The sequence below is a fragment of the Lemur catta genome, chromosome X, assembly GCF_020740605.2.
Source record: "Lemur catta isolate mLemCat1 chromosome X, mLemCat1.pri, whole genome shotgun sequence".
In the NCBI taxonomy this organism is placed as follows: Eukaryota; Metazoa; Chordata; class Mammalia; order Primates; family Lemuridae; genus Lemur; species Lemur catta.
This window is the reverse complement of record NC_059155.1, coordinates 53,339,932-53,412,020: the sequence shown is the minus strand read 5'-3', so window position 1 is coordinate 53,412,020 and position 72,089 is coordinate 53,339,932. Positions and strand designations below refer to the sequence as shown.

At 37.9% G+C, this 72,089-nt stretch overlaps 2 protein-coding genes and 1 pseudogene across 3 annotated transcripts; 1 reads left to right on the top strand and 2 right to left on the bottom strand.

Moving 5' to 3' along the window:
• Positions 1–23,762: 23,762 nt before the first annotated feature.
• LOC123627976 (spindlin-2) lies at positions 23,763–25,635 on the bottom strand. Its single transcript, XM_045537536.1, has 2 exons — positions 25,298–25,635; positions 23,763–24,703 (listed from the first exon to the last, which is right to left on the bottom strand). Exon 2 carries the CDS (start codon positions 24,699–24,701, stop codon positions 23,925–23,927), a length of 777 nt encoding a protein of 258 aa, XP_045393492.1. The 5' UTR covers positions 24,702–24,703; positions 25,298–25,635; the 3' UTR covers positions 23,763–23,924.
• A 6,882-nt stretch (positions 25,636–32,517) lies between these two features.
• On the top strand, positions 32,518–33,671 carry LOC123628245 (annotated as a pseudogene). Its single transcript, XR_006731598.1, has 2 exons — positions 32,518–33,265; positions 33,328–33,671. The product of XR_006731598.1 is annotated as a centromere protein U-like (transcript).
• A 6,505-nt stretch (positions 33,672–40,176) lies between these two features.
• Positions 40,177–42,157, bottom strand: LOC123628000 (spindlin-2). Its single transcript, XM_045537571.1, has 2 exons — positions 41,712–42,157; positions 40,177–41,117 (listed from the first exon to the last, which is right to left on the bottom strand). Exon 2 carries the CDS (start codon positions 41,113–41,115, stop codon positions 40,339–40,341), a length of 777 nt encoding a protein of 258 aa, XP_045393527.1. The 5' UTR covers positions 41,116–41,117; positions 41,712–42,157; the 3' UTR covers positions 40,177–40,338.
• Between the last annotated feature and the right edge of the window lie 29,932 nt (positions 42,158–72,089).

The window sequence follows — 72,089 nt, the reverse complement described above, 5'->3', positions numbered from 1 at the left end:
GGACATGCTTGAAGCTCTGACTCAGGTGGGGCAAAGGCAATATATGTAACCTAACCATTTGTACCCTGGTAATATGTTGAAATAAAAAAAATAAAAATTAAAAAATTTTATAGTAGCCAAAGCATATGGTATTGGGATAAAAACACATACATATACCAATGGAATAGAATAGCAAACTCAGAAATAAATCCATACATTTACAGCCAATCTATTTTTGACAAAGCCATCATGAACATACATTAGAGAAAGAACAGTGTCTCCAATAAATGGTGCTGGGAAAACTGGATACTCAGAAGAATGAACCTAGCCTCTTATTTCTTATCAAATATAAAGAATGAATTTAAATGAACTTAAGAATTTAATCTAATACCTGAAACTATAAAACTACTAGAAGAAAATGTAGGAGATAATGCCTTAGGCCACTGGTCTGGGCAGAACCTTTTGGGATACAACCCCCAAACCACAGGCAACAAAAGCAAAACCATAGAAATGGGATTACATCAAGTTAAAAAGCTTCTGCTTAGGTGCTGGGTGCAGTGGCTCACGCCTGTAATCCTAGCGCTCTGGGAGGTCGAGGCGGGTGGATCGCTTGAGGTCAGGAGTTGAAGACCAGCCTGAGCAAGAGCGAGACCCCGTCTCTACTAAAAATAGAAAGAAATTATCTGGCCAACTAAAAATATATATAGAAAAAATTAGCCAGGCATGGTGGCACATGCCTGTAGTCCCAGCTATTCGGGAGGCTGAGGCAGTAGGATCGCCTAAGCCCAGGAGTTTGAGGTTGCTGTGAACTAAGCTGATGCCACGGCACTCACTCTAGCCCGGGCAACAGAGCAAGACTCTGTTTCAAAAAAAAAAAAAAAAGCTTCTGTTCAGCAAAAGAAACCATCAACAAAGTGAAGAGACAACCTGCACAATGGGAGAAAATATTTGCAAACTATGCCTCCAACAGTGGATTAATAACCAGTATATATAAAGAACTCAACTCAATAGGAAAGAATACTCAAATAATCCACTTTAAAAATGGGCAAATGATTTGAATAGACATGTCTCAAAAGAAAGACAAATGGCCAAGAGATTGAAAAAATGGTAAAAATCTCTAATAATCTGAGAAATACAAGTCAAAATCAGAGTAAGATATCTCACCCCACTTAAAATGGCTTTCATCAGAAAGACAAAAAATAATGGATACTGGTTAGAATGAGGAGACAAAGAAATGTACGTTTTGTGCAAATGTAATTTCATACAGTCACTATGAAAAACAGTATGGAAGTTCCTTAAAAAACTAAAAATAATAGCCATATGATCCAACAATCCTACTTCTGATTATATATCCAAAGAATACCAGTACAGAAAACCAGAAAATCCCAAATGAAGACATTAAGAGAGAAAGAAAAAATATAAATAGCTATAAAACAACCAGAAAACAATTAACAATGTGGCAATGGTCCTTTAATATCAATACAATTATCCCTCATTATACATAGGAGATTGGTTCTAGGATCCCCTGCAAATACGAAAATTCATGGATGTTGAAGTCTCTTATATTAAATGGTGTATTCTTTGCATATATTCTAAGTACATCTTTATGTATAGTTTAAATAGTCTTTAGATTACTTATAATACCTAATATGATGTAAATACTATGTAACTAATTGTTATACTGTATTGTTTAGGAAATAATTACAAGAAAAAGTCTGCACATGTTCAGTACAGACACAACCATCCACTGTTTTCTGAAAATTTTCTAAATGTGGTTGTTTGAATCCACAGATGTAGAATCATGGACACTGAGGGCAGATTGTAATTATCTTGAATATAAATGTATTACATTTCTCAATAAAAAGCCATAGAGGGATGGACTAGACAAAAGAACAGGAACCCACTATATACATTCAAGAAAAGACTCATTTCACTTGTAAGGGCACACATAGACTGAAAGTGAAGGGATGGGAAAAGAAGTTCCACACATTTTCAAACCAGAAGAGAACAAGGGTAGTGATACTTATTTCAGAAATAAATGACAGAAAAATTAGAAAAACATTAAAAAGGTCAATGAAACTTAGAGTTTTTTCTTAAGAAGACAAAATTGCATATATTTAGCTAGACTAAAATGAAGAGAGAGAATACTCAAATAAATGTTAAATGAAAGAAGAGACATTACAACTGATATTAATGAAAAGAGGACCATAATAAACTATTATATAACAAAAAATAGATAACCGAGAAGAAATAGACTCCTAGACCCATCCAACCTAACAAGACTGAATCGTGAAGAAATAGAAAATCTGAACAAACCAATAATGAGTAAGGAAATTCAATCAGTAATAAAATCTCCCATCAAAGAAAAGCCAGAACCCGATGGCTTCACTGATGAATTCTACCAAACCTTTAAAAAAGAACTAATATCAAAACTTCACAATCTCTTCCAAAAATTGAAGAGTAGGGAATACTTCCAAACTATTTTTATGAGGTTAGCATTATCCTGATACCAAAGCCAGATAAAGACATCACAAGAAAAGAAAACACAAATCAACATCTCTGGGGAAGATAGATGCAAAAGTTCTCAACAAAATATTAGCAAACTTAATTCAACAGCACATTAAAAAGGTCATTCACCAAAATCAAGTGAGATTTGTCCCTGAGGTGCAAGAATGTTTCAACATACACAAATCACTAAATGTTATATATGAGATTAACAGAATGAAGGACAAAAACCATATGATCATCATATTAGATACAGAATGTGCATTTGACAAAATTTAACATTCCTTCATGACAAAATTTCTCAACAAATTAGGTACACAACAAATATACCTCAAGACAATAAAGATCATATATATATTATAAGTCCACAGCTAACATTATACTCAATGGTGAAAACTTAAACCCTTTTCTCCAACATCTGGATGTAAGGATACCCATGCTTATTGCAACTATTTAACATAGTATCAGAAGTCCTAGCTAGAACAATTAGATAAGAAAAAAAGTAAAATGCATCTAAATAGAAAAGAAAAAAGTAAAATTATCACTATTTTCTGATGAAATGATCTAATACATAGGAAACCCCAAAGATTTCATAAAAAACCTGTTAAAAGTAATATATAACTACAGAAAAGTTGCAGGAAATGAATTCAATATTCCAAAATCTATAGAATTTTTATAGAATGGACTTTCCAAAAAATGAGAAAAATCCCATTTATAAAAGCTACCAAAAATGCTTAGTAATAAATTTAACCATGGAGGTGAAATATCTATACATTGAAAACTATAAAATAATAATTAAAAAAATTAGTCCATTTTCCTTTGAAAAGTTTTTGTTCATCTCCTTTGCCCACCTTTTGATAGGGTTGTTTGATTCTTTTCTTGCTGATTTTCCTGAGTTCTATATAGATTCTAGTTATTAGCCCTTTATTGGATATGTAACATGCGAATATTTTCTCCCATTCTGTAGGTTGTCTGTTTGCTCTTGTGATAGTTTCCTTCACTGACCAGAAGCTTTTCAATTTGATCAGGTCCCATTTATTTATTTTTGTTGTTGCTGTGATTGCCTTTGGGGTCTTCCTCATAAATTCTTGGCCTAAGGAAATGTCTATAAGTGTTTTTACAACATTTTTTTCTAGAATTCTTATACTTTAATGCCTTAGGTTTAAGTCTGTTATCCACCATGAGTTCATTTCTGTGAGAGGAGAAAGGTGCAGATCCTGTTTCAGTCTTCTACATGTGGCTATCCAGTTTTCCCAGTACCATTTATTGAATAAGGATTCATTTCCCCAGTGTATGTTTTTGTCTGCTTTGTCAAAGATTAGATGGCTATATGAGGCTTGTTTTATGTCTGGGTTCTCAATTCTGTTTCATTGGTTTATGTCTCTGTTCTTGTGCCAGTACCATACTGTTGTAGCTACTATAGCCTGGTAGTACAGCTTGAACTCTGGTAAATTGATGCTTCCCTGTTTGTTTTTTTCTTAAGATTGCTTTTGCTATATGGTGTCTTCTCTGTTTCCATATGAAGAATAGAATTATTTTTTTAGATCTGTGAAAAATGATGTTGATATTTTAATAGGGATTGCATTGAATCTGTAGATCACTTTGGATAGTGCAGACATTTTAACAATGTTGATTCTGCCAACCCATGAGCATGCTGTGGTTTTCCACCTGTTTACGTACTCTTCTATTTTCCTCCTCAGTGTTTCATGCATCTCCCTGTAGAGGTCTTTTACCCACTTAGTTAAATTATATTCCTAGGTACTTTATTTTCTTTGTTGCTATTGTGAAGGTTTTTGAGCAAACATATGAAAAAATGCTCAACATTTCTGATCATCAGGGGAATGCAAATCAAAACCACAATGAGATATCACTTATCTCCAGTGAGAATGGCCTTTATCAAAAAGCCCCAAAACAATAAATGTTGGCGTGGATGCAGAGAGATAGCAACACTCATACACTGTTGTGGGACTGCAAACTAGTACAACCTCTGTGGAAAGCAATATTGAGATACCTCAAAGAGATACAAGTAGTACTACCATTTAATCCAGGAATACCATTACTGGGCATGTACCCAAAAGAACAAATGACATTCTATAAAAAAGAAATGTGCCCTAGAATGTTTATAGCAGCATAATTCACAATTGCAAAGATGTGGAAACAACCCAAGTGCCCATCAATACATGAGTGGATTAATAAAATGTGGTATATGTATACTACTGAGTTCTACTCAGTCACAAAAAACAATGGTGATCTAGCACCTCTTGTATTATTCTGGATAGAGCTGGAACCCATTCTACTAAATGAATTATCAAAAGAATGGAAAAACAAGTACCACATTTACTCGCCATTAAATTGGTTTTAACTGATCAACACTTAAGTGCACATATAGTAATTACATTCATCAGGTGTTGGGCAGATGGGAGAGGGAGGAGGGAATGGGTATATATACACATAATGGGTGAGGTGCACACCGTCTGGGGGGTGGACACACCTGGAGCTCTGACTTGGGTCGCGCAAGGGCACTGTATGTAATCTAAACATTTGTACCACTGTAATATGCTGAATTGAAAAAAATGAAATAAAATATTAATGAAAAAATTAAGAAGACATAAATAAATGTTAAGGCATCCCATGCTCATGGATTGGAAGAATTAATATTTTAAAATGTCTACCCTACCCAAAGTGATCTACCAATTCAATATAATCCCTGTCAAAATCCAAATACCATTTTTCATAGGAATAAAAAAACAATCCTAAAATCATATGAAACCACAAAAAACCTTGAATAGCCATGGCAATCATGAGCAAAAAGAACAAAACTGGAGGCATCACACTACCTGATTTCAAAATACAATACAAAGCTATAGTAACAAAAGCATCATGGTATTGGAATAAAATCTGATACATAGACTAATGGAAAAAAATAGAGAGCTTAGAAATAAACTCAAGCATGTTATGGTCAATTGGTTTTTGACAAAGGTGCCAAGAATACATGATACGAAAAAAAAGTGTCTTCAATATATGATGTTGGGTATACTGGATATCCATCTCCACAAGAATAAAATCGGACCCTTATCTCATGCCACATAAAAAATCAACTCAAAATAGAGTAAAGACTTAAAACATAAGACCTAAGACTGTAAAACCACTAGAAAAAAACATAGGGGGGAAACTACACAACACAGTTCTGTTCAATAATTCTTTAGATTTGACCCTAAAAGTGCAGGTAACAAAAGCAAAAATAGACTAACAGAATTTACAAATCAAAATAATAAAATTCTGCACAACAAAGAAAACAATCAACAGAGTCAAGAGACAACCTACATATTGGTAGAAAATATTTTCAAGCCACACATGTGATAAAAGATTAACATCCAAAGTATATAAGAAACTCCAACAACTTTATAAAAAGGAAAAAATATCTAATTTTTAAAAAATGGGCAAGGGACCTAAAGAGACATTTCTCATGAGAAAACATAGACATAAACAACAGTTTTATGAAAAAATGTTTAATATCTCTGAACATCAGAGAAATGCAAATTAAAACCACAATGAAATAATACCTCACAGCTGTCAGATGGTTATTATCAAAAAGATGAAAGAAAACAAGTGTTGGCAAGGATATAGAGAAAAGGGAATAGTTGTACAATGTAGGTGAGGATGTAAGTTAGTAGTACAATTATGGAAAACTGTATAGTGGTTCCTTAAAAATTAAAAATAGAATTACCATATGATCCAGCAACCCCACTTCTGGGTATTTATCCAAAAGATTGGGAATCAGTATGTTAAGGAGATGTGTACACTCCTATGTTCATTGCAGCACTATTCACAATAGCCAAGTTATATAATCAACCTGTGTATATTAACAAATGAATGGAATAAAATATCTTGTATATATGAACAATTAATACTATTTAGCCTTACAAAAGAAAGAAATGTTATAATTTGTGACAATATGCATAGTTGTGGAGAACATTATTCTAAATGAAATAAGGCAGGCACAGAAAGACAAATACTACATGTTTTCACTTATATGTGGTGGCATCTACAATAGAACTCAAAGAAACACAGAGTAGAATGGCAGTTACCAGATACTGGGTTCATGGGTGGGGGAAATGAGGAGATGATGGTCAAATGACACAAAGCCTCAATTAGACAGAAGGAAGTTATTTTTTCCCTTTGGGATATAATACACAGCATGAAAAATGCAGTAAATAGATTATTTGAAGTTTATAATTATAAATTTATTTATTTATTTATTTTTTGAGACAGAGTCTCACTTTGTTGCCTGGGCTAGAGTGAGTGCCGTGGCGTCAGCCTAGCTCACAGCAACCTCAAACTCCTGGGCTTAAGCGATCCTACTGCTTCAGCCTCCCGAGTAGCTGGGACTACAGGCATGTGCCACCATTCCCGGCTAATTTTTTCTATATATATTTTTAGTTGTCCAGATAATTTTTATTTCTATTTTTAGTAGAGATGGGGTCTCGCTCAGGCTGGTCTCGAACTCCTGACCTTGAGCGATCCACCCGCCTCGGCCTCCCAGAGGGCTAGGATTACAGGCATGAGCCACCACGCCTGGCCTATAATTATAAATTTAAATATAAATTTCAAAATCTTTAAGAGAGTAAAGTTCAAATGTTCTCATCACAAAAAGTGGTATTTGAGGTGATAGATATGTTAATTAGGTTGATTTAATTATTTTACATTATACTTATAGACCATAACATCACTTATTACCCCATAAATATATACAGTTACAATGTGACAATTTACAATTAAAAATAAAAGTTAAAATACACAAAGTAATAATAATTGGAGATTTCAATAACTGACATCTAATAATGGATGGAACAGCTAGGAAGAAGATCAGTAAGGAAATATAAGCTTTGAACACTATAAACCATAAGAGACAGTTATAGTACATTCCACATAAAAACAGTAGAATATACAGTCTCCTTATGTACACATGGAACATTCTCTAACATAGAACACATGCTATCACATAAAATAAACCTCAAGAAATTTAAATGGATGAGAAAATGCAATGTATATTCAATAACAGTGGAAAGAAATTAACACAAGGAAGTATTAGAAATCCACAAACGTGGAAATTAAACAACATTCCTCAAAAACCAATAGGTCAGAGAAGAAATCAAAAGGAAAATACTTTAAATCGAATGAAAATAATGACAAAATATCAAAACTTATAGAATGCAGATATAGCAGTTTTGAGAAAATAATTTATAGCTGTAAATGCCTATATTAATAAAGAAGAATGAGGTAAAATCAAATTTTAGTCTTTCAGTATAAGACACACAAAAATAAGATCAGTCTAAACTTAAAACAAGGATAAAGAAGAAAATAATAAAGATTAGAGCGAAAATAAATGAGATAGGAAATAGAAAACAATAGAGGAAACAAAAACAGGTTCTTTAAAACATCAACAAAATTGACAAACCCTTAGCTAGACTGAGCAGGAAAAGATGAAAAGAATAAAATTACTAGAATCAGAAAGAAAGAGGGGGCATTACTATCAATATTATAGAAATAAAAAATATTTTAAAGGAATATTATGAATAATTATTAATACATGCTAAATAATTCGATAACTTAGATTAAATGGACAAATTCCTAGAAAGATATCAGTGACCAAAACTGATTCACAAAAGAAATAGACAATGTAAATAGATCTATTTGTTACAAGTGAAAAGATTGAATTAGTAATCAAAAATCACCCAAACAGAAAAGCCCAGATTCAGAAAGCTTTACCACTGAATCCTAGCAGACATTTAAAAAAGGATATCACTTCTTTACAAACTCTTTGAAACAACTGAAAGGAAGTAATACTCTCCAACTCATTCTATGAGGCCAGTATTACCATGATAACAAAACTAGATTAAAAACCTCATAAGAAATAAAATATACAGGCCGGGTGTGATGACTTCATGCTTGTGATCCCAGTACTTTGAAAGGTTGAGGTGGGAGGACTGCTTGAGGACAGGAATTTGAGACCAGCCTGGGCAACATAGCAAGACTCTGTCTGTACAAAAAATAAAAAGAAATAAAGAAATAAAAATCATCGACCAATATATCCTATGAATATGGACATAAAATTCCCCAACAAAATACGAGCAAAGTGAATCTAGCAACATGTATAAAGAATTACACAACATGACCAAATGGGATATATCCCATGAACATGAGGCTTTTTTACCTTCTGAAAATCAATTAATATGATGCACCATGTGAATAAAAGAAAAGCAAAATAATATATCTCAATGGATGCATGAAGAGCATTTGGCACATTCCAATGTGCCTTCTTGATAAAATAGCTCCACATACTAATAACAGAAAAAAAACTTCTTCAACCTCATAAAAGTTATCTGTGATAAACTATTGCTAACATCATATTTAATGGTAAAAGAAAGATTGGATGCTTTCCCCTAAGATCAGGAAGAAGAAAAAGATGTATGCTATTGCCACTTCTATTCGACATTGTGTTAGAGGGCATTAAGGGAAAAAAGCGTCCAGATTGGACAGGAAAAAGTAATTGTATCTCTACTCATGGATGACATTATCTTACATAGAGAAAATCATGAGAAATTCTCTAAAAAACTATTAGAACTAATAAATGTCCTCAGCAAGGTTGTAGATACAAGATCAATATACACAAATCAATTGTATTACTAAATACTTGCAATGAATGATCTAAAAATGTAATTTAGAGAACAATCCCTTCTGCACAGCAAATAAAAAAAAAACAGGGAGACAAAAGACAAACCATGGAATGGGAGAAAATATTTGTAAATGATACATCTGGTAAGATGTTAATATACAAAATACATAAGGAACTCAATAGTAAGGAAATAAATAACCTAATTTAAAAATGGCCAAAGGACCTGAAGAGACATTTCTTAAAAGAAGACATAGAAATGGCCAACAGATATATGAAAAAAATGCTCACTACTAATCATCAGAAAAACACCAATTAAAATCACAATGAGGGCCGGGCGCGGTGGCTCACGCCTGTAATCCTAGCTCTGGGAGGCCGAGGCGGGTGGATCGCTCGAGGTCAGGAGTTCGAGACCAGCCTGAGCAAGAGTGAGACCCCGTCTCTACTAAAAATAGAAAGAAATTATCTGGCCAACTAAAAATATATATACAAAAAAATTAGCCGGGCATGGTGGCTCATGCCTGTAGTCCCAGCTACTCGGGAGGCTGAGGCAGTAGGATCGCTTAAGCCCAGGAGTTTGAGGTTGCTGTGAGCTAGGCTGACGCCACGGCACTCACTGTAGCCCGGGCAACAAAGTGAGACTCTGTCTCAAAAAAAAAAAAAATAAAATAAAAATAAAATAAAATAAAATAAAATAAAATCACAATGAGTTATCATCTCGCAATTGTTAGAATAACTATTATCAATAAGACAAAAGATAGGAAGTGTTGGCAAAGATGTGGAGAAAATGAAACCCTTGTGCACTGTTGGTGAGGATGTAAATTAATACAGCCATTATGAAAAACAGTATGGAGTTTCCTCAAAAAATTAAAAATAGAAGTACCATATAATCCAGCAACTCCACTACTGGGTAAACGTCCAAAGGAAATAAATCATGTTGAAGAGATATCTGTACTCTCATATACATTGCAGCATTATTCATAATAACCAAACTTTGGAATCAAGCTAAGTGTTCATCAATGGATGAATGGATAAATCAAATGTAGCATATATATGCAATACATTACTATTCTACTTAAAAAGAAAAAAATCCTGTCATTTGTGACAAAGCCTGGAAGACATTATGTTAAATGAAATGAGCCAGGAACAGAAAGACAAATGCCACATGTTCTGCCTTGTATGTGGCATTTAAAACAATGGAATTCAAACAAGCAGAGAATAGAATGGTGGCCACCAAAGCCTGGGGTGGGAGGACTCGGGGAATGCAGGTCAAAGGATACAAACTTTTAGTTATATAGAAGGAATAAATTCAACAGATCTATTGTACATTATGGAGACTATAGTTAATAACAATATATTGTATATTTGAAGATTGCTAAGAAAGTAGAATTTAAGTAAAAAATCCATTTATAACACCATCAAAAAGAATAAAACACTCAAAAATAATTTTAACAAAAGTGGGAAAAGTATACTCTTTCAATTATAAAACATTTGTTGAAAGAAATTAAAGATGTAAATAAATGGAAAAAAATCCCATGTTTATGGATCAGAAGATTTAATATTAAGATGGCTATTATTGACAAATTGATTTACATTCAATGCAATCTCTATCAGAATACCAGCTGACTTTTTGTATAAATTTATAAGCTGATTGTAAAATTCACATGGAGTTGCAAGGGTTCTAGAATAGTCAAAATGATCTTGAAAAAGAACATCAAAGTAGGAGGACTCATACTATCTGATTCCAAAATTTATTATCAGGGAACAGAAATCAACACCGTGTGGTACTGGCATCTTTCTCTTTCTTGCTCCCTCTTTCCCTCTCTCTCTATCTACACACACACACACACACACACACACACACACACACACACACACACACGGAATAGAAGTGTGAGCCCCAAAATAAAACTATGTGCCTGTGTTCAACTGATTTTTAAAAATGGTGCCAAAACCATTCAAAGGGAAAAGAGGGGTTGTTTGAAACTCATAAAGGTCATCCATGATAAACTACTGCTAACACTGTATTTAATGATGAAAGACTACGTGCTTTCCCTCTAAGATCATGAAGAAGGCAAGGATGTCTGCTCTTGCTGATTCTATTCAATATCCTACAAGTACAACAAATGGTGCTGAAATGACTAGATAGACACATGCAAAACAATGAAGGTAGAACCTTACCTACCCCAATAAATAACAACTAACTCAAAATGGATTAAAGGCCTAAATATCAGGGCTAAGAATATAAAACTCTTAGAAGAAAACATAGAGGTAAATCTCCATGACCTGGGATTTGGCAATGAATACTCAGTTATGACACCAAAAATATAAGCAACAAATAAAAAAATAGATCATTTGGACTTCACAAAAATTTATAACTTTTATTGTTGAAGTGGAAGGAAAACTCACAAAAGAGGAGAAAGTATTCATCTATTATATATCTGATAAGACACTTGTACCTAGAATATATAAAGAATTCTTCTTACAACTCAACAATAAAAACACAACTCAATTAAAAACAGGCAAATGATTTGAATAAACATTTCTCTAAGAAAGATACACAGATAGCCAGTAAGTTCATGAAAAGGTGCTAACATCATTAGTCATCAGGAAAATGCAAACCAAAAAACAGTAAAATACCTCATCATACATGCTAAAATGGTCAGATATAAAATGTCAGATAACAATTGTCATTGAGCATTTGGAGAAATTGGAACCCTCATATACTGCTGGTGAGAATGTAAAGTTTCATAGCCACTTTGATAAACACTCTGGCAAATCCTCAAATAGTTAAACATAGAATTATTATATGACCCAGCAATTCCACCCTTAGTATAAACCTAAGAGAATTTAAGACATATGTCTAAACAAAGACATGTACATGAATATTTATAGCAGCATTATTCATAATAGTCCAAAAGTAAAAACAACCCTAATACCTATCAAGGAATGAATGAATAAACAAAATGTGGTACACCCATACAATGAATTATTGCTCAGCCATAAAAATAAAGAACATGCTACAAATGTGGATAAATTTTAAAAATATTATACTAATTGAAATAAGTAAGTCACAAAAGACCAAATACTACATGACTCCATTTATATAAAATGTTCAAAATAGGCAAATATATAGGAAGAAAAAGTAAATTAATACTTGCTTAGAACAGAGGGAAGGGAGTATTGAGGGGATGATAGCTAAAGTGTACGAGATTTCTCTATGAGGTAATGAAAATGCTCTAAGTTGACTATGATGATGGTTGCAAATAACTGTGTATATAATGAATACCTTTGAATTGTACACTTTAAATTGGTGAATTATATGGCATGTGCATTAAACAAAGTCTGTCCAGAAAGTATCCAGCCATGTAATATGAAAAAGAGAGACATTTACTGAAGAAGACACAAGATACAAGAAACATTGTACATAGGACAATGATGCCTTAGTCCCCTTCAAAGTAGACACCTTGAGACCTCACATAGTTCTCCCAGAATCTCTTAACCTAACCCATACACGTTCAACATTCTCAGGTGTTCTGTTCGTTACAGGCCTTCCAGAATGGTTATCACTTTCAAGATTCTTGACCATCTTTGAAGCGTGTGTGCCACACTTTTATTTGGGCTGCACTCATTGCTTCACCTCCAAAAGCCTTCCGAATTATCTGAATAGTTTCCATGGAACAATGTTAAAGCTTAATGCAAAATTTGATGCAAATTCGTTGCTCTACTCACTCAGTCATTTTGAATGTGACAGCCACACAGTACACATGCTCACTCAATGGTGTCTAGCACCACACTGACTAGTACAGCGAAGTTGTCATTGTTCATGCATATGCACTATAGTCCACTGTCCTTGGCTACCAGGTTACATTGATGTCCTGCAAACTGTTCTCATTATATTAACAATGGCTGGATACTTTCTGGACAGACCTCATATATCAATAAAGCTATTAATATTTAAAAATACCAGGTTCCTCTGTCTGGTAGAGCGTATGGACAGTCCATTGACACTCCATTAATACTTTCACTATGAGGACATTGCTTTTTACTTTTTAAAAATTTTAATAGATTTAGGGGGTACAAGTGGTTTTTTGATACATGGACGAATTGTATAGTGGTGAAGTCAGGGTTTTATTGTACCTGTCATCTGAATAGTACACATTGCACCTGAGAGGTAATTTTTTGATCCCTCCCCCCTTCTGAGTCTCCAAAGTCCATTATTACTCTTTATAAGTTGTTATATCCATCATTTATCTCCCACTTATAATTGAGAATACATGGAATTTGTTTTTCTATTCCTAAGATACCTCTCTTAGGATAATAACCTCCACCTCCATCCAAGTTGCTGTGAAAGACATTATTTTATTCTTATTCATGGTTGAGTAGTATTCTATGGGGTGTGTGTACCACATTTTCTTTTTCTACTTATCAGTTGATGGGCACTTATGTTGATTCCATATCTTTGCAATTGTAAATTGTGCTGCGATAAATATACGAGTGCATGTGTCTTTTTTATATAGTGACTTCTTTTTCTTTGTGTAGATACCCAGTAGTGGGATTGCTGGATTGAATGGTAGGTCTACCTTTAGTTCTTTGAGGAATCTCCATACTGTCTTCCATAGAGGTTGTACTAATTTATATTCCCATCAATAGTGTATAAGCATTCTCTTTTCACCACATCTGCACCAATATCTATTGTTTCTTGGCATTATTATTATTTTATTTATTATTTTTTTTTTGAGACAGAGTGTTGCTTTGTTGCCCTGGCTAGAGTGAGTGCCGTGGCGTCAGCCTAGCTCACAGCAACCTCAAACTCCTGGGCTTAAGCGATCCTACTGCCTCAGCCTCCTGAGTAGCTTGCCCGGCTAATTTTTTCTATATATATTTTAGTTGGCCAGATAATTTCTTTCTATTTTTAGTAAAGATGGGGGTCTCACTCTTGCTCAGGCTGGTCTCGAACTCCTGACCTCGAGTGATCCACCCACCTCGGCCTCCCAGAGTGATAGGATTACAGGCGTGAGCCACCGCGCCCGGCCATTGGCATTTTAATTATAGCCATTTTGACAGTTATAAGGTGGTATCTCACTGTGATTTCAATTTGCATTACCCTAAGGATTAGTGATGTTGAACATTTTTTCATATATTTGCTGGCCATTTGTGTATTCTCTTTAGAATAATTCTGTTCATGTCTTTTGCTCAATTTTTGAAGAGATTGTTTATTCTTGCTGATTTGTTTGAGTTCTTTATAGATTCTGGATATTAGAACTTCGTCAGAGGTAGAGTTTGTAAATATTTTCTCCCATTCTGTAGATTGCCTGATGCCTCTGTTGATTATTTCCTTTGCTATACTGAAGCTATTTAATTTAATTAAGTACCATTTATTTATTTTGGTTTTTGTTTTATTTGCTTTGGGGCTCTTAGTCATAAATTCTTTGCCTAAGGCAATGGCCAGAAAAGTTTTTCCTGTGTTTTCTTCTAGAATTTTTAGGGTGCCAGGTCTGACATTTAAGTTTTTAATCCATCTTGAGTTAATTTTTGTGTATAGGGAGAGATAGGGATCCAGTTTCATTGTTCTGCATGTGACCCTCCAATTTTCCCAACACCATTTATTGAATAGGGTATCCTTTCCATTATTGTCTGTTTCATTGAATGTCAGTTGGTTTTAAGTGTATAGTTTTATTTCTGGGTTCACTATTCTGTTTCATTGATCTATGTGTCTACTTTTATACCTTATACTATGCTGTTTTGGTTACTATAGCCTTGTGTATAATTTAAAGTTAGCTGATGTAATGACTCCAGATTTGTTCCTTTTGCTTAGGATTGCTTTGACTATTCCAGCTCTTTTTAAATTCCATGTAAAATTTTGGATTTTTTTTCTAATTTTGTGAAAAATAACATCGGTATTTTGATGGGAATTGCATTGAATCTGTAAATTATTTTGGGCAGTATGGACATTTTAACAATATTGATTCTTTCAATTAATGAGCGTGGAATGTTTTTGCATTTGTTTCACCTATCATTTCTTTCCTTAGTTTTTTGTAGTTTTCCTTGTAGAAATCTTTCATCTCCTTAGTTAAATATATTCCTAGGTATTGTTTTTTTGTAGGTATTGCAAATGGTATCGAGTGAGTGGGTTTTGAGAGAATGGTATTGGTAAGCAGCTTCTGTGATGTAAGGTGCACTATTGCCAATTGCAAATGATCCAGAAAGGTAAAAACCACATGACACAAGTTATCTTCAAGGACCATAATGTTGTGTTCAGAGTTGACTCATTGGATTAGAGTGCCAGCACCATTAATCTGAAAGAAAATGTCAACAGTTATGAGGCACAACTAGTACCCATAGAGGAGGTAAAAAAATCTATTGTAGTTATTGTGCCAAGTACAGTAAGTAGGTGAGGCAACATCTCATGCAATGTGGCCACTCTCACTTGTAGATAAGGTTTAGAAAGAGTCATAAGTCTGGCATGCAGTTGTAGCCACTGCATCAGAAACAGAGATTTTTTACTTTGATCCTATTTATGAAGGTGGATTTTTAGCCATGTCCAGTATAGTGATGAATTCACTTAGGAATCAGAACAATACAGGTGGTGCATGCTCAGTCTAGACCTTGATTTCAGTCTCATCAGAAAATGATATCATACTTTGGTTATCATCTACATGAATGACTCAGATGGGTTGAACAGCAGCAGAAATTTGTTTCTGTAGTTTGCAGGCCCAATGAGAGGTGTCTTTAGTCTGCAATTCTGTAGTTTTTCCAAGTGGAAGTCCAAACAACTAGGCCTTTGTCAATATCCCATGAGTCAGTAAAAATATATCAAAGTTCACCTAAGGGAGTATTATCCAGATCTAGGAAAATGGCTTTGAGTTCCGGCCACTGAGGAAGGCACCAACATCTTCTTTCAATTCTGTATAGATGGAATTAAGATTGAACATATACAGTAGCCCATTGGACACCATAAGGTTTCAGTTTATCCAATCCATCAGTGAACCAAGCCCAAGAATTTAATTGAAGCTCTGTGAGTCAAGCACTTCATTTAGCCATTAACTTTACTTAGGTGGCATAGTGGGGAATAGGGTTTCCCTGAAGGGAGTAATGACTACTTTTTCATGTATAACCTATGTGCCAGTAGAGTGAGGGAGGCCAAGTACATTTTTAACATAAAATTTACCTTTGGCAAACAAGGCTTGTTGATCCCTTATCATCATTACAGGCATTCAGTTGGAATTGACCATCCCAAAAAGGGAACATTAGATTGAAGAAACACAAGACCTTCATGTTTCAGGTGTTCAGTTTTTTAAAGGGCCCAGTAGCAAACAAATAACTGTTTTTCCAAAGGGTTGTTTCTTATAGCCATGTCAGAAAGAAGAGTAGTTCAAAACTCCAACGTGTATCTCCAGGTGGAGACTGCTTTTCTTTGCCAGTGACTCCAATTAGAAAATCAGCAGCTACAGAGACGCATATAGCTCAAAGGGGTCATTACAGTTGTAGGACTCCAAAGGTAGAGAACATGACATAGCTCACTGGACAGTCTCCACAGCAGAATTTTGTTTTAGGTCTCACTCAAAAGATGCTGATTTGTGAGTTAGCTGATATAAAGGACCAAACAGAATGCCCGAGCAATCACAAAGTGTTTCCAATATCCAAAGGGAACAGTTAGGTGCTGGAAGTTCTGAAGAGACAATTTTTCTTTGCCTGAGGATTGAGTATTGTGAATCTGCCTACACAATACTGAGAAACATTATTTGGCAAGCAGGCTCCTGAATTTTGTTAGAGATTTTCAGTCATTCTTCCTAGGGCTTCCACAGCCAGGGCTATTGAGATTGAGGCTTCTGATTGCCTACCAGAAGGAAGTCATGTTTACAGTGAAAGTTTTGGAAATAAGAGTGAAGAAACACTTGCACTAAATTCTGACCTATGCTTTGGCATATGGTACTGGAATTTACGTAACCTGGGGGAGTACTACAAACATATACTAGAGGCATTGCCACATGAATGCAAACAGAACTTAATCCTGAAGTGCCAGTAGTATGGTAAAGAAGGTGTTGTCAATGTTGAAAACAGTGTACCATGTGCCAACATCAGTCTGTGTAATGGATTCAGTTAGAGTCATAATGTCTGCAATAGCTGGGGCCATAAGAGATGCAACTGAATTTATTTGACAATAATACAGTATAAGCCTTCAGTTCCCGTTAGATTTTGCACTGAGAATACAAGGCTGCTCTATAAAGATTATGCATCTCTTACTACCAGTGTTTCCTTTAAGTATTTAATCAGGGCTTTGATTTTCATTTTTCCTCCTGGAATTCTATACTCTTTGTGTTGACTACCCAGTTGGAGACAGGGATGCTGGTGGTAGATTAATTTTTGTGTTCCACTAACACTTCTCTACATGTGGCTGAATTTAATCTGGCACTTACGGGACAGGAAAATACAAGAATCAGTTCCTCGTTATATTTAGATGTGGAGGTAGCACCAAGAGTATGCAAAATTGATCTAAATTTCATTCATAAGGTCATACTGGCTTCGTTTTCCTACTCTAAACCCAGCCAATTCCCATTACCTGATTCTGGATATCTTTTCCTCCCATGAGTCCAGCAGAATAGTAATAGAGCCATAAAAGTTTAACTCTTTCCCCTTACCAAAATTCCCTAGCCAACTCAGATAGTTGCATATGGAATTTGATCTCCATTGGGGACAGAGACCCTTGGCCCATCTCTAAATCATTTTTCCCCTGATAGCAGCTGTGGTTGACTTAAAGTGGAGGGAGATGTCAGGGGACATAAAGGGAAAGAGCTGTTCTGTACCATTAGAGAGGCTTTGCATTTACTTTAGATTCTGTGTGGTATAGTGGCTGCTTGTGTCTCATCAGATTAATCTTCCAATGTTTTCAGTGGACTCAATTATCTATATCAGGTGGCAAGTCCTCATTGCTGACACAATCTATTTTAGCCTTAGAAAACATCTTCACTCAGCAGTCACAACTGCACTGCTTTCCAGCTAGGACTGTAAGTTTTGTACTCTCTAGCTAACTTGGCTCACACAGCAGAAAATTTATTTGAGAAATTCAGTATAACCTAGAGTGGCAAGATAACATCTCTAATTTTCTCACATGATTTCAACATGAGGGCTAGGGGAGTTTTCTGGGGTGGTGAGATTGCTCACAAAAATTTATCTATATTTCTTTGGGTAAGATTTTCATTTCTCAGTGGGTAACTTTGTCAGCATTGTATACCTAGTCTGGGGAAATAAGAGCTCAAATACTATTAAATAACTTGACTTACAGTGTATACAGAATTATACTTGTCTTAGAAATCTCCCCAAGAGAGCTAAAACTCCTTTGAGCAGTCAATAACCACTGACTGCAAAAAAGACCCTTTGAATTATTTACTGTTATTTCCCAATGTATCTAAGGTTTGAGTGATCATCTGAAGGATAGGTTGAGTCATCAGACAGCCCAACTGTTTACATTCTTTGTTTACAAGCATTTTTTCCCCAGCCCTCTCATTTCCCAAGCAAACTAGCAAAAGTTCTAATGATTCTCCGTTTTCTGATAATAGTGCTTGTGATTTCCTTCCTTTTATTCTCAGAGTCAGTGTCTCTGTCACTGTTATCTGAAAGGATATGGAACACTTCTACAAACCCGGAAAGAATCTTATTAGACTATTTGTCACAGTGGAGTAAGCCTGAGGTTAGCCAATGGATTGGTGAACTAATTATCTCACCTCGAACTAAGTTAGCAACAACCAAGGTATGGTTATAGCTACTGTCTTGGAACCTACTTTCTGGTACTCATCCTACAACCATCTTCTTAATTTCTGCTCATTAATAGTTTATTATTTGTGCAACAATAATAGCCAGAATATCAGCATTTACCCTAGATCCTGGAGCCCCACTTACCACAGGGTGATAGGAAATGGGCACCTGACACATACCTATGTGGTAGGTTGCATTAGAGGAGACAAAATCTTAGTTTAAGGAACCTACATTTTAATAATGGACAGTAAAAATGCCTTCCCTTTGCTTTGGAAGGAGACATTTCTTATATTTCTGTAACCATTTTTGATTTTTGCTCCAGAGGGAATCATTATTTTACAAAGATTTTTATTAAAACGTACTTCAAAATATAGTGGGAAACAAAGAACACTCAGTGCCTTGCTTGCAAAATGTACAGTGACACAAGACACCCATGTAAGATTATTTTCCAACAATGTAAAAGAGAGAAATTGGTGGAAATATGCCATCTGACAAGTAATAATGACAAATTTCTCTGTGACCAATAGTGTACAGGATCTCCCACTTGTTTACCTAGTTGCCAATATATAGTTTTAAATTTCATATATGTTGCTAATTTGATACATATAAAAGTCCATCTCATTTTAATTTCCATTTTCCTGATTACTGGTGAGATCTGTAAAGTCATGAAATATTTATTGAGCACCTACTAGGTACAAGGTACCCTTCAAAGTACGTGGAATATATCAGAGAACATTAAGAGAAAGCATTTTCTTACAGAACTTACATTCTGGCAAGGGGAAAACAATAAACTCATTAACTAAGTAAATTATATAGTATGTTAGAAGATGACATGTGATGAAAAAGGTAAAGTAATGGGGAGCAGATAGATTAAGGCAATATATATATATATATGTGTATGTGTGTGTGTGTGTGTGTGTGTGCGTGTGTGTATTTTTTTTTAAAGGGTCGCACTCTGTTGCCTACACTGGCATCATCATAGCTCACCACAAAATCAAACCCCTGGGCTCAAGTGATCCTCCTGCCTCAGCCTCTCAAGTCCCTCGGACGACAAGTGCATACCATCATGCCCAGCTAATTTTTCTATTTTTTTTAAAAGACAGGGTCTTGCTCTTGCTCAGTCTAGTAGTTTTACTGACCATGAGGTCCCTTATTTTGTGAATTGCTTGTTCACATTTTGTGCCCAATTTCTATGGGCCATTATTTGTCTTAAAATGAATTGTTATCTATTTCATTCATTTTGATCATTCACATTTGTAGCAAAGTATTGTTATATTTTTCCCAACTTTGTATAAGGCAGAACTGTAATTAGAGAATTACATATCACGATATCATCAAATTTATCAAAGTTTCCTTCAATAACTGTGCATTTTGTGTCTTTGTATAAAATACTTCCTATTTCCAGAAGACAAAGTATAAACATACTCCCTCATTTTAAAGGTTTTATAAATGCTTCCAAGTTTAGATATTAACTTTCTGTTCCACATGGATTTTATTTTGTTTCCAAAATGTGGTAAAGAATTTTACTATTTAACCTATGGATAATCAGTTAACCCAGAACCATTTTTGAATAAAATTTTTTTTCTATAACTCATGTAAATTATCCTCTCTATTAAGATTCAAGTATCCCATGTGTAAACTTCTTTGTAGGTAACTCTTCTGGCCCATTGGTATATTGGATGTTGCTTTTTCCAATACTGGAAATCATAAAGACTACCTTCCAGAGGTGCCAGAGTGATGATGTCAAAATATAAGAAAAATGATGTCACTCCTCTGCTATGAATACAAGATTAGCTAACCAACCACTTTCAGTGCAAAAGCCACATTCCATTCTAGAACATACCTACGTGGCTCTAAGCTATCTGCTTCTCCCCCATCCCCATTATCTCTCTGAAATCACCTCCTGCCATTCTCTACCTTGCTCGCTCAACTCCAGCCCTCCTGTCATTGTCCCTGTTCCTCGAACACGCCAGGCATACCCAGCACTTGCTGTCCCTCTACCTGGAATACTCCTTCCTCAGACAGCTACATGGCCAGTTCTCTCACTGCCTTTAGATCTTTACTCAAAGAGCCCTGTGCGGTGGCTCATGCCTGTAATCCCAGCTAGTCCAGAGGCTGATGCAGAAGGATCACTTTGAGCTCAGCAGTTCCAGGCTGCACTGGAACTACTCAAGCTATGATCGAGGCACTGCATTCCAGCCTGGGAGGCAGAGCGAGAACCAGTCACAAATTAAATAAATAAACAGTAATTTTTTAAAAAGGGAAGTTCTCAGTGAGGCCTTCCCTGACCACCTTGTCTATCTAATTTCAGATTCCACCCTTCTTTCGTTTATTTTTTCTTCTTAGCACTTGTCACTACGAAAATACTTTACATCTACTTATTTATTTTGGCCACTGTCTCCCACACAAAAATAAAAAGCTCCCAGAGGGTAAGATTTTTTATTTGTTTCTTTTGTTCATTTCTCTATCGTTAGTATGTGCCCCTAGAAGAGTGATAGGAACAGAGCCCACCCAAAGTAAGGATTTGTGGGATGAAGAAAAAACAAATAAATTAAAAAGCAAATGGGGGAGGGAAGCAAATGGGGTCAAAGCAAGTCAAGAGGGGCAGTTTTCCCTGGCTCTAGCCTCAAGGGTACAAACACAAATGCTTCCAGGGGATAACAGTGCATTTTATTAGAGTGAAACAGGCCAGCTGGGGGTGTGGCCAACTGGAGAGGGCATTCTGAGTCTAAAATGGGCTGAGCTCTACCTCAGACCCAGCTGCTTGTATCCTTGTTGGAATGTGGGCCCTAATCTTCATGATTTTTTCTTCTGTTTCACTTTCAGGAGGGGCCAGAAAGATGGATTTTCATCACGTGAACTCTCCCAAATGTCTAAAGTACCTAATTTAAAATAGAAAACAATAAAAACACAATGTTCAAACCAAACCTGACAGCTGAATGAAACTGGTTCCTGAGCAGTCTGGTGGTGTTTCCTGGACTAAATTGTGTGATATATAAAAGCAAGATTAGTCCCTGCCATGGTGAGGTGGGCTTGCCTTGTGCAAATCTTGAGGCAATCAGCCTCCGGTCATGTCTGGTGGAGAGAATAAACTGGATTTACCACCTTCCTTCAACTCCTGAAAGCTTCTTGCCTCCCCCCACTATTCATGTAGTTATGGAAACCTGGGTAGTGGGGAGTCACCAGCACTCTCTTTGGGGACAAGGGTATAATTTAGTGAAGGGTGGGGATGTAGAAACCAGAGAGGGTTTTCAGAGGGACCACAGGAGGAAGGAAGACCAGGGAAGGACAAGGAGGAGAGGAAGAGAAGGACACAGACCTGGACACTATAGTTCTGAGGCACTTTACTGGGATTGCCACTCCCTCTCCCCACCAACCACAACCCCTCCATGTGGCACTATACAGCCGAATCAGTTAGTTATACAAAGTCACAGCTCCCAGTGCAACTGCCCCATGGAATCTACCTCACCTGAAAACAAAGAGCTGCACAAACTTCTATCCCAGCTCCCTGTCAGCTTGAGGTGGGCACGATCAGCCAGGAGGTACCAGTGAGAGCACTGTAGAAATGGGCTTTGTAAGGGGTCTATCCAGAACAGGGCTTGTGGGAGCAGTGGGCCTCCCTTTGGTGGAACACTGGTTAGAGCCACCTGTGGTTCCAGGCAACTGCTGAAAGAAGCATGGATAGTTGAGTACTCCCCTTGCCTTGGAGAGAGACATCTTTGATGGCCCTCCCCTCTAGGGAGATAAGGAACATTTGAGCAGGGGGAAGAACAGTGATGGGACTGCTGTACTCGGTTTCAGTAAGTTCCATTTTTCTGGATAAAATACTTTCCAAACCCAAGATGGCACATCTCTTAAGTTCTGAGAGCCCCACGAACCCATTCTCTACAAGTGTTGTTAATCTGGTGTAGGGTAAATGAACGAAGACCTTCAGGTCCAAGATTGACTGCACCTGTGCCCTCTGGGAAATGTGGGCAGTTAGCCCACCTCCCAGTGCTTAGGGAGCACCATGTTAGTGTGTTTAGGCCGAGGGCTGGGGTTCTGCTGGGCAGGTGTGGCATGAACTCCCTGAAACAAAGAAAGTCCTGTAGGTATAAACTTGACTCTTGTTTAACTTGTCCAAGTCGTGCCTGTCAAAATGCCCTTCTAGGGAACCTCCAATGCATCTGGCTTCTTTGACAGTTGACACTTCCTTTGTGCACGGAGTCAGGGAGAGCAACAGGGATACTGCCAGAAGTCTGACTTCTTCCTGAGCCTTCCCATCCCTCTTGGGGCCCACTCCCCACATCTCTTTTTCTATATTCTCACTCCCTCTGTCAGTCTTTCTTCTTTGAAGTCCTGCTAACTCCCCCTCCCACCCCGACCCCTGCACAGACCCTCCCTTTGTGTATCCTTCAGCCTCTCCCCAGATCCCTGCCCATGTGTTCTTTCTCCCCCTGACTCTGGACCTCTTCTAAGCTTCTTGGTGTCCCTCTCTACTCAATTTATTCTGTCTGTTTCTCTCTAAGCCTCAGGATCTCACTCTCCCTCTGTAATTTTTCACTCCCTTCCCAGATGGATGCTTCCTCCTCACAGGTCATCCTCTCCCCCAGGGAGCTTCTCTCTTTCTGGCCCTTCCCCACCTCTTCCTAAGCAGTCATCTTCTCCTCTCCCTTCCCCCACAGTCCATCTATAGTTCCTCCTCCCCCCCACCCACCCGCAACTCCAGAGCAGACCAGCTAAGTGCCATGCCATTTTTAGATGACCGATTGTGATTCTAGCTGAATTGACAGCTGTTCCTTCCTTTCATGCCCCATCCACCAAAGGTACCCAATCTTTTCAACAAGACAAAGTGCTTACACACAGCATGTCATGTCCACATAAATTTGTATTTTTTAGAACAAAACAACAGTTATGCTGGCAAAGATGTTGGGTTATCAGGGACCCTTAAGCTTTCAATACACTGAAAAGCAACATTTTTTGTGTGTCTACAAATTATACGTTTGTTTCCACAAATGTGGCAAATTTTACCCTAACAGGACTTTTTCACCAAATCATAGACATAGATATGAAAATCATCTTCAAACTTGATGAAATACACAGAGGGTTTGGCTTCCACTTGGTGAATGACCATGCCGATCCTTTTGGAGCCGTCTTCTTTGGTATATTCCACATGCTTACCTATCAGGCCATCTACAACTCCTGGCTCTCTCTCTGCTGGAGGAGACTCACTGGATTCTGGCATAAGGCGGAGGTCACCTTCTTTAAAATCATCTAGAAGCTGGTACATGTACAAGACAGGATCTTTCTCATAGGTAATATAAAACCAGGCTTTCATGATAGGTGCTTGGGCTAACACCATCCCCCTCCATTCATCCTTAGAACCATGCTCACCCTCAAACATATGTTCCACTGCTTTGCCAATTATGGTATTTGCAAGGTTGGCATCACTAACTTGAGATGACGCCACCCTGTCGGAAAGAATTTTTAGAGACAAAACCCTTTCATCTCTGTGAAGTTCCAGTCCATAGACACAGTCAATTCCATCATATTTCACCAGATAAAGGGAGGGATTTATAGGCACCTGATCTAAAACGGTTCCTTTCCACTGGGTGACTGGCTCATCTCCTTCTTTCCATCCGTGAGAAATTCTGCAGCCCACGATGTTCCTGCGGGGCTGGGAGGAAGGTCTGCCCCTCTGCTTCTTTTGGGAGGCTTTTTTCTTTGTCAAGTTTGCAGACCCAGTGGCCCGTCCCACAGCTGCCCTAGTTTGTTGCCCTTCGGCCTCCTGTGCGTTGGGGGTCTTCATGCCTGTTGGTGGAGGGGGGAGGCAGAGGATAAAGAGAAATATCCAATATGCCATAAGGTGAACTTTCCCCTATTGCCATGTCGCTATGTATCCTGCACCAGCGCCTAGATTTCCCCCATGAGCCTGGCAGCAATGCTGGAAATCCTGGCCGTGTGCCTGCAGTGCTCTCCCTCTTAGCTTCCTTTGGGCTGTGGGAAGGGCTGGAGTAGTGGTAGAGCTGGCTGTGTTAGGAACTCTGCAGAAAGGGGCGGGCTACCTCCTCCTTGCTCAGTGACCACTGCCACTGTTGTCCGTCCACTGCTGATCCCCTGCAAAGTACCTATCCCTCCAGTGCCTTGGCCGGCACCCACTGCCCTCCTGCCCTGAGCGCCCCAGCCTGCTGCCCACGAGCCCCCTGCCTACCCCAAGTGCTCCCCTGGCACCCACCTCCCTTGCTTCCCCGCGCGCTCACCTTCAAATCCTTATTTGTCTCCTAACTCCAACCCGTTTTCCCGTTGCCCACCGCACTCCTCCACCCCACACTTGCCCGGCACCCACCCCTACCCCATATCTCCTGCCGGATTCCTTCCCATCCCCCTCTCCATTCTGGCGCCCACCAATGGCCTTGCCCTGCCTGGCGTCCTCCGGCTGGGATCGCGGGCCTCAAGTGCTGGAATCCTGGAATCGGACACCTTGCTGCTGCCTCCCCCTGTGCGCCTATGGCAAAGGGGGATCAGTACGCGACCAGTCGAGTGAGTGCTTGCAAGAGTTGGGAAGGTAGGATCCGTAGGCAAGCAGCGTGTCTAGGGGGGCTGCAAGACAGGCAAGAGGACCGCGGCCCCTGCGGCGTCCCCAGCGCTCGGCTTGTGGTCCCTCAGGTCCCTCTGTCTCCCCGTCTGTGTCGGCGGCCCCTCTGCCACATTGGGCTTCCACTGGCGGTTGCCGCCGCTGCAGTCTCCTCCCTCTTGCTGTATCGCAGCTTCCTGGGAAGGGAGAGGCCTCCCCTTCCTGCGAAACACTGCGCCCCCTTCCCCTCCTTTGCTCCCAAGCCCCACTACTGCCTTTGCCCAGGAGGAGCTTTTAGCTCTGGCTCCACCTCTTTCCAAATCCGGAGTAGCCCTTGCCAGAATCCTTCTCCCAGCTGGTAGTCCCCTTCACTACCCAGCTAGGGCCCCTTAGTTTCCACCCCCACCTCTACTTTTAGCCTCTCAGAGCCCCTGCCCCATCTGCTTCCCTTCTTCCAGGAATTCGCCCTTTCGTTTTTTCGGATGCCTTTAGAGAGTAATTCCTTATCCATAAATTTGCCTTTACTCTTATTTTAAAAAGGATTTGGAGTTGGAGAGAGAATTTCACTAGTGCTCAGCATGCCAATTTTACCCAGTGTCTACCTAATTTTCCTAAGCTGTGTTTCCTGGACTTTTTGTTTGTTTTGAGTAACTTTTTTTCTTTTTTTCTCGTTTTTCTTTTCATCTATTCCACAATCGCATGAACAATGTGAGCACGGTAAATTTTGGGAAATTGATATAAAGGAAAAAATAACTTTAACCTCACATCTTGTTTCTCTAGTCTCACAGCAAAATATTAATATTCATCATTTTTTTCCTTTTTCTTAAGCCTTTACAAAACTGGGATAATTTTGCATATGCAATTTCATACCATGCCTTTTTCCATGAAGAATAAGCATTTTCTAAGCACAGTATATATTTTTTAATTTTTTTTCAGTCAACAAATGTTAATTGAGCACTTGCTACATGTCTGGCCCTTAGTCCATGAAATTCAATTTTACAGTGATCCATAATTTGATTTTTCTCCCATTACTGGACATTTGAGATAATATTTCCATAATACCCGGTAATCTATTCTATTTATCAGAATGGAAATCTTTGGAAAGATTATTAGAAATAATTATGTAAAAATGATAGTTCTATAAATTAGTGGGTAAAGATAGAGGATTCTTTAAGGAATGCTGAAATGATTCTTTCAATATTTTGGGAAAGGTTATATACTAACTCTGTACTCATATCATTATTTGATATATTAAAAGTAAAATGCACCAAAATGAAACAGAACAAAAACAGAATGAATAAACAAAAAACCCTGTAAGCAATGTCAGGTTAATGGTATCTTACTTATTCAGATACAGTATCTGAATCACGGGATGAGTTCAATGTTAACAGAACTATAATTAAAATAATAAAATAATTCCTAAAAGAGAAAATAAGATTAATGATAATTTTAATTCAACAATCACCGTATGAAAGAACATTACGGTACTACTTAATATTACTGAGCATAAGAAAAGAGTATCTAGTGCTGATGCAAATACAGTTTCATAAATTTTTATGGAAATCAATTTGCAGATAAGCTGTAGTTTCTGTAAGGGTTTGTTTAGTTCTGGTTAGCCCTTATTCCTGGGATATAACCCTAGGTTTACCAGGGCCTGGACTCTAGTTTCTGTATCTGCAACTTCAACAAGCAGTTACAAGCTCTACTGAGGTTATATGTCTTTCAGCAATTCTCTCTAGAAAGAGGAAACTTTCCCAGGGGAAAAACATCCACCAAATGCCCTGTTCGCCCCTTGGACCTGTTCTCCCCCTATCTTGGCTGGGTAATTATTCCCTATTTCTCAGCTCTTAGATGCCTTTGATCAGATTTTTTTTTTTACTATTTTTATCCAGATTTAATGTTTCTTATGGGAAAACTGTTTTGAATCGCTTAATCTCTTGTTACTAAAATCCCAAACCCTAATTTTTATTATAAACAATATGTGTTCATTGTGAGGCTCTATACACTAAATAGGTACAACTTTTTGTCAATCATACTTCAACAAAGTGGTTTAAGAATAATAAAATATGTTCAATTATTTGTAGTGACTTCAAACTGAAAATCACCTAAATTTCCATCAGTAGTATACTGGATATGGTGTGATATATTAATTAATGCATTGGAATATCACACAGCAGTGAGACTGAGCAAGCTACAACTACATGTAGCAACATGAACAAATTTCACAAATATGTCAGACAAAAGAAACCAGAAAACAAAAGGGCACATGCTGTACCATTCAATTTATTTAACGTTCAAAAATGATCAAACAAATCTATTGCCTTAAAAGTTGGAATAGCAGTTATTTTTGCAAAGATATTTTCCAAATAGATGGTAACAGTTCATATTCCACCAGCAGTTGATCCAAGTAAAAATTGGAGACATCGTTGAATGTGTAAGTATGGCAAGAAAGGTTATATGGATAATGAGGTGCAAAATGTAAGTAGTAGACATCATTTGATATTGCCGCATAGCATCCAATCACACTTCTGGTACTAGTGCTACAATTTTCCGCTTGGGAGCAACTTAAGCCTGACTTCAGTGTATGGAATTACTATTAGCGTGATTGGTTTGGGAATAGGTATTCAACCTATTCAGAGCAAGATGAGGCAGGATGATACTTTGCACAAACTTTTGGACATGAGGCAGATTATCTTTGCAATTGCATGAGAATGAAACTAAGGGATTTGAGTATTAAGCTGTTCTATTCACCTTACCATAACCTGAAGTCTGAGAACAAAAGCACCACACAGAAGAGAATGGAGCCAAGCTATACAAAAGGAGGAGAATGTGTCCTAGTGTCTTAGTCCTTCTGCACATGTAGGTGATCATGGTCACTGACTTCCCAATATCCATCTCACTCTAAAAGGGTAGTCTAACTATTCATGGTGATGCCATTGCCACTGCAAGTGATTTTTTAAGCACTGGGCGTGTAATCTTGGTCAATTAAACATGATGGTATGTCTGCTGAAGGTCTTCTAAAATATCTCTTTACTCCTAAGAAAAAGAAACAGGTAATGATGTTTCCTTTTCTTATTTAGGATGGTGCTGTATCTTTATATGACCCTGGAATCTCTGTTACCAGACTGAGGGAAAAACCTGTGTAATAAATATGGGATAGGGGAGAATGGAAATACTCTGAATCCTTTGATCATATCATTTAGCTGCTGCTCACACGATTTCTGGAGTCCTACTTCTGACTCCAAGTTGTGAGGTAATAAATTTCTTTTTAATTAATGTAATTTGAGTCTGGGTTTTTTGTTACTTGTAGTTCAAATCATCTTAAATGGCAAAGTGGTCCCAACTTAAAAGACATAGTATCCCTAGACAATATCATTAGACTTTGAACTTATATGAAACATTACATTCTCAGGGACTTCCACAACTAGTTTCCATGCCAGGAAATGGAACATTATCTCAAGATTTAAAAAAAAATTCAGGGTTCAACTGCAGATTAGGAAAAAAGAGCTACCTGAAAAACAAGCATGAGATAAAAGACACCATTCTTATCTATGCCATAAAAAAACTATACACTAGGATGACCAAACTACTCCCTAAATAAAGGCTGTTAACAAAATGGTGAGGTTCATATACCCTCAGAAGAAGAGGTAGGCTTCCTGACTCTAGTCTCAGCACTTAAAATCTATTTTCCATATACTTTAGACTTATCTGTCTTACATAAAGGGATGATTCTGATATTTATGCTTATGAGAATAAAAAATAAAATTTCTAATCACTTATTTTAACAATTTTGTGCATTAATATTAAGACCATCTTCCAAAATTACCAAAAGTTAATATGTTACTCCAATCTTTATAGCAATAAAATGATCTATAATGAATAAAAAAGACTAACAACCTTCCTCCATCTCCTTTCCTTTTTCTCTTTGCCACCTCCCAGAACTGCCCAATGTTCTTCCATTTCACTTTTAATCATACTTAGCCAATATTAAACCTCTGGTATGTACTCTTCTAGACTTTTTCTATAATATTATAATAATATACAAATATAAACATTAATATAGGAACTTGGAAGCCTTTTCTCACTTTTTAACATAAATAGGATTATACCATATACATTTGTGTGCAACTACACAAGTCAATAGATATAGCTCTAAAATATTTTTTATAGCTATATAATATTTCATACTATACATAAACACAATGTATTTAACTATTCTCCTGTTAATGGATATTCAGGTTTTTTCCCCCGGCTATTTTGCTATTACAAACAATACTACAATAACAGGTGAGTGCAATCTAATTGTGACATTTCTCACTCTGATTTTGAGGGCTGATGGTGCTTATTTGGCCAAAAAGGTAAGTATCTCGGTCCTTTCTCACTGCTGCTGCATTCATCCTTCTTCAAGCTACCTGTGCTGATATAATCTTTCCAGTTAAAGAAGTCTATCTTTTATTTAGGAATATATTATGTGCTTCTTTGTCTGGTCCTCTACTCAGTATTCATAATTTTTAGCAATTTTCTACAAAGCTCTTAAATCAAAAAGAAAAAAATTAAAAATTAACAACAGAGAACTTGAAAAATGATATCAACAATGACACAACATACTAAGACGTTTTGGTTACAGCCAGCACTCTACTCAATGATAAATTTATAGCAATGACTGTTTCTATTAAAATTAACTAGAAATTATTGTCATAGACATCCATGGAGACTTAAAGGAATTAACTAAAATTTGTAGAGACTGATGAAGTAAAAAATAGAAAATTAGTAAGAGATGTAGCAAAGCCTAAGTCTAAGTTTTGTGAAAAAATGAAACAATAGGAAACAAAAAAACCTCTGGCAAATACAGAAAAATAAAACCCAACAAATGCAAAAGGGATTTAAAGCAAGTTATTTGAAAATACAAAACTGTAATGTAATCATTCATTCAACAAATATTTATAGAACCTCCTATGTTCCAGACCCCTTTTCTACGCACTAGAGTACTAGAATGAATGAGACAGACAAGATTCCTGCCTTCAAACTTTATATTCCAATAAAGTAAGACAGAAAATAAAGAAATAATCTAAAAAAGAAACAAGTTAACATAGTGATTACGTACTGCAGAGAAAGTAAAACAGGGTTATGGGGCAGAAGGAGAGAATGTCTGAACAGGTAGCATTTGAGTCAAGACCTGTATATGAGAAGCAACCAGTTATGAGAAGTCATGAAAAGTTATGAGAAGTTATGAAAAGCTCTGGGAGTAAGAACTCTAGTGCAAATGCCTTGAGGTGGAAACAAGCTTGCTGCCTTCGAGTACAGAGAGAAATGTTAGTATGGCAGTAGTACATAGTGAAAAGGAGAGCATGTTTGAATCAGAAAAAAAGTGAGCTCATCTAGAGCAGTGCTTCTTACCTCTTGTTTCCTTATTGTCCCCTCACCACTATAAGGCTTAAGATATTTTTTTCTAATTGTTCCCTCATGATATTTGAATATCATTAATGTATTGAATACCATCGTATCTACTCAATAAATTCATGTGTATCAATGCATTATACATAAAAATAGCAAGCTGTATGTAGGATTAAGAATGAATAAAATTTGAAGATAGAAGTTAATTTAAAAATTAGAAGGCTATGAATGACATTTACAGGATGTTCTATCCAAAATCCACTGAATATACATTCTTCTCATCAGATCATGGGACATTCACTAAGATTGACCATATCTTAGGACACAAAGCCTATCTACCCCAAAGGCAATCACAGTAACAACAAAAATAAATAAATAAATGGGACCTGATTAAATTAAGAAGCTCTCCACAGCCAAAGAAACTGTCACGAGAGCAAAAAGACAACATACAGAATGGGAAAAAATTTTCACATGCTACACATCCAATAAAGGGCTGATAACTAGAATTTATTTGGAACTCAGGAAAATCAGCAAGAAAAAATCAAACAAATCTATCAAAAAGTGGGCAAAGGACATGAATAGAAATTTTTCAAAAGAAGACAGAAGTATGGCCAACAAACATGAAAAAATGCTCAACATCTCTAATCATCAGGAAAATGCAAATCAAAACCACGATGACATATCACTTAACTCCAGTGAGAATGGCCTTTATCAAAAAGTCCCCAAACAATAAATGTTGGCGTGGATGCAGAGAGATAGGAATACTCATACACTGCTGGTGGGACTGCAAACTCGTGCAACCTCTGTGGAAAGCAATATGGAGATACCTTAAACAGATACAAGTAGACTTACCATTTGATCCAGCAATCCCATTATTGGGCATCTACCCAAAAGAACAAAAGACATTCTATAAAAAAGCCATCTGCACTTGAATGTTTGTAGCAGCACAATTCACAATTGCAAAGATGTGGAAACAACCCAAGTGCCCATCAATACATGATTGGATTAATAAAATGTAGTATATGTATACCATGGAGTACTACTCAGCTATAAGAAACAATGGGGATATAGCATCTCTTGTATTTTCCTGGATAGAGCTAGAACCCATTCTACTAAGTGAAGTATCCCAAGAATGGAAAAATAAGCACCACATATACTCACCATCAAATTGGTTTCACTGATCATCACCTAAGAGCACATTTAGGAATAACATTAATTGGGTGTCGGGCAGATGTGGTGGGGAGGGGATGGGTGTATACATACATAATGAGTGCGATGCACACCTTCTAGGGGATGGGCATGCTTGAAGCTCTGACTACGGGGTTGGGGGGGCAAGGGAAATATGCATAACCTCAACTTTTGTACCAACGAAATATGCTGAAATAAAAAAAAACATTAATCGGGTGTTGGGCAGATGTGAAGGGGGAGGGGATGGATGTATACATACATAATGAATGTGATGTGTACCGTCTAGGGGATGGACACGCTTGAAGCTCTGATTCGGGGGAGGGGGGTCAAGGGCAATATACGTAACCTAAACTTTTGTACTCCCATAATATGCTGAAATAAAAAAAAATGGAAAATAAAAAAAAATTAGAAGGGTAGCCTGATGACGCTGTGGCGGTGAGTTGTGGCCATCTGGGCATGCACGTGCAAGATGTTCAAAGAACATTTTAGGAAGAACACATTCCGTGAAAGATATCCTCCTTTACACAGGACAGCTGTATATCCTGATGAAGAAGAATTCTCCAAACACTGTGGATTATCTATCCCTTCAACTCCTCCAGGAAAAGAAGCAAGAAGTTCAAACACTTCTGAAAGTGAAGCAAGTGAAAAGGAATCTGTAAAAATTAGTGCAAAAAAGCCAGGAAGAAAATGAAAGCCCATAGTGATGAGTTTGAAGGTGCTGAAGAAAGTGATATAAGAAGAAAAGTTAAATCAGCAGAGAAAATAGTTACACAACAACATGAATGTATTCCAACTGCAGCATCTTCAGAACTTTCAGAGAAACCAGCTGAATTGGTCACTCCTAAAAAGATAGGAGCACTTAGTGCCCAGTCCTTTGTCGGAAAACAAACCCTGGCAACAGAAAGTCGACCAAAAACTCAGGAAAGAGGGAAGATGTCTTGTGGCAAAAGGGAGAAATCAATAAGTGAAGCTAGAGATTCAGATACTTTCAACATTGTACATAGTTGGTGTCTAGAAGGAAAGAAAACCAGTGACATCATGGAGCTGGATATTGTTTTGCCTGCATTCAAGAAAATCCTCCTAGAGTATAAACAAAGAATGGAATCCAAAATTTGTATGGAAACCATCAACAAATTTCATTTTAATATTAAAGAAGAACAAATAAAAATACCTGAAGATACCCAGATGTTGAAAAAACTGAAAAGGAAAGATGCTAAGATGATTTCAGATATCAGAAAGAAAAGGCAGCATTTGACTGAAGTCCAGAATGAACTGCTTCAGTTAGAGCTACAGCTGAAACAACTACAAACATAGGATGAACTTAAGGAGAGAAATTCTTCCCTTAGGAATGCAACATATTCCTCATCTAGTTTCAAACAGCTTTATTAAGATTATTCAGATGTTCAAGAGAAAGATCAAACGTAAAGGAAACATGATTTATCCAGCCTTACAGCTCTGTTATTTAACACAAGAACCGTTTGGGGAGCTGAAAACCATCTGCAAAATATCAACCATCAGTTAGAGAAGCTCCTTGACCAGGAATGAGAAAACCAGTCTACCAAAATGTGCCTATATAAAGATTAGTCTCATGCTATTGTCTGTTTCCTTCTGAAACTGTACCTTTACAAACAAAAATTCTTTTTGAAGAAAAAGAAAAAATTTAGAAAGCTAGCAACATCTAACTTAACTGTATAACTATATTTGCTGAGTGACTTTCAACGCAATTTATTTACTTATATAAATTATAATGTCTCAAAGTACATATGCAATTAGCAATTTATATAAATACATAATAGCAATGTAAATTTTTAAAAATCATACACAATTTATTTTTCTAGCAAAAGTAAACAACTAAAAAAATTAATTTATTAAAAGTTATTTTTAGTCAACTTTTAAGTTTTGCTTGACATGAGAAAATAAGTTTTAACTAGCTGCTAAATATTCATTCATATATCATCAACATTTTTTCTTTTCAGCACTTGGCATAAATAATGATGGGTTAAATAACTTATATAAAATTAAATATGAACTATTTTTATTTAATTCTCAAAGTCCAAGCCACACACAGGGACACACAGGATCAAACATAAAGTCTGTCAATGGCAGCCAAAAGGCATACACAGGCCACTTCTTGACATATGACTTCAAGAATGAATTTTTAAAAAAAAAGAATGAGCAATAGATTGAAAGTCCTCTAATCACAGACATCAATTTGCCATGGTTTTGTAGTACTGGTCTTGCATGCATATTGTGTATCTTCCATGAGCTCAATGGTAATGCTACTTATGTGATATCCAAGAAAACAAGAATAATTAAGTTTTAAGGAATAAGACTGTCAGATACAGTTGAGCTTTGGAGGGCCACAAACCATTGTTAATACTTAAGATGTTTTCACTTCCTACACCAAGGATCAATTTTCTCCCTCTTGGGGACAATATCATCTCATTTGAGAATGCATGATCTAGGGCTTGCAGGATAAGACATGAAGATCGGATTTTATGTAAAATGTAAAAGGAAGCCTTTGTAGCAGCATTCTAAGTAGGAGGGTGACATAATCTGGTTTACATTTTTAAAAGATTATTCTGGCTATTATGCGGAGAATTGAAAGGAAAGTTAGATCTTAGTTCTCAAAATATCTTCTTTTACAAATCCTTTAGTTAACTGAAACAACACCCCTCTCTCTCCATACTGCCAAAGCATCAGTTTATGTGCTTACTGCTGTTTTCAATTCTTTCTTAATTTTTGGTCCCTGGGGATTTCCCTCACACTCTAAGTTCAGCTATACATTTAAAAGGAGATATGTCATATTTTATCCAACATTTTAAAATGTAGTGCTTTTTAGTGAAAGAATTTTCATGTACCCACTTTTTATTATCTTTTAAACTAGTGAGTTTACTTAGCCACTCCTGTGGTCAATCAGTGGTGTAGTTTACTTCCCTTATGACAGAGACAAGAATCATGTTCCAACCTTATGAGGCTCCTCCTTCAATATATACTGTTGCTTCTTTAAAAAAAAAATCTCAGAAGCTCAAAGTTTATCTCAGAAGCCTCTGAAATTAATTTTTATTTTATTTTATTTTATTTTAATTTTTATTTTATTTTATTTTTTTGAGACAGAGTCTTGCTCTGTTGCCCAGGCTAGAGTGTCGTGGTATCAGCCTAGCTCACAGCAACCTCAAACTTCTGGGCTCAAGCAATCCATCCTCCTGTCTCAGCCTCCCAAGTAGCTGGGAATACAGGTGCACACCACCACACTAGGTTAATTTTTTTTCTATAGCAGAGATGGGGTCTTGTTCTTGCTCAGGCTGGTCTCAAACTCCTGACCACAAGCAATCCTCCTGCCTCGGCCTCCCAGAGAGCTAGGATTACAGGTGTGGGTCACCATGCCTGGCTGAAATTAAATTTTAAAAACACATTAAAGCCACATTGAAATGTGCACTTAGGTGATTATCAGGGAAACCAATTTGCTGGTAAGTACATGTAAGTATCCTTTAAATTATAACCCATTTCAAGTTATGCTCAGACATATTATGAAACATTAACTACACGAAGGTGAAGAAAACATTTTGTTTTCTCTACCAAGGACTATGTGTAGTGGTTGTCAAACAGCACCTTTATTTTCCTGGCTTCATATCTCTCAATGACTTCTTTAATTAGTGAATTGGAGAGGAGTTAGACATGTGAGAAATTTTTTGGCTTCTCTCTTGGATCTATTTCTTTTGGCCAGAATATGCACTCTCATTTGCTCACAAACACAGGGTAAGACTTGTGGGCCTGTCCTTATCAAGAGGTCTACAATTATTTAGTTCTGCCTGTGATTGGGTGAAGTATGAGGAAGTCCTTGTGGCCCCATATTTAAGCATGTCCGTCAATTCATCTTTTATCATTTATAAAGGGGATATTTTGACCTCCATTTGCTTGATTATTGTACCTGTCTCTCAAATAGTTACAAGCTTGCAAAGAGAAAGAATGGTTTAATTTTTAGTCCTCTAAAATCTCAACTGTAACATTATGCTGAGCTGTGGCACAATTTCAATCTGTAATGGAAGGCATAACTATTATAGGTATGCTTGGACCTAACATCACATCTCTAAGGTAAATATAGGACATGAGATATTAGGGGATGTACTGTGATCTGTAAGAGAAGAAAGAAGACTTCTAGCATTCCACAATGGCACCTTGCATCTATCCTCAGCAATGACCTAGGAAAAAGGTTGAAGGATTCTGACCATATCTCTTGAACAGAAATGGCTGTACAAACCAAGAGTGATTTACTCTGTGATGACATCACTAAGCATTAATGCCAAACCCTCTTCCATTTTAACTCACTTATCCTCAGTAATGACAATATCACTTAGGCTTGGGAAAATGGGGAATGAGATGTACCTAGACAAAGCACTTTGAACAATTCTACCTCGGTATAAACATCTGTCCTTTATGCAGACAGGGTGCAAGTTCAAGCTCCATCTATATCCTATGAACTTTTGAACAGCCAATTACATTAAATTATTCACTAACTGTCTAAACTTCATAACAAGATCTCTATGGGGTACTTGATGCCCCATTGCCAAAATAATATGTTTATTTCTCAACAGTTTCCAACATAAGGACTAGGGGAGTTTTCCAAATAGAGAAAGCTGACAACAAGACTATCACTATTTCCTGGGGTAAGATTCTCATTCTCTAGTACTCACATCATCAACACTGTACATCCAATCTGAGTAGTAAGAGTGCAAATATGTCATCTATCGCTTTCCTTGTAAATTTGTTTATCTTAAGGAAATCTTCAAAACAGGGCAAAAACATGGTGTTGCCCTTGACTCCCACTACATTTCTTTTCCATTGCACATCCTATCTAATAGCAAATTCTGCAGGATAGGCTTGAAGAATATAGGCAGAATTCAACCAATTCTCTCCACACCCACTGTCCTCAGACTGATCCAAATGACCATTATCTTTCTACCTGCATTATTGGAATGGCCTGTTAATTAATCTCCCCTTTTCTACCTTATATCAGTACATCCTATTGTCCGGTTGTCAGAATGATCCCATTAAAATATAAGACACATGATGGGATCCGACCACTTTCAGTGCAAAAGCCACATTCCATTCTAGAACATACCTACGTGGCTCTAAGCTATCTGCTTCTCCCCCATCCCCATTATCTCTCTGAAATCATCTCCTGCCATTCTCCACCTTGCTCGCTCAACTCCAGCCTTGCTGTCATTGTCCCTGTTCCTCGAACACGCCAGGCATACCCAGCACTTGCTGTCCCTCTACCTGGAATACTCCTTCCTCAGACAGCTACATGGCCAGTTCTCTCACTGCCTTTAGATCTTTACTCAAAGAGCCCTGTGCGGTGGCTCATGCCTGTAATCCCAGCTAGTCCAGAGGCTGATGCAGAAGGATCACTTTGAGCTCAGCAGTTCCAGGCTGCACTGGAACTACTCAAGCTATGATCGAGGCACTGCATTCCAGCCTGGGAGGCAGAGCGAGAACCAGTCACAAATTAAATAAATAAACAGTAATTTTTTAAAAAGGGAAGTTCTCAGTGAGGCCTTCCCTGACCACCTTGTCTATCTAATTTCAGATTCCACCCTTCTTTCGTTTATTTTTTCTTCTTAGCACTTGTCACTACGAAAATACTTTACATCTACTTATTTATTTTGGCTACTGTCTCCCACACAAAAATAAAAGCTCCCGGAGGGTAAGATTTTTTATTTGTTTCTTTTGTTCATTTCTCTATCGTTAGTATGTGCCCCTAGAAGAGTGATAGGAACAGAGCCCACCCAAAGTAAGGATTTGTGGGATGAAGAAAAAACAAATAAATTAAAAAGCAAATGGGGGAGGGAAGCAAATGGGGTCAAAGCAAGTCAAGAGGGGCAGTTTTCCCTGGCTCTAGCCTCAAGGGTACAAACACAAATGCTTCCAGGGGATAACAGTGCATTTTATTAGAGTGAAACAGGCCAGCTGGGGGTGTGGCCAACTGGAGAGGGCATTCTGAGTCTAAAATGGGCTGAGCTCTACCTCAGACCCAGTTGCTTGTATCCTTGTTGGAATGTGGGCCCTAATCTTCATGATTTTTTCTTCTGTTTCACTTTCAGGAGGGGCCAGAAAGATGGATTTTCATCACGTGAACTCTCCCAAATGTCTAAAGTACCTAATTTAAAATAGAAAACAATAAAAACACAATGTTCAAACCAAACCTGTCAGCTGAATGAAACTGGTTCCTGAGCAGTCTGGTGGTGTTTCCTGGACTAAATTGTGTGATATATAAAAGCAAGATTAGTCCCTGCCATGGTGAGGTGGGCTTGCCTTGTGCAAATCTTGAGGCAATCAGTCTCGGGTCATGTCTGGTGGAGAGAGTAAACTGGATTTACCACCTTCCTTCAACTCCTGAAAGCTTCTTGCCTCCCCCCACTATTCATGTAGTTATGGAAACCTGGGTAGTGGGGAGTCACCAGCACTCTCTTTGGGGACAAGGGTATAATTTAGTGAAGGGTGGGGATGTAGAAACCAGAGAGGGTTTTCAGAGGGACCACAGGAGGAAGGAAGACCAGGGAAGGACAAGGAGGAGAGGAAGAGAAGGACACAGACCTGGACACTATAGTTCTGAGGCACTTTACTGGGATTGCCACTCCCTCTCCCCACCAACCACAACCCCTCCATGTGGCACTATACAGCCGAATCAGTTAGTTATACAAAGTCACAGCTCCCAGTGCAACTGCCCCATGGAATCTACCTCACCTGAAAACAAAGAGCTGCACAAACTTCTATCCCAGCTCCCTGTCAGCTTGAGGTGGGCACGATCAGCCAGGAGGTACCAGTGAGAGCACTGTAGAAATGGGCTTTGTAAGGGGTCTATCCAGAACAGGGCTTGTGGGAGCAGTGGGCCTCCCTTTGGTGGAACACTGGTTAGAGCCACCTGTGGTTCCAGGCAACTGCTGAAAGAAGCATGGATAGTTGAGTACTCCCCTTGCCTTGGAGAGAGACATCTTTGATGGCCCTCCCCTCTAGGGAGATAAGGAACATTTGAGCAGGGGGAAGAACAGTGATGGGACTGCTGTACTCGGTTTCAGTAAGTTCCATTTTTCTGGATAAAATACTTTCCAAACCCAAGATGGCACATCTCTTAAGTTCTGAGAGCCCCACGAACCCATTCTCTACAAGTGTTGTTAATCTGGTGTAGGGTAAATGAACGAAGACCTTCAGGTCCAAGATTGACTGCACCTGTGCCCTCTGGGAAATGTGAGCAGTTAGCCCACCTCCCAGTGCTTAGGGAGCACCATGTTAGTGTGTTTAGGCCGAGGGCTGGGGTTCTGCTGGGCAGGTGTGGCATGAACTCCCTGAAACAAAGAAAGTCCTGTAGGTATAAACTTGACTCTTGTTTAACTTGTCCAAGTCGTGCCTGTCAAAATGCCCTTCTAGGGAACCTCCAATGCATCTGGCTTCTTTGACAGTTGACACTTCCTTTGTGCACAGAGCCAGGGAGAGCAACAGGGATACTGCCAGAAGTCTGACTTCTTCCTGAGCCTTCCCATCCCTCTTGGGGCCCACTCCCCACATCTCTTTTTCTATATTCTCACTCCCTCTGTCAGTCTTTCTTCTTTGAAGTCCTGCTAACTCCCCCTCCCACCCCGACCCCTGCACAGACCCTCCCTTTGTGTGTCCTTCAGCCTCTCCCCAGATCCCTGCCCATGTGTTCTTTCTCCCCCTGACTCTGGACCTCTTCTAAGCTTCTTGGTGTCCCTCTCTACTCAATTTATTCTGTCTGTTTCTCTCTAAGCCTCAGGATCTCACTCTCCCTCTGTAATTTTTCACTCCCTTCCCAGATGGATGCTTCCTCCTCACAGGTCATCCTCTCCCCCAGGGAGCTTCTCTCTTTCTGGCCCTTCCCCACCTCTTCCTAAGCAGTCATCTTCTCCTCTCCCTTCCCCCACAGTCCATCTATAGTTCCTCCTCCCCCCCCACCCACCCGCAACTCCAGAGCAGACCAGCTAAGTGCCATGCCATTTTTAGATGACCGATTGTGATTCTAGCTGAATTGACAGCTGTTCCTTCCTTTCATGCCCCATCCACCAAAGGTACCCAATCTTTTCAACAAGACAAAGTGCTTACACACAGCATGTCATGTCCACATAAATTTGTATTTTTTAGAACAAAACAACAGTTATGCTGGCAAAGATGTTGGGTTATCAGGGACCCTTAAGCTTTCAATACACTGAAAAGCAACATTTTTTGTGTGTCTACAAATTATACGTTTGTTTCCACAAATGTGGCAAATTTTACCCTAACAGGACTTTTTCACCAAATCATAGACATAGATATGAAAATCATCTTCAAACTTGATGAAATACACAGAGGGTTTGGCTTCCACTTGGTGAATGACCATGCCGATCCTTTTGGAGCCGTCTTCTTTGGTATATTCCACATGCTTACCTATCAGGCCATCTACAACTCCTGGCTCTCTCTCTGCTGGAGGAGACTCACTGGATTCTGGCATAAGGCGGAGGTCACCTTCTTTAAAATCATCTAGAAGCTGGTACATGTACAAGACAGGATCTTTCTCATAGGTAATATAAAACCAGGCTTTCATGATAGGTGCTTGGGCTAACACCATCCCCCTCCATTCATCCTTAGAACCATGCTCACCCTCAAACATATGTTCCACTGCTTTGCCAATTATGGTATTTGCAAGGTTGGCATCACTAACTTGAGATGACGCCACCCTGTCGGAAAGAATTTTTAGAGACAAAACCCTTTCATCTCTGTGAAGTTCCAGTCCATAGACACAGTCAATTCCATCATATTTCACCAGATAAAGGGAGGGATTTATAGGCACCTGATCTAAAACGGTTCCTTTCCACTGGGTGACTGGCTCATCTCCTTCTTTCCATCCGTGAGAAATTCTGCAGCCCACGATGTTCCTGCGGGGCTGGGAGGAAGGTCTGCCCCTCTGCTTCTTTTGGGAGGCTTTTTTCTTTGTCAAGTTTGCAGACCCAGTGGCCCGTCCCACAGCTGCCCTAGTTTGTTGCCCTTCGGCCTCCTGTGCGTTGGGGGTCTTCATGCCTGTTGGTGGAGGGGGGAGGCAGAGGATAAAGAGAAATATCCAATATGCCATAAGGTGAACTTTCCCCTATTGCCATGTCGCTATGTATCCTGCACCAGCGCCTAGATTTCCCCCATGAGCCTGGCAGCAATGCTGGAAATCCTGGCCGTGTGCCTGCAGTGCTCTCCCTCTTAGCTTCCTTTGGGCTGTGGGAAGGGCTGGAGTAGTGGTAGAGCTGGCTGTGTTAGGAACTCTGCAGAAAGGGGCGGGCTACCTCCTCCTTGCTCAGTGACCACTGCCACTGTTGTCCGTCCACTGCTGATCCCCTGCAAAGTACCTATCCCTCCAGTGCCTTGGCCGGCACCCACTGCCCTCCTGCCCTGAGCGCCCCAGCCTGCTGCCCACGAGCCCCCTGCCTACCCCAAGTGCTCCCCTGGCACCCACCTCCCTTGCTTCCCCGCGCGCTCACCTTCAAATCCTTATTTGTCTCCTAACTCCAACCCGTTTTCCCGTTGCCCACCGCACTCCTCCACCCCACACTTGCCCGGCACCCACCCCTACCCCATATCTCCTGCCGGATTCCTTCCCATCCCCCTCTCCATTCTGGCGCCCACCAATGGCCTTGCCCTGCCTGGCGTCCTCCGGCTGGGATCGCGGGCCTCAAGTGCTGGAATCCTGGAATCGGACACCTTGCTGCTGCCTCCCCCTGTGCGCCTATGGCAAAGGGGGATCAGTACGCGACCAGTCGAGTGAGTGCTTGCAAGAGTTGGGAAGGTAGGATCCGTAGGCAAGCAGCGTGTCTAGAAGGGCTGTGAGGCAGGCAAAGGACCGCTGGTGTTGGCGGCGTCCCCAGTGCTTGGCTTGTATTCCCTCTGTTTCCCTCTCTGTGTCGGCGACCCCTCTGCCACATTGGACTTCCACTATCCGCGGCTGCGGCTGCTGTTGTAGTCTGCTTCCTCTTTCCGTGTAGGACTAGGGTCTTTGTTTTCTGTTTGTCTTCATGGCTCCCCTTCTTGCTAAACACGGAGCAACCTGCCTTTCTTGTCTTGTAGGTCCTCTGGGGCTGCTGCTTTCCTTCTCTAAATTCAGAGCACTGAGACCTGTAGGTGGCCCTTCCTCTCTTTCCACCTCTTTTAGCTGGATCCTACAGGCTCTCTAGCTGGCTCCACCCCTCTGCTCTCCTGCTCCATCTGTTTTCCATCTCTCACACATTCCTTACATTTTTTTGCAGATACAGAATTTAATACAGAAATACCATATTCATACATATACGGAGACATAATTCCATTGTGTTTATACACAACTATATGTATACATACACAATACACATTAATAAACATCTATATACATTTACAAAAATTTTATCCATCCACATAATTCTAAATACAAATCTCTCTACTCAAACACACAACACATAGACATATTTTTCTGTGTATATATACACACTGGTGAATACACGTATTAGGAGTTTCTCCAAAGCAGAGTGTAGGCATGTTTTAGATTTAGAGACGTAGTTTGAAGAAGCAATGGCTTATTTTAGGCTTAAAGAGTTATTCCTAAACGTGATTATGATTTCTAACAAATCTTATCAAGTTTCGCATAAAATGACATCATTTTTAATTTTGTTTGTATCCTTTTTTGTTACTTATAATTTTTGCACACTATCTTATAATTCTGAATATTATCAACAATTTTAAGGTGCTGTATCAAAGTAGAATATTTCAGTTACATGTAGTAGGAAAAACTCAAATAGGTGTACAATAAAAACAATTTATTGGCAAAGGTATTGAAAACATTTTAAAAGTTCTTAGGTACGCTTAATATTGGTGATCAGTGTAGTGGACTGTACTGTGTCCCTTTAAAATTCATACGTTGAAGTCCTAGCCCCCAGTACCTTAGGATGTGGTGATGTATGGAGATAATGGTCTTTAAAGAGGTAATTAAAGTAAAATGTGGTCATAAGTATGGCACTTAATACAGTATGACTGGTGTTATTATAAAAGTTGCAATTAGGACACAAATACACAAAGTGGAAAGACTATGTGAAGTTGAAGGGAGAAGACGACCATCTATAAGTCAAGAAGAGATGCATTAGGAAAAATATCAACCATGGTGATAACTTGATCTTGGCTTATTGCCTTCAGAAGTGTGAGATAATAATTTTTTTTTTTGTTTAGGCCACCAGATCTGGCCTATTTTGTTATGGCAGCCCTAGCAAAAAAATTACTTTATGTGTTGTCACCAAAAACCTGGTTTTTCTTCGGTCTTCTATTTTCTCTGTAATGTCAGTTGCATCCTAAAACTCATGTGGCAATATGGCTTTCAGCAACTTTGAGAGCTATAGGCTTCCTTATTCTCATAGACCAACAGAGATAGCATTTTTGCAGCAACTTTTTTTTAATTTTTTAATTTTTTTATTTTTTTTATTTCAGCTTATTATGGGGGTACAAAAGTTCTGTTTATATATATTGCCCATTCCTCCCCCACCCCTCGAGTCTGAGCTTCCAGCGTGTCCATTCCCCAGACAGTGCGCCTGGCACTCATCATGTAGGTATACACCCATCCCCTCCCCCCACCCCCATCCCCCGAGTTAGAACTTCAAGCGTGTCCATTCCCCAGACAGTGCGCATCGCACTCATCATGTAGGTATACATCCATCCTCTCCTCCCATCCCCCACCCCTGTCCGATACCCAATTGGTGTTATTCCCAAATGTGCACTTAGGTGATGATCAGGGAAACCAATTTGCTGGTGAGTACATGTGGTGCTTATTTTTCCATTCTTGGGATACTTCACTTAATAGAATGGGTTCCAACTCTCTCCAGGAGAACAAAAGAGATGCCATATCACCATTATTTCTTATAGCTGAGTAACACTCCATGGTATACATATACCACATTTTACTAATCCATTCATGAATTGATGGGCATTTAGGTTGTTTCCACATCTTTGCAACTGTGAATTGTGCTGCTATAAACATTTGGGTACAGATATCTTTTTTATAGAATGACTTTTGTTCTTCTGGGTAGATGCCCAATAATGGGATTGCTGGATTGAATGATAGGTCTACTTGAATCTGTTTAAGGTATGTCCATATTGCTTTCCACAGGGGTTGCACTAGTTTACAGTCCCACCAGCAGTGTATGAGTGTTCCTGTGTCTCCGCATCCACGCCAACATTTATTGTTTTGGGACTTTTTGATAAAGGCCATTCTCACTGGAGTTAAGGGATATCTCATTGTTGTTTTGATTTGCATTTCCCTGATGATTAGAGATGTTGAACATTTTTTCATATGTTTGTCAGCCATTCTTATATCTTCTCTTGAAAAATTTCTATTCATGTCCTTTGCCCACTTTTTGATAGGGTTGTTTGATTTTTTCTTGTTGAGTTTCCTGAGTTCTAAATAGATTCTAGTTATCAGTCCTTTATCGGATGTGTAGCATGCGAAATTTTTTCCCATTCTGTATGTTGTCTTTTTGCCCTCGTGACAGTTTCTTTGGCTGTGCAGAAGCTTTTTAATTTAATCAGGTCCCATTTATTTATTTTTGTTGTTGCTGTCATTGCCTTTGGGTCTTCTTCATAAATTCTTTGCCCAGGCCAATGTCTATAAGAGTTTTTCCCACATTTTCTTCTAGAATTTTAATAGTTTCACATCTTAGGTTTAAGTCTGTTATCCTACTGTGAGTTGATTTTTGTGAGAGGTGAATGGTGTGGGTCCTGTTTCAGTCTTCTACATGTGGCTATCCAATTTTTCCAGCACCATTTATTGAATAAGGATTCTTTTCTCCAGCGTATGTTTTTGTCTTTTTTTTCAAAGATTAGATGGCTATATGAGGATGGTTTTATAGATGAATTCTCAGTTCTGTTCCACTGGTCTGTGTCCCTGTTCTTGTGCCAACACCAAGCTAACTTAGTAACCACAGCCTTGTTGTATAGTTTGAAGTCTGGTAAATTAATACCTCCCATTTTGTTCTTATTGCTTAAAATTGCTTTTGCTAAACAGGGTATTCTCTGGTTCCATACAAAGTGTAAAATTATGAATGTTTATAGCAGCACAATTCACAATTGCAAAGATGTGGAAAAAACCCAAGTGCCCATCAATACATGATTGGATTAATAAAATGTGGTATATGTATAACATGGAGTACTACTCAGCTATAAGAAATAATGGTGATATATACCTCTTGTATTTTCCTGGATAGAGCAGGAGCCCATTCTACTAAGTGAAGTATCCCAAGAATGGAAAAATAAGCACCACATGTACTCACCATCAAATTGGTTTCACTGATCATCACCTAAGAGCACATTTAGGAATAACATTAATCTGGTGTTGGGCAGATGTGTGGGGGGGAGGGGATGGGTGTATACATACATAATGAGTGTGATGTGCACTGTCTAAAGGATGGACACACTTGAAACTGTGATTCGGGATGGGGTGGGGAGGCAAAGGCAATATACATAACCTAAACTTTTATACCCCCACAATATGCTGAAATAAGAATAAAAAACCAAAAAATTCATTTAAGGAAATACAGAACACAGTGGAATGCATTAAGAATAGACTATATCAGGCAGAAGGAAGAATTTGAGAGCTTGAAGTCAACTCTTTTGAATTAAACCTGTTAGTTAAACTTAAAGAGCAGAGAATCAAGAGTAACAACAAAAAAAACCACTATGAGAAATATAGGATTATGTAAAACAGCCATATATAAGAATCATGGGCATTCCTGAGAGTGTAGAAGAAAAAGCACAAGTTCTGGAAAACCTATATGAGGGAACAATTTGGGAAAACTTCCCTGGTCTTGCTAGAGATTTAGGCACACAGATACAAGAAGCTCAATGAACACTTGGAAGGTTGAATGCAAAGAGGAAATTGCCAAGATATAGTGATATCAGGCGGACCAAAGTCAAGATGAGGAAGAAACTACTGGGAGCTGTGGGGCAAAACATTAAGTAACTTACAAAAGAGAACCCATGAGGTTAACTGCAGACTTCTCAGCACAGAAGGGTTTGAGGACCCATCTTCAATATTCTCAAGCAGAAAAACTTCCATCATGAAATGTGTATCCCACAAAACTAACTTTCATATATGAATGAGAAATATTTTTCAGAGAAGCAAACACTGAAGTAATTTGTCATGTCCATACCTGCACTGCAGAAAATATTCAGAACTGCATTATACATGGATCAGCGCAATAGACACCCACCAGTATAAAATCAACCAAAAGCCAAAGCTTACAGCTCATATAAAACAATAGCACAATAGGGAAAACAAAGCAATAAGATATTACCAAACTTGATTAACAGAACGGCATCCCATATAACAATTATATCACTCATCATTAATAATCTGAATGCCACACTTAAAAGACATAGGCTGGCTGAATGTATGAAAAAATACAACCCAAGGATCTTCAGTTTTCAGGAAACACTTTTAAACATACTAACTCACACAGACTCAAGGTGAAGGGATGGAAAGAATTATTTCATGCAAATGGATACCCAAATTGAGCAGGTGTGGACATTTTCATAGCAGATATAACTGACTTTGCATCAACAATGGAAAAGAAATAGAAAGATCAGAGTGGGAGGAGTTCAAGATGGGTGACTAGAGAGAAGGCTTGTTAGACCTTATTGGTAAAGGAGCTGAGGGTGGTACTGAGGGGAGCAGAGGGTGATAGCTAATTGGGAGTGGACCGGTGGTCTGACACCAGTGGAGTCCAAGATACCACCAGCAGGAACTGAACAACTGAGAGAGAGAAGAATACAAGGGAGAAATCAGCATGAATCAAATCAGAGGAGTTCTGGAGTCCAGGGAAAGGGTAAGGAAATTTTCCCCCTCCAACACTTGGGTACCTCAGGGCCTGCAACGGGACACAGGGCCTTCATTCTGTGGGGGAGATGAGAAACCAGATAACCAGCATCCCTGCATCAGGATACCCCCCTCCTATGTACCTCCTCCACTCCTGGCCACTCATAGCCATGTGGATGCCCCCACCCCATAGCATCTTGCAAAGCTCCTTGTACTGGGTGACTGAACCTGCCTCAGGTAATAGGGAGAAGACTCCTGGCTCGTCACCTTGGGTGATGAGGAGTGCACTCCCGGCTGAGGCTGCCTTAGACAGAGTGGCTACTGTTGTGGCTCTGAGAGGAGGGCAGTCACAGTGCTGCAGTCATGGAGAGGAGGAGTGTAGACCAGTGCTCCCCCCATGGCTTGAGAGTGGTATAGGAAGACCAAGGACCCTTCCATCCAACCATAGCAGCTTCTGGAATTCTCTGTGCTAAGTGGCCCCCTTTCAGTGCCTGGGGCACATTTCCTCCCCAAGAGAGCAGGGCAGCCTCAGTTTGTGATTTTCCAGCCAACAGGAATTTAGCGTGTCAGTCTGCTGATGGCACAGGCTGCAGGATGGGGAGGCATGAGGGGGAGGTCCTGGTTTCAGGGTCCAGCAGCAAGTGAAAGCCCATGCCCATTGGGAGGGTATGGAGAAGCACAGGAGAACAAGGGTCTGTAAGTGCACCCCCTACCCCCTCGAACAGAGAACCACCATATTAGAGTTTGCTGAACCTGAGAGACTCAATTTGCGTAAGTACCGGTTCCCATGGCAACTGAATGCCTCTGGTGCCTCAGGCTGAATCTGAGCAGCTGCTGCAGCACCACTCACTTTAATAGGGAGTTCAGCTTGATCCAAGAGTTCCTTGAGCTGCCACTATTCCCCTGGTGAGAGCATCTCCCTGGCAGAGTTTTCTGGGGATAAAGAGCAGACTCTCTGGTTAAGTGGAGCCACTTTAGAACCTCCTGGGTAGCTTAGCCCAGAAGCGGTAAATGGACCTTTAATGTTTGCCTACCCGTTATTAGCATTTGTGGAGCTGGAGGGCAGCCTCAAGAACCTAACTCCAATGAGCCTCATTTGCCCACCTGCCTCAGATGTGGTGATGAATAAAGGATTCACCTACAAGTTTTAGGGCCACACTGACTATTAGGGTCATTAGACGGCTTCTTCTGAGCAACTAGAGCTGGTCACAGGAGCCAAAAACAAAAGTGCAGCTTGGTGCCTCCAGCAAACACCACCTACTGGCAGGAGGTCAATTTGCACCTCTGTTACAGCATTTACTGACTCAATCATAGAAGGAGTGGTTGATTTTTGAACATAAGCACCACCTACGGACTCAGAGTCTAAACTGGGTGTGTCATTATCTAAACAAAAGAATATCCAAAAGTAAGAAGCAACATCTGTTCCAGATGAGAAGGAATTAGTGAAAGAACTCTGAAAGTGTAAAAGATTAAGAGTGAAAAGTCACCTCCAAAAGGGAACACCAGCTCCCTAGCAATGGATACCAGCTAAAAGCAGAATATTGAAATGAGAGATGAAGAATTTTGAACATGGATTGTAATGAAGCTCAAGGAAATATAAGATAAAAGTGAAACCCAACACAAACCACAAAAACAATGCAAGAAATGAATGAAAAAATTCACTAAAGAAATTGAATTATGAAAGAAAAATCAAACTGAACTTCTGGAAATGAAAAATTCATTCAAGGAGTTATAAAACACAGTGGAAAGCCTTAAGAACAAGTGAGATCAGGCAGAAGAAAGAATCACAGAGCTTAAATGCAATACCTTTTAATTAAAAAAGTCAGTCACAGAGATAGATCAGAGAAATAAGATAAATGAGCAAAGTTTACAAGAAATATGGCATTATGTAAAGAGGCCTAACTTAAGAATCATAGGCATCCCTGAAGTTGAAGAAGAAATTAGACTGGCCAATATAAACACCAAAGATCAAGCAGAAGAAAGAATATCAGAGCTCCAACACAACACCTTTTAAGTAAATAAGTCAGTAACAAAGATAGAGCAATAAGAGGCGAGCAAAGCCTAGAAGAAATATCAGATTAACAGTGACAGAGACCAATGGAACAGAACTGAGAACCCAAATATAAAAGTATCCTCATATAGCCATCTAATCTTTGACAAAGCAGACAAAAACATACACTGGGGAAATGAATCCTTATTCAATAAATGGTGCTGGAAAAACAGGATAGCCACATGTAAAAGACTGAAATAGGATCCACACCTTTCACCTCTCACTAGTATCAACTCACAGTAGGATAACAGACTTAAACCTAAGATGTGAAACTATAAGGATTCTGGAAGAAAATGTGAGAAAGACTCTTATAGACATTGGCCTAGGCAAAGAAATTATGAAGAAGACCCCAAAAGCTATCACAGCAACAGCAAAAATAAATAAATGGGACCTGATTAAATTAAAAAGCTTCTGCACAGCCAAAGAAACTGTCACGAGAGCAAACAGACCAACCTACAGAATGGTAGAAAATATTCACATATTACTCATCTGATAAAGGGCTGATAACTAGAATCTATATAGAACTCAGGAGAACCAGAAAGAAAAAATTAAACAACCCTATCGAAAAGTGGGCAAAGGACATGAACAGAAACTTTTCAAAAGAAGATAGACTAATGACAAACAAACATATGAAAAAATGCTCAACATGTCTAATCATCAGGGAAATGCAAATCAAAACCACAGGGAGATATCACTAATCTCCAGTGAGAATGGCCTTTATCAAAAAGTCCCAAAACAATAAACGTTGGCGTGGATGTGGAGAAATAGGAACACTGATACACTGCTGGTAGGACTGCAAACAAGTACAAACTCTGTGGAAAGTAATATGGAGGCACTTCAAAGAGCTACAAGTAGAAGTACCATTTGATCCAGCTATCCCATTACTCAGAATCTATCCAAAAGAATAAAAGGCGTTCTATAAAAAAGACATCTGCACTTGACTGTTTATAGCAGCACAATTCACAATTGCAAAGATGTGGAAACAACCCAAGTGTCCATCAGTACATGAGTGGATTAATAAAATGTGGTATATGTATATCATGGAGTTCTACTCAGTCACAGAAAACAATGGTGATATAGCACCTTTTGTATTATCCTGGATAGAGCTGGAACCCATTCTACTAAGTGAAATATCACAAGAATGGTAAAACAAGCACCACGTGTACTCACCATCAAATTGGTATTAACTGATCAGCACTTAAGTGCACATATAGTAATAACATTCATCGGGTATCAGGCAGATGGGAGGGGGGAAGAGGGAATGGGTATATACACACCTAATGGGTGCAGTGTGCACCTCTGGGGGATGCATGTGCTTGAAGCTCTTACTCGGGTGTGGCAAGGGCAATATGCATAATCTAAATATTGTACCCCTGTAATATGCTGAAATGAAGAAAATTTTTTAAAAAGAGGACATTGAGGAAAAAAAAAAGAAATATTGGATTATGTAAAAAGGCCTAACATAAGAATCATAGGCATGACTGAGGATGAAGAAGAAAATACCCAAGGATTACATGGTTTACTCAAGGGAATAATTGAGAAACATTTTCTGGTCTTGCTACAAACCTAGATATCCAGGTACACGAGGCTCAGAGAAATCCTGGGAGATTCAACACAAAGAGGAGTACATCATGACATATAGTCATCAAACTGGCCAAAATAAACACAAAGGAGGCATTCCTACAAGCCATACGATTAAAGCAACAGGTAACCTACCAAGGAAAACCCATCAGAATAACTGCAGACTTCTCAAATGAGACCCTACAAGTCAGAAGGTATTGGGGTCCGTTTATAAGCCTTCTCAAACAGAATAATGCCCAGCATAGAATTTTCTATCCCGCCAAACTAAATTTTGTATATATGAGGGGGAAATAATGTCTTTTCCAAACAAGCAAACACTGAAGGAATTTGAGAAGATAAGATCTGCCCTGCAGGAAGTACTCAGAACTGCATTATTCATGGGTCAGCAAAATAAACACTTACCAATGTAAAATTATTCAAAAGCTAATGGTCAAAGGCCATATAATACAATGGCACAAGAGCTAACAGAAGGCAACACAGTTCTACTCAACAGGATGAACAGAAATCCAACCCTTGCATCAATTCTATCAACAAATGTGAATAGCTTGAACTGCCCACTGAAGAGACATATGCTGGTCAAATGGATAAATATACACAAACAAAGTATCCATTGTCTTCAGGAAACACATCTAGCCCACAAGGACTCATTGAGACTCAAGGTGAAGCGATGGAAAACAATAGTCCACTCTAATGGAAACAAACAAACAAACAAAAGCTGGCACAGAAGTACTCATATCAGATAATTTAGTTTTCAAATAAAGAAAAGTAATGAAAGACAAAGATGGTCATTACATAATGGTTAAAGGTACAATTCAACAAGACATAACCATCTTAAATATTTATGCACCTAACACTGGAGCACCCAGATTCATAAAGCAAATCCTACTTGATATAAAAAAATGATAGACAGCAAGACTGTAATAGGCAGGGACTTCTACACGACTTTGACAGAATGGACAGATCCTCCAAAAAAGATAAAGAAACCAGGGAATTAAATAGAACTCTGAAGCTTAAGGTCCTAACACACATTTACAGAATATTCTACCCCCAAACCACCAAATATACATTATTCTCATCAACTCACAGGACAGTCTCTCAGGTTGATCACATCCTAGGCAACAAAATAGGTCTCACCAAATTTTAAAAAATGGAAATTATACCATGCATCTTCTCAGACCACAGTCCAATAAAATTAGAAATTAACTCCAACAGAAACGCCCACCTCCAAACAAAGTCATGGTAGGTTAACAACCTATTGCTGAATGATAACCAGGTCAAGGAGGAAATTAGGATGGAAATCAAAAGATTCTTGGAGCTAAATAATAGGGATATAAGTTATTAAAATTTATGGAATACAGCTAAAGTAGTCCTGAGAGGAAAATTCATAGCCATAAATACATACATCAAAAAGACAGAAGAATCACAAATCATCAGTGTAATGGATTGTGTCAAAGATATGAAAAATAATAAGCCAACTGATCCAAAAACCAGTTTAAGAAAAGAAATAACCAAGATCAGAGCAGAACTAACTGAAATTTATAATAAAAGAACTATATGGAAGATTACTAAAACAAAAAGTTGGTTCTTTGAAAAGATAAACAAAATTGATACACCTCTCACAAGATTAGCCAGAATCAAAAATGAAAGGACTCTAAAGAGCTCAATTAGGAATGAAAAAGGACAAATTATCACTGTTACCAAAGAAATACAAAATATCATCTCTGAATAATATAAAAATCTCTATGCAAATAAACCTGAAAGCTTGGAGGAAATGGACAAATTCTTAGAAACACGCAGAGTCCTTAGGCTCAATCAGGAAGATATAGAATTCCTGAACAGACCAATATCAACTACCAAAATTGAAGCGGTAACAAATAACTTTCCTATGAAAAAAAAAAAGGTCCCAGACCAGATTGTTTCACACCCAAATTCTACCAGACTTTTAAAGAATTGGTCCCTATTGTGCAGAAATTATTCCACAACATCAAGAGGGAAGGAATCTTCCCCAACATATATTAAAAAGCCAAAATCACTCTCATACCAAAGCTAGGAAAGGACCCAACAAAAAAAGAAAACTGCATACCAATATCCCTTATAAATATAAATGCAAAAATTGTCAGTAAAATCCTAGGAAATTAAATTCAGCTGCTCATGAAAAAAATAATCCATCATGACCAAGCGGGCTTCATCCTAGGGATGTAGGGATAGTTCAACATACACAAATGTATAAATATAATTCACCACATAAATAAAAGTAAAAAGAAAGATCATATGATCTCAATAGATGCAGAAAAAGCATTTGACAAAATTCAGCACCCTTTTGTAATAAGAACACTTAACAAAATAGGCATAGACAGATTTACCTTAAAATGATAAAAGCCATATATGACAAGCCCACAGCCAACATCATACTGAGTGGGGAAAAATAGAAACCATTCCCACTTAGAACTGGTGCACAACATGTCCTCTGTCACCACTTCTATTCAACATAGTGCTGGACCTCCTAGCCACTGAAATCAGATAAGAGAAGGAAATCAAGTGCATCCAAATGCGGGAAAATAGATCAAATTGTCACTCTTTGCAAGTGATATGATCTTATATCTGGAAAGTCCCATGGATTCTGCCAAGAGACTACTGGAATTGATATACAAGTTTAGCAAAGTCTCATGTTACAAAATCCGTATATACAAATCAGTAGCATTCATATACACCAATAGTCAAACTGAGAACCAAATCAAAGACTTAATACCTTTAACAACAGCAACAAAAACAACAACAAATACCTAGAAATATATTTACCTAAGGAGGTGAAGGACCTGTACAGGGAAAATTACAAAACACTGAGGAAGAAAATAGTAGAGGAGGCAAACAGATGGAAAGCAGTAACCTGCTCATTGATTGGCAGTATTGACATTGTTAAAATGTCTATACTACCCAAAATGATCTACATACTTAATTCAATCCCTATAAAATACCAACATCATTTTACAAATCTAGAAAAAACAATTCTATGCTTCATATGGAGCCATATAACACCTGCTATAGTCAAAGCAAACTTAAGCAAAAAGAATAAATTGGGAGGCATAAAGTTATCAGACTTCAATCTATATACTACAGGGCTATAGTAACCCAAACAGCATGGTACTGGCAGAAGAATAGAGACATAGACCAATGGAAGAGGACTGAGTACCCAGACATAAAACTATTCTCATATAGCCACTTGATTTTTGAGAAGCAGACAAAAACCTACACAGAGGAAAGGAATCCCCATTCTATAAATGGTGCTGGGAAAATTGGATAGTCAAATCTAGAAGACCACAACAGGATCTGTCTGTCCCTCCCACTTCTCACAAAAATCAACTCATGTTGGATAACAGACTTAAATCTCAGGCATGAAACCATAAGAATTCTAGAAGAAAATGTTGGAAAAAACACTTAAATACATTGGCCTAGGGAAATAATTTATGAAGAACACTCCAAAAACAATTACAGCATCAAAAATATAAATAAACGGTATGTGAGCAAATAAAAATATTGTACACAGCCAAATAAACTATCATTAGAGTGAATAGACAACCTGGAGAATGAGAGAAAATATTTACATGGTATACATCTGACAAAGGCTAATAACTAGAGTCTATATAGAAGTGAGAAAAATGAGCAATTGAAAATCAAACAATCCCATTAAAAACTGGGCAAAGATCATGAACAGAAAACTTCAACAGAAGATAAACTAATGGTCTAGAAACATGAAAAAATGCTCAACATCTCCAATCATCAGGAAAATGCAAATCAAAATCAACATGAGGTGCTTATTTTTCCATTCTTGGGATACTTCACTTAGTAGAATGGGTTCCAACTCTATCCAGGAAAATACAAGAGGTGCTATATCACTATTGTTTCTTATAGCTGAGTAGTACGCCACCCATTCTACTAAGTGAAGTATCCCAAGAATGGAAAAATAAGCACCACATATACTCACCATCAAATTGGTTTCACTGATCATCACCTAAAAGCACATTTAGGAATAACACTGATCGGGTGTCAGGCAGATGTGTGTGGGGGAGGGGATGGGTGTATACATACATAATGAGTGCGATGCACACTGTCTAGGGGATGGACACGTTTGAAGTTCTGACTCGGGGAGATGGGGAGCAAGGGCAATATACGTAACCTAAACTTTTGTACCCCCACAATATGCTGAAATAATAAAAAAAATCAACATATCACTTAACTCCACTGAAAATGGGTTTTATCCAAAAGTCCCCAAACAACAAAGGTTGGCATGATGGATTTGGAGAGATAGCAGCACTCATATACTGCTGGTGAACCTGAAAACTAGTTCAGCCTCTATGGAAAATAATATGGAGATACCTCAAAGAACTAAAAGTAGAAATACCATTCAATTCAGCAATCTCACTACTGGACATCTACCAAAGGGAAAACAAAAGAAGACATTCTATAGTAAAGACATGTGCACTCTAATGTTTATAGCAGCAAAATTCACAATTGGAAAGATGTGGAACCAACTCAAGTGCCCATCAATATATGAGTTGATTAATAAAATATGGTATATGTATATCTTGGAATACTACTCTGTCTCAAAAAGCAATGGTGAGGCCGGGCGCGGTGGCTCATGCCTGTAATCCTAGCCCTCTGGGAGGCCGAGGCGGGTGGATTGCTCGAGGTCAGGAGTTCGAGACCAGCCTGAGCAAGACCCCGTCTCTACTAAAAATAGAAACAAATGATCTGGACAGCTAAAAATATATGTAGAAAAAAATTAGCTGGGCATGGTGGCACATGTCTGTAGTCCCAGCTACTTGGGAGGCTGAGGCAGTAGGATCGCTTAAGCTCAGGAGTTTGAGATTGCTGTGAGCTAGGCTGATGCCACGGCAGTCACTCTAGCCTGGGCAACACAGCGAGACTCTGTCTCAAAAAAAAAAAAAAAAAAAAAAAAAAAAAAAAAAAAAAGCAATGGTGAACTAGCACCTCTTGTGTTATCCTGGATGGAGCTAGAACCCATTCTTCAAAGTGAAGTATTACAAGAATGAAAAAACAAACACAACATGTACTCAACATCAAATTGTTACTAATTTATCAATACTTATGTGTACATATGGAAGTAACACTCATTGGGTGTTGGGCAGGTGGGAGGGGGGAGGAAGGGATGGTTATATTCATAACTAGTATATGCAGTGTGTACTCTCTGGGGGGTGGGCATGCTTATAACTCTGGCTTGTGTGGTGCGAAGGCAATATATACAACCTATATATTTGTACCCTTTTAATATTCTGAAATAAAAAAAATAACACAGAGATAAAAGAATCTGAGGCTTTGAGACACTATAACTATTTGTGAATTATATATTTATTTTACTGCCTTCCAATGCTGGTCAGCTTTTCACTTATTGCTTCTTTGGCTTCCAAACCCAATAAAATATTGATGGCTTTTCACTGAAAAAGTTAAAAGTAAACATAAAAAGTAATACAAAGATTGTCTTTATATAATGTTAAAGAGAACAATTCGAACCATATATACACGTAGCACAGCAGCTCCCAGAGTCATAAAGCAAATGCTACCAGATTTCAGCAAAGAGATAAATACCAGCTTTATATTAAGCTGATGCCAAAGTAATTGTGGTTTTAACATTGTTAAAATTTGCAATGTGATATCAGAATATATTCTTAAATAAATGTCATTATGTTGTAAATTGTTTTAATGCACATTTCTCTATGTTTTTTTGCTAATGACTTATTACTTGCTCTTTATTTTATATTTATTTTAGACTATGGAAATGATGTTAGACAAAAATCAAATTTGAGCAATTTTCTTATTTGAGTTCAAAATGGGTCATAAAGCAGCGGAAACATCAACCACACATTTAGACCATGAACTTCTAACTAACGTACAGTGCAGTGATGGTTCAAGGAGTTTTGCAAAGGAGACGAGAGCCTGGAAGATGAGGGGCACAGTGGCTGGCCATCAGAAGATGACAGCGACCAACTGAGAACAATCATTGAGGGTGATCCTCTTACAAATATATGAGAAGTTGCTGAAGAACTCAGTGTCAACCATTCTATGATTGTTTGGCATTTGAAGCAAATTGGAAAGGTGAAAAAGCTTGATAAGTTGGTGCCTCATGAGCTGACCTAAATTTAAAAAAAATCATCCTTTTGAATTGCCATGTTCTCTTCTTGTATACAACAATCAACTATTTCTCGATCAGGTTGTGACATGCAACAGAAAGTGGATTTTATACAACTGGCAAGGAGAAGCTCAGTGGTTGGACTAAAAGAAGCTCCAAAGCACTTCCCAAAGCTGAACTTGTACCAATAAAAGGTCATGGTCACTGTTTGGTGCTCTGCTACTGGTCTGATCCACTACAGTTTAGTGAATCTCATCAAAACCATTCCGTCTGAGATTTTTTTAGTGAATAGAATGGTGGCTACTAGAAGTTGATAAGGGTGGTGGGAAAAGGTAATGAAGAGATGTTGGTTCATGGGTAATACTGTTAAATAGAAGGAAAAAATTCTAGTGTTCAATAGTGCAATAGGGCAACTATAGTTAACAATAATTTATTATATTTCAAAATAGCTAGAAGTTTTCAAATGTTCCCAACATAAAGCAATGATAAATGTTTCAGATGAATCATGTCCCAATTACCCTGATTTGATCATTATATGTTATATGCTTGTATTAAATTATAACATCTACTCCATGAATATGTACAATTATTATGTATCAATAAAAATTTAAAAAAACATTCCATCTGAGAAGTATGCTCAGCAAATCGATGAGATGCACCAAAAACTGCAATGCCTGCAGCTGGCATCGGTCAACAGAAAGGGCCCAATTCTTCTCCATGACAATGCCTGACTGCATGTTGCACAACCAACTCTTCAAAAGTTGAAGTAATTGGGCTATGAAATTTGCCTAATCCACTATATTCACTTTACCTCTTGCTAACCTACTAACACTTCTTCAAGCATCTCAACAAATTTTTGCAGGGAAAGCACTTCCACAACAAGCAATATGCAGAAAATGCTTTCCAAGTGTCTGGCAAATCCCAAGGCATGGATTTTTATTCTACAGGAATAAACAAATTTATTTCTCATTGGTAAAAATGTGTTGATTGTAATGGTTCCTATTTTGATTAATAGAGATGTCTTTGAGCTGAGTTATAATGATTTAAAATTCATGGTCTGAAACAGCAATTACTTTTGCACCAACCTAATAGCTTCTGGGGAATTCAACACAACACTGATGGAGCTGGACAGATTGAAGCAAAAAATAAATGAAGGAACACTGGATTTAAATGGGACTGTAGAGCAAATAGTTCTAACAAACATTTACAGAACATTCTAACCAAAAACTACTGAATATATATTCTCCTAATCAGCACTTGGAATATTCTGAAGGATTCATCATATCTTAGGCCAAAAAAAGTAACAAAAAGTTCAAAAAATTAAAATCATACCATGTATCTTATCCAACCACAGTGGAAGAAATCTGAAAATCAATTCCAAGAGAAACACTCAAATGTACATAATGTCATAGAAATTAAACCACCTGCTATTGAATGACTATTGTATCAATAATGAAATTAAGATGAATATCAAAATATTCCTCCAAATGAATGACAAATAGGACACAAGATATCAATATCTGAAGGATTTAACAAAAGCAGTCCTAAGGGGAAAAATCATAGCCTTAAATGCCTACATCAAAAAGACAGAAGGATCACAAATCAACAGCATTTTGATGCATCTCAAGGAAGTAAAAAATAAAGAGCAAATCAAACCAAAGCCAGCAAAAGAAAAGAAATATCAAAGCTCAGAGTAGAACTAGAAAAAATGGAAAAGAAAACAAATACAAAGGATCAATGAAACAAAAAGTTGGTTCTTTGAAAAGATAAACAAAATTGATAGACCTCTTGTTGGATTAACCAGGAATAGAAGAGAAAGGAACCAAATAAGCTCCAGCAGAAATGAAAAAGGTGGTATTATAATTGATATCATAGAAATACAAGATATCATCCATGAATACTATTAAAATCTCTACACACATAAACTAGAAAATGTAGAGGAAAGGGACAAGTTCCTGAAACCACACAACCTGTCTAGACTGAATCAGGAAGACATATAACTCTTGAACAGACCAAAAGCAAGAAGCAAGATTGAAGCTGTAGGAAAAAAAATCTTTCAACCAAAAAAACAAAAACAAAAACAAGAAAACAAAAAAAACAAAACAAAAAAACCCTCTGATGGATTCACAGCTGATTTCTAGCAGGCCTAGAAAGAAGAGCTTATAGCCACACTGCAGAAAAGCAGAAATTATTACACAACTTTGAGTAGAATGGAATCATCCCCAACTCATTCTATGAAGCCAGTATCACCTTGATACCAAAGCCAGGAAAGGACACAACAAGAAAAAGAACTACAGACCAATATCCCTTATGAATATAGATGCAAAAAATTCTCTATAAAACATAAGCAAACTGGATTCCACAACACAGAAAAGATAATCTACCACAACCAAATGGGCTTCATTCCAGAGATGAAAGGATGCTTCAACATACATAAATCAATGAATGTGATTCACTATGTAAATAGAAAAAAACTCAAAGACCATATGGTCATCTCAATAGACAGAGGAAAAGTATTTGACAAAATCCAGCACACTATCATGATAAAAACCCTCAAAATGCTAGGCATGGAAAAAATATAAATCAAAATTATAAAAGCCATATATGGCAAACCCACAGCCAACATCATACTGAATGGGAAAAAGCTAAAAACATTCCATATAGGAACTGGAACAAGACAAGGGTGACTACAGTCATCATTTCTATTTAACATAGTACTGGAAGTTTTGGCCACAGCAATTAGACAAGAGAAAGAAATACAGAGTATCCAAATGATGAAAGAGGAGGTGAAACTATTGCTTTTTACTGATGATATGATCTTCTGTGAAGAAAGTCCCACAAACTCCACCAAGAGACTCCTAGAATGGATAGATAAATTCAGCAAAGTCTCAGGTTAAAAAATCAATGTACACAAATTAGTAGCTTATCTATATACCAATAAGAATCAAGTTGAGAGTCAAAGCAAAGATTCAATAGCATTCACAATAGCTATAAAGAAAATGAAGTACTTAGAATTATTCTTAACTAAGGAGGTGAAAGATCTCTACAGTATAATGGTTAAACACTAAGGAAAGAAATCACTGATGACAGAAACTAATAGAAAAATATATCATGTTCATGGATCAGTAGAATTAACATTGTTAAAATACCCAAACTTCCCAGATTGATTTATTGATTCAATGCAATTCCCATCAAAATACCAACATCATATTTAAAACATCTAGACAAAATAATTCTATGCTTCATTTGTAACTGAGAAACAGCCTGAATAGCCAAAGCAATCTTAAGGAAAATGAATAAACCTGGAGGCATCATCTTGCCAGACTGCAAACTTTATTACAAGGCTATAGTAACAAAAACAGCATGGCATTAGCACAAAAATAGAGACATGGACCAAAGGAATGGAATAGAGAACCCTGATATAAAACCATCTACCTACAACCAACTGATCTTTAACAAAGCAGACAACATACACTGGAGATAAGAATCTGTATTCAATCGCAAGGATGTGGAAACAACCCAAGTGCCCATCAATCCACGAATGGATTAGTAAACTGTGGTATATGTATACCATGGAGTACTACTCAGCTATAAGAAATAACGATGATACGACATCTCTTTGGTTCTCCTGGAGAGAGCTGGAACCCATTATACTAAGTGAAGTATCCAAAGAATGGAAAAACAAGCATCACATGTACTCACCAGAAAACTGGTTTCCCTGATCATCACCTAAATGTACATCAGGGAAGGATACCAATTGGATATCAGACTGGGATGGGGGGTGGGGGGGAGGGGGTGGGTGTATGCCCACATGATGAGTGCGTTGCACACCCTCTGGGGAATGGTCGTGCTTGAAGGTGCAGACCCGGGGAGGTGGGGGGGGGGGAGGGGATGGAGGTATGACTACATGATGAGTGCCAGGTGCACTGTCTGGAGAATGAGAACGGACGCGCTTGGGACTCTGACTTGGGGGGATGGGTGGGACATGGAAAATGTATATAACCTAAACTTATGTACCCCCATGATGAGCTGAAATAAAAAAATAAAACAAAAAACAAAACAAAAAAAAAAGAATCTGTATTCAAAAAACGGTGCTGGGAAAATTGGATAGCCACATGCAGATGAATGAAAGAAGAGCCATATCTCTCACCATTTACAAAAATTAAATCAAGAGTATAAAAGAATTAAATATAAGGCATGAAATCATAAAAGTTGTAGGACAAAAGAGGGAATACTGTTCTAGATATCGACCTAGGAAAAGAATTTATGACTAAGACCCCAGAGGGATTTACAGCAGCAGTAGCAACAACAACAAAAACAACAACAAATGAGGGTTGATTAAATTAAAAGGCTTCTACACATCAAAGAATATAATCAACAGAACAAATAGACAACCTACAGAATAGGGGAAAATATTTTCAAACTACACATACAATAAAGGGTTAATATCGAGAATCTACAAAGAACTCAAACATATCAGCAAGGAAAAAAAAAAGCAAACAAGCCCATAAAAAGTGAGCAAAAGACATGAACAGAAGCTTTTCAAAAGAAGATAGACAAATGGCCAATAAACATATGAAAAAATGCTCAATGTCACTAATCATCAGGAAAGTGCAAAGTAAAACCACAATGAGATATCACCTTACCCCTGTTAAACAGCTTTTATTAAAATGTCCAAAAACAATAGAGGCTGGAGTGAATGCAGAAAGAAATGTTTATATTCTGTTTGTGGGACTGTAAATTAGCACAGCCTCTATGAAAAACAGCATAGAGATTCCTCAAAGAACAAAAAGCAGACCTACCATTTGGCCTGGCAATCCCACTTTTGGGTATCTACCCAAAGGAAAAGATGGCATTCTAACAAAACGCCTCCTGTATTCAATTGTGTGCTGCACACCATTCATAATTGCAAATGTGGAATTAACATAAGGGCCCATCAATTACTGAGTGGATTAACATAATGTGGTATATATTTGCCATGGACTACTACTCAGATATAAAAAGAAATGAATTAATGTCTTTTTCAACACTTTGTATAGAAGTGGAGACCATTATTTTACTGAAGTATCTCAAGAATGGAAAAACAAACACCACTTGTACTCTCTAATAATTTTATTCAATTGATGGGGACTCATGAGCACAGAAAGACATAACAATCTTTGGAAAATCAAGGAGGAGAGATGGAAGGGAGGGTTGAAAACCTACCTAACAAGTACAATGAACACTTTGCATGATTGGTAAACTTATAGCCCTGACTAAAGCGTTATAAAAGTTGTCCATGTATAAAAAATGTTTGTATCTCTTTAATATTTTGAAATAAAAAAAGATATTGTAGAAGATTTTCAGTTCTCTAAAAGAAATGGGCAAAATATCTGAATAGGCATTTCTTCCTAAAATACATACAAATGACCAACAGGTATATAAAAACAATGTTGACCATCACTAATCGTCAGGCAAATGCAAATCAAAACTACAGTATGATATCATCTTCCCCTGTTAGAATGGCTATAATTAAAAAGATAAAAATGAACAAATGCTGACATGGTTGTGGAGAAAGATAAATTGTTATACACTGTTAGTCAGTATGTAAATTAATGCATCATTGAAAATAATATGGAGGTTTTTCAAAAAATTAAAACCAGAACTTCCATATAATACGGCAATCCCCCTGCTATGTGTATATCCATAGGAGACGAAATCAGTATCATGTTGAAAATATACAGGCATATCCATGTTTATTGCAGCAGTATTCACAATAGGAAAATTATGAAACCAAACTGGGTATTCATCTAGTAATGAATGGATAAAGAAAGTGTGATATAGATATACAGTGGAATACAATTTAGTCATAAAAAAGAATTTCCTATCATTTGTAGCAACACTGATGAACTGGGAGGATATTACATTATTGAGGTAAGCCAGGCACAGAAACACAAATACCAAATTATCTCACTCATATGTAAAATATTAAGAAGCTGATATCTGGAGTCGGGCCAAGATGGTGGACTAAAAGCAGCCTGCACACACCTTTCTCCTGGAGAGGATTGAAAGGCAGTCAATAGATATTCACTCTCAGATTGACTGTCTAAGAGAGAGTATTAGGAGCCAACAGAGAGGTGACAGGAATCACCCATAGTGAAGGAGAGGGAAATGGGATGATCTGCTCAGCAGGATTGGAGGTACCTAAGAAAGATGCCAGCACTTGGTGAGGGAACAGAAGAAAGAACCCTGAGAATTCAAAATTCCCCTGCTGACATTGCAGTTGGAGCTGCAGGAATTCCCCTCCATAGCATCAGACCTCTGGACTGATACAGGGAGCTGACTAGAGACTATACATCAGCATTTCTTTGTAGAGAATAAACAGTGAGAACCTGCTGGATTCTGAACCCTGGGCACTACAGCTGGCACCATTCTTAGGTCCCAGCCCTATAATGCTACATCTACCCATAGGTAAAATCCATTTCTATCACCTCTGCATCATCCCTGCCAGGCTAGGGTGGGAGCAGGGATGCTGAGGGCTTTTGCATGCCACATGGGTGGGTGCCATGCACCCCTGCCACCAATTGGAAACATAGGCAGATAAATTGCACATGGGCCTCCTTCCCTTGCTACCACCCGGGTAGTCCCACCCAGTGACAGCTGCCACAGGACTCAGGTAGAACATGTGCCCATGGTCCCTGGCATCTGCCACCTCAATCTGGGTGGTACACCTGCTGCCACTACTTCCTGGGTAGCACCACTAGTAATGGAACAGGGTGGGACAAGTGCCCATGTTGCTTCTACTGTCACTGCTGCCACCACTGTTGCCACTAGACCTGGTTGGAGAGAACACCCATGCCACCATATGCCAGCTGCCTTCTGTGCACACACTGGGCATCCTGAGCCTGCCAGACATGGGCAGAGCAAATACCCACATCCCTGGAACTCACTGCCACCACCTAGGTAGCCTCAGTCAGTCACAATTACTACTACCACAGGGGAAACCAGATGGAAAAAATACCCACAGCCACCTGCCTCCACAGAAAGGGACCCACCCTGCCCCCACCTGAACTTTCAGCAGTGGCCTGAGGAGAAGCCCACCTCTCCAGACAAATATCCATCAGCACCTCCTTGGATTGTGACAACAGGGGAACAGGGAGACACAGAAGAGTATCAGTGTTACAGGTCACAGTGCATCTGCCCCATCCTGCCTAGGCAACCTTCCAGAGTAGGACTCAAGCATGCCATCCAGGGAACTCTCCATCTCTTCACTGAGCAACAGAGTTCCCGGTAGGGAAGAGCAGGTGTATTACAAAGCTATCTGGTCTGAGCTGAAAGAAAAAGTTCCAGGTGAGAAAGAACCAGCATAAGAACTCTGGCAACATAAAAAAAAAAAAAAAAACAGCCGATTTTGATACCCTCAAAGGATCACACTACCTCTCCAGCAATGGACAACAACCAAAAGGAAATTGTTAAAATGTTAGGTATGAAATTCATAATATGCATAGCAAATAAGATCAAAGGGATTGAGGAGAAAGTTGGAGAACAACACAAAGGAACTGGAGAAATAATTCAGAACATAAATGAAAAATTCACTAAAGAGATAAATAATCTCAGAAAAAGAAAATAACAGAACTTCTGGAAATTAAAGGGTAATTTAGGTAATGTCAAAATACTTTACATCAACAATGGCAAAAAAAAAAAAACCCCACCACGACAAGATGGTCATTATATAATGATAAAGGATCAATTCAACAAGATGATATACCAATTCTAAAAATAAAAGTAATTAATGCAGCAGCTTCCAGGTCCATAAAACAAATTCTACTAGATCTAAGAAAAGAAAATCATATTACCTGGGGACTTCAACGTTCCAGTGACAGAACTAGACATACAGTCAAGGCAGAAAACCAACAAAGAAATACTGGACTTAAATGTAACTCTGGAACAAATGGACTTAACAGACATTTACACAAGATTCTACCAGAAACTACAGCATATACATTCTTCTGATCAGAACATGGAACATTTTTGAAGATATGTTGGGCCATGTAAAAAGTCTTAGTAAATTTAGAAAAATTGAAATCATACCATGTATCTTCTCAGACCACAGTGGAAGAAAAAGCACCACATGTACTGACCATCAAATTGGTTTTAACTGATCAACACTTATCTGCACATATAGCAGTAACATTCATTGGGTGTTGGACAGATGGGGGGGGAGAAGGGGATAGGTATATACTCAGCTAATGAATGCAGTGCGCACCATCTGGGGGATGGACATGCTTGAAGCTCTGACTCAGGTGCAGCAAGGGCAATATGCATAACCTAAACATTTGTACCCACATAATATGCTTAAATAAAAAAAGCCAACCCTGGAAAGATCACAAATTAACAATATAATGTCACACTTCAAGGAAGTAGAAAAAGAAGAGCAAACCAAACCCAAAGCTATCAGAATAAAAGAAATAACAAAGAGCAGAACTAAATGAAATGGAAACCAAAAATAAATACAAAGGATAAATGAAATATATGTTGTTTTTTTTAAAAGATAAAAAATTAATAGACTACTAGCTAGATTAACTAGACATAGAAGAGAAAGGTTGCAAATGAGCTCAATCACAAATGAGAAAAGAGTAGGGTGGAGGAAAAAAGAAAAAAAAAGAAATGAGAAGAGATGTTACAGCTGGTACTATAAAAATACAAAATATTCAAGATTACTAGGAAAAACCTCTATGCACACAAACTAGAAAATATAGAGGAAATGGATAAATTTATGGAAATGCACAACATCCCAAACTTGAATCAGGAAGAAATATATACCCTGAACAGACCAATGATGAATAGCGAGGTAGAAACAGTAATAAGAAGTTTCCCCCACCCCCATAACATCAAGAAGGGAATCCTCCCTAACTTGTTCCAGAAAGAAAGGATCAACCTGAAACAAAAAGCCAGAAAATTATAAAATAAAAAAGAAAACTACAAAATAATATCCTTTATAAACATAGATGCAAAAATAATCAACAAAATATGAGGAAATCAAATCCAACAGCACATAAAAAAGATAATTCACATGATCAAGTGGGTTTCTTCCCAGGGGTGAAAGGATAGTTCAATATAAGCAAATGAATAAATGTGATTCACCATATAAACAGAATTCCAAAGAAAAAAATTGATCATCTCATTAGATGCAGAAAAAGAATCTAATAAAATCCAGAATCCCTTCATTATGAAAACTCTCAATTTAGGAAACATAGAAGGAATATATATCAAATGGATAAAAGCCATGTATGACAAAAACAGAGACAGAATCATCCTGAATGGGTAAAAGTTGAAGGCATCCCCTCTAAGAACTGGAACAAGACAAGAATGCTCATTTCACCACTTTCATTCAACATAGTACTGGAAGTCTTAACCACAGCAATTAGACAAGAGAAAGAAATAACGGATATCTACACTGGAAAAAAAGGTGATCAACCTATCCCTGTATGCTCATGATATGATCTTATATCTAGAAAATACTAAAGACTCCTCCAAAATCCTCCTGGAATTGATAAATGAATTAAGTCTTAGGTTAAAAAATTAATGTACACAAATCAGTACCAATTCCATAATCAAATAATAGTCAAGATGAGGTCAAATTAAGAACTCAGTGGTGCTAAGAAAACTGGATAGCTAAATGCAGAAGATTGAAACTGGATCCCCACCTCTCACCTCTTACAAAAAATCAATTCTAGATGGTTAACAGACTTAAACCTAAGGCATGAAACCTTAAGAATCCTAGAACAAAATGTAGGGAAGACTCTTTCAGACATTGGCCTAGGCAAAGAATTTATGAAGAACAGCCCCAAAACAATCACAGCAGCTACAAAAATAAATAAATGGGACCTCATCAAATTAAAAAGCTTTTGTACAGCCAAAGAAACTATCATTAGAGCGAATAGACAACCTACAGATTGGGAGAAAATATTTGCTCTCTGCACATCCTATAAAGGACTGATAACAGGAATCTATCTAGAACTCAAAAAAATCAACAAGAAAAAAATCAAACAACCCCATCAATAAATGGGCAAAGGACATGAACAGAAACTTTTCAAAAGAAGACAGAATAATGGCCAGCAAACATATAAAAAAACTGCTCAACACCTCTAATCTTTAGGGAAATGCAAATTAAAACCACAATGAAATATCCCCTAACCTCAGTGAGATGCTCCTTTATCAAAAAATCCCAAAGCAACAAATGCTGGTGAGGTTGTGGAGAGATAGGAACATTCTTACGCTCCTGGTGGGACTGCAAATTAGTGCAACCTCTGTGGAAAAGAATGTGGAGATACCTCAAAGACCTACAAGTAGAACTACCATTCCATCCAGCAATAGCACTATTAGGCATCTACCCAAAGGAACAAATGTCATTCTATAATAAAGATATCTGCACTCGAATATTTATGGCAGCACAATTCACTATAGCAAGGTTGTGGAAACAATCCAAGTGCCCATCAATCCATGAGTGGATTAATAAAATATGGTATATGTATGCAATGGAATAATACTCAATTATAAAAAAATTATGGTGATCTAGCACCTCTTATATTTTCCTGGATAGAGCTTGAGTCCATCCTCCAAAGTGAGGTATCACAAGAATGGAAGAATAAGCACCACATGCACTCGCCATCAAACTGGCACTGACCGATCAACACTAAGGTGCTCACACAGTAGTAATATCCTTTGGGGGTAGGGGTGTTGGGGGTGGGTAAACTCACAACTAATGGATGCAGTGAGCATTGTACGTGGGGGAAAGGGCATGTCTCAAATCATGGTTGAAATGTGGCAAAGTCATAACATGTAACCAAAATGTTTGTACCCCCATAATTTCCTGAAATAAAAATAATTATAAAAAAATAACTCAACACAATTTACAATTGCTGCAAGTGAAAATGAAATACTTGGGAATATATTTAACCAAGGAGATGGAAGGTCCCTACAAGGAGAACTGCAAAACACTGATAAAGAAATTATAAATGACATCAACAAGTGGAAAAACATACCATGTTCATGGATTAGAATAAACATTGTGAAAATGTCCATAATACCCATAGTGATTTACAGATTTCATGCAATTCCCATGAAAATACCAATGTCATTTTTTACAGATCTAGAATAACAATCATAAACTTCATGTAGAACCAAAAATGGACCCACATACCAAAAGCAATCTTAGGAAAAAAGAACAAGTCTGGGGACATCACATTACCTGACTTCAAATTATACTACAATGCCATAGTAACCAAAATAGCATGACACTTGTATAGAGGTAGACACATAGACCAATAGAACAGAATAAAACACCCAGAAATAAAGCAATGTAGCCACAACCAACTGATTTTTGACAAAGCAGACAAAAACATTCACAGGGGAAAAGGCACCCTATTCGATAAATGGTGTGGGGAAAATTGGATAGCCACATACAGAAGAATTAAATAGGATCCCTATCTCTCAATATATATATAAAGTAGCTCAAGATGGATTAAATACTTAAATTTAATCTGAAATCTGAAAATTCTAGAGGATAACATAGGAAAAACTATTTTTTTAGTTAATTCAAAACATTATTGTTTTAAAAGACTATTCTTTACAGTTAAACTAAGACACAGAAACACAAAACATAGATTAAGACAAAGAGTGATAAATATATCCCAAGAAAAAACATTTAGTTAATTATTTGAAAATAATTTTATGTTTTTTTCTTTCTTAATTTTTTTAAAATTTCAGAATATTATGGGGGTACAAACGTTTTGTTACATATAATGCCTGTGCCTCGCCCAAGCCAGAGCTGCAAGCATGCACTGTCACCATACAGTGCACTCTGCTTCCATTAATTGCAAGTTTACCTACCTCCACCCCCTCCTACCTGTCAGACACCTGATAAATATTACTTCTCTGTGAGCAAATTAGTGTTGATCAGTTAGTATCAATTTGATGGTGAATACATGTGGTGTTTGTTTTTCCATTTCTAGTGATACTTCAGTTTTAAGGATGGGCTCCAGCTCTATCCAGAATAATATAAGAGGTATTAGTTCACCATTGTTTTTTGTGTTTGAGTAGTATTCCATGGTATACATATGCCACATTTTATTAATCCACTCATGTATTGATTGGCACTTAGGTTGCTTCCACATGTTTGTGATTGTGAATTTTGCTGCCATAAACATTGGTATGCAGATGTTTTTATTATACAAAGTCTTTTGTTCCTTTGGGTGGATGCATTGTAGTGAGATTGCTCGATCAAATGGCATTTCTATTTTTAGTTCTTTGTGATATCTCCAAATTACTTTCCACAGGGGTGTTACTAAATTGCAGTTCCAACAGCAGTGCAAGAGTGTTCATATCTCTCCACATCCCTTCCAGTATTTGCTGTTTTGGGACTTTTTGATAAAGGCCATTCTCACTGGAGTTAGATGATATCTGACTGTGGTTTTGATTTTCATTTCCCAGATCATTAGAGATGTGGAGCACGTTTTTATATGTTTGTTGACCATTAGTATGTCTTCTTTTGAAAAGTTTCGCTTCATGTCTTTTGCCTACTTTGTAATGGGGTTGCTTGATTTTTTCTTGTTAATTTTTTTATCTTCTATATAGATTCTTGTCATCAGCCCTTTATCAGATGTTTAGCATGCAAATATTTTCTTTTATTGTGTAGGTTGTCTATTAGCTCTAATGGCAGTTTCTTTGGCTGTGCAGAAGCTTTTTAATTTGATCAGGTCCCACTTATTTATTTTTGTAGCTGCTGTGATTGCTTTGGGGGTCTTCATAAATTCTTTGCCTAGACCGATATCTATAAGAGTTTTCCCAAAATTTTCTTCTAGAATTCTTAGGGTTTCATGCCTTAGGTTTATGTCTGTTACTCATTGTGAGTTGAGTTTTGTTAGAGGTGAGAGGTGGGGATCCAGTTTCAATCTTCTGCATGTGGTTATCCAGTTTTCCCACCATCAGTTATTGAATAGGGATTCTTTTCCCCAGTGTATATTTTTGTCCTCCTTGTTGAAGATTAGATGACAATATGAGGATAGTTTTATATCTGGGTTCTCAGTCCTGTTCCAAAGGTCTATATCTCTATTCTTGTGCCAGTAACATGGTGTTTTGGTTACTACAGCTTTGTAGTAAAGTTGAAGTCTGGCATACTATTGCTTCCCAATTTGTTCTTTTTGCTTACGATTGCTTTGGCTACATGAAGTCTTCTCTGGTTACATATAAAGGATAGAGTCATATTTTCTAAACCTGTAAAGAATGATGGTGGTATATTGATAGAGATTGCATTAATTCTGTGGATCACTTTAGGTAGTATGGACATTTTAACCATATTGATTCTACCAATCCATGAGTATAGTAGGGATTTGCATCTGTTTACATCTTCTACAATTTGTTTTCTCAGTGTTTTGTAGTTCCCCCTCTGTAGGTCTCTCACCTCCTTTATTACATATACTCCTAAACATTTAATTTTCGTTGATGCTATTGTGAAAGACATGTCTTTGATTTGATTTTTTATTTGACTGATATTGGCATATATGAATGCCACTGATTTGTGTACATTGATTTTGTATCCTGAGACCTTACTGAGTTCATTTGTGAATTCCAGGTGTCTCTTGGTTGAATCCTTGGGATATTTCAGATATAATATCATCTCATGAGCAAAGAATTAGAGTTTGACCACTTCTGCCTCCTTTGAGACACACTTAATTCCCTCTCTTTTCTGATTGCTCTAGAAAGAACTTCCAGCAGTATGTTGAATAGAAGTGGAGATAGTGTACAACCTTGTCTGGTTCCAGTTCTAAGCAGGAATGCTTTCAATTTTTCCCCATTCAGTATGATATTGGCTGTGGGTTGACAGTATATCACTTTTATAATTTTAAGGTATGACCTATCTATAACTATTTTTTAAGAGTTTTTATCATAACAGTGTGCTGGATTTTGTTAAATGCTTTTTCTGTATCCATTGAGAGAATCATATGATCTTTGTGCTTGCTTTTAATTATGTGGTGCATTACATTTATTGATTTGCCTATGTTGAACCATCCTTGCATCTCTGGGATAAGGCCCACCTCATCACAATGAATTATTTTTTTTGATGTGCTGTTGAATTCGGTTTGGTAAGATTTTGTTGAGAAATTTTTCATCTATATTCATAAGGGATATAGGTCTGTAGCTTTATTTATTGTTGCATATTTTTATGGCTTTGATACCAAGGTGATTTTGGCTTCATAAGATGAGTTGGGGAGGGTTCTATCCTTCTCAACATTGTGGAATAATTTTTGCAGTATAGGTATGAGTTCTTATTTGTTTGTTTTGTAAAATTCAGATGTGAACCTATCTTTTTTCGTTGTAAGATTTTTAATTGCTGCTTAAATTTCTGTGCTTGATATTGGTCTGTTCATGAATTCTATTTCTTCCTAACTGAACCTAGGGAGGTTGTGTGTTTCTGAGTATTTGTCCATTTCATCCACGTTTTGTAGTTTTTTGGCATAGAGATTTTTATAGTATTCAAGGATGATGCTTTCTATTTCCATGATCTCTACTGTAACCTATACTTTTTAATTTCTAATTGAGCTTATTACACTCCTTTACTTTCTAGTTCTTGTCCATCTAGCAAGAGGGCTGCTAATGTTGATTATCTTTTCAAAAAAACAACTTTTGGTTTTATTAATCTTCCACATAGTTATATTATTCTCTATTTCATTTAGTTCTGCTTTGATCTTAGCTATTTCTTTTCTTCTTCTGGGTTTGGGATTTATTTTCTCTTCCCTTTCCAGTTCCTTGAGATTTTTTATTAGTTTGTTGATTTGTGAACTTTCTGTCTTTTTGATGTGGGAATTTAATATTATTAGGTTTCCTCTCAGGAATTCTTTTGCTGTATCACACAGACTTTGATAACTTGTGTCCCTGTTATTATTTAGTTTGAAGAATCTTGACTTTCATCTTGATCTCCTCCTTGACCCAATTGTCACCCACCAGTAGATTGCTTAATTTCCATGACTTTATGATGTTGTGAGTATTTCTGTTGGTATTGATCCTGATTTTATTCCACTGTTGTCTGAGAAGATACATGGTATAATTTCTGTGATTGATTTTAGAGAAAGTTCCATGAGCTGATAAGAAGAATGTATATTCAGGTTTATTTGGGTGGAAAGTTTCGTAGCTGTCAGTTAGACACATTTTCTCTAGATATCTGTTTAAATCAATTGTTTCTTTGCTTATTTTCTACATGGAGGTTCTGTCCAGTTTAGTCAGTGCGGTATTGAAATCCCCAGCTACTAAGGCATTACTGTTTATTTTGTTATTTAGATCAAACAGGGTTTCCTTTATGTACCTGGGTGCTGCTGTGTTGGGTGAATGAATATTAAGAATTGCTAAGTCTTCTTGTTGGAGTTTTCC

Excerpts from the sequence above, each read along its gene's own strand:
- LOC123627976 (XM_045537536.1), bottom strand. The coding sequence starts at position 24,701 with ATGAAGACCCCCAACGCACAGGAGGCCGAAGGGCAACAAACTAGGGCA.
- LOC123628000 (XM_045537571.1), bottom strand. The coding sequence starts at position 41,115 with ATGAAGACCCCCAACGCACAGGAGGCCGAAGGGCAACAAACTAGGGCA.